Here is a 70312-nt window from a genome sequence, read left to right as displayed (position 1 = left end):
GGAGGATTAGATATTTTACAGCCAGTCTTTATGTTGTCAGCTGCTCTATCTAAAAGCGGTGCCTGGGATTTGACTTTTAAAAGCTCTGGTGGCAATGCCTCCATGAGGGTTTGCACATGTGCTGCTTCTGAAGTCCATCTGTTCCCCTCAGCGTAGCTGGGCTGGGCTCCACTGCTGTTCACTCGAAAGGATCAAGAGAAACGAGGGAAGATGTGATGACTCGTCTGGACCTGTTCTTCAGCAGGAGGTAGGAAAGATGCAAGTGGGAAACTGCTAGGTATGCTTCCTCCAAAATCTAACTGCCCATGGGAAAATGGGCTGGCAGAGCATGGATTGTTATGTCCTGTAGAACTAGCAGGACTAACAGCCCTGGTGCTAGCCAAACACAGAATGATAGAAAACAGGGCTGGAATGGCTCAAACAACATCTTGTCCACCCCATTTCCACAAGGCACCGTCTACTGTTTGCCTAGTCAGCTCTTCAAAGCCTCCCACAACAGAGACATCGCTGCTTTCCCAGGCAATCTACTCCACTGCTTTATCTGCCATTACTATCGGGAAGTTTTGTCCTAATGCCAAACCTAAATCTCTCTCTCTACAACTTAAGGCCATTATTTCTTTCCCTCATCACAGCAGGCAGGAAAAAAATAATTGTATTCCTGTTCTTACTGTGGCTTTTTGTGTGTTTAGAGATCATTGTCATGTCTGCCTTCAGTCACCTCTTCTCTCTGTTAAGCCCAGTTCTTTCACTCTTCCCTCACCTGTTGTGTTTTCCACCCCCTCTGCTCTCTATCTGACTGTAACAAGTTGGCTCAGACCTCTCTTGGAAGTGTGGTGAAACCACGTCCAAAAGAGGACCCAGCAGTCTTCCAACTGGTGGTTGTCCTTCTTGAACCATATACTATTTTCCAGACCCACTTTTCCCATTAGCCATTTCCAATCCTGCCTTTCAGATGTGTGTAGAGCCCCTTCCAGCTCACCCTCATCTGCAGATTTAATAATTCCCTATCCCATCCACCAAGCAAGTAATTAAAACATGGTATTACACGAGACCCAGAGCACCCACTCAATAAACCTTTACAGTTTGACAGCAAATCATTGAAAACTTATCTTTAGATCAGCTTATCCCTTTTCAGCTAGACTATTCTCTAGTTTGTGTGGCTCAATGCCTATAGTAGACTGACGTCCTACTCTTGCCACAGTTTGTACAGTCAAAGCAGTAGTAGTGGAGCAGCATGAGAGTAACCCTTTCCAAGGGGTTTACTCTAGGTGCCCCCTTTGAAGAGGTGGATTTTTCCCTTGCAGGAGCTCTCGGCACAGGAACATGGCTATAGATGGCTGAGCTCTACTACTGGTAACCGCAGTAAATGAAAGACCAGGCTCCACAGTGTATTTAAGAAGGGAAAGCTTTCTGGAGCCATTAAGTTACTAACATCCATGTACGTAGACCTGAAAGAAAGGTGCTGAACTGATGGATGTACTTGTCGTATTTATGGTTTGTAGCAGGGTGATGAATGTGCTTTGTGGTTTATAATGCGATGCTCATTTAACTCTCTTTTTTAAGATCAGGTTGATTTATAGAAGCCAGCATTACTATTGCGTTTCAGTAGGGTGACAGGGATAATACTATAGCGCAGAGGTTTGTCAATTAGTCTTGTATGACAAAGCCAGGCTCCAAACAGGGGCCTCTGATTGGGAAGATTTAACCCTGGCAAAAATGGATTCCTTTTAAAGCCATCTCTGGTGCTGGACTGACCCACTGATTTATATCCTCACCCAGCGTCTTGTGGAAGCCTTAATTTATGGGGCTAAAACTTCGTCTGTCTCAGTGAGTCAAGCCGTAAAGGTGTGCTCCAGCATACAGAGCATCCGTGGCCGCCGCTGACCGCCGTAACAGATGTCAGGTCTTGCGACCCAGCTGTAGACAGCACACCCCAGCACAGTCCCTGCCCTACTTTTCCAACAATGGCTAATGGTTTGGAGTACCTTCATTTTTATTATCCATGGAGAAGCACTTGATTTTTCTGAAGTCAGGGGGTCAGCATGCACTAGAAAGGGAGGGATGCAAAATCCTGTAATAGTACTAATGAGAGCTTCGATTTACCAGCCTTAACACACATCAGCATCCGTGCTTTCAACCTCTGCCCAGCCATGGACTCTCTTCTGACTCTTTTAGCAAGTTTCGTCCTCCATCAGCCTCGTCTTTCCCCTCTTTTTAAAGCTAATGGAAGTACTTGCCTCACACAAGTAATTAGCACTTGGACAGTGCTCTCAAACCACCATGCACGTATGAATTTTAAGCTTTTTCACCCTGGTAGGGAAAATGGCAGAAAAATAAGCTTACACGTAACACAAAATAACATCATACTATTTCTGGTAGGATCTTCCATATTCATTTAGCTCAAAATGCTTTGCAATGTTACTGGAAATGCAGTTAGTTACCAAGCTAAATATAGCAAAACATCAGAGGTGGAGGCAAGAAATTTAGAAAAGTGAAAATGTGTGCAGACAGAGAAGCCGAGGTGGCCCATTTAAATCAGCCAACACACCTAGTTATTCTTTGTTTGCTTTCTCGAACTCTTTGGACTATGTTTACTGCTGCAGCTTTTATGACGGGTTCCCTTTGGGAGTCCATTACACACTCGATTTAGTCCCTGGGACAGAGACATTTTAAGCAATGGGATTGTGTGAGAAATAAAGAACTGGGTGCACAGCTGCCCGCTGCTGGATGGGGGGGTCCGGAGGTCAGGCTGCAGGAGCGCAAAGAGGGGGCAGGTTCGTTTTGGGAAAGGAGGGAGCAGAGGTGGCCAGAGATGCCGTCAGGGATGGGGACGGAGAGGTGTCTGCTGATGGAGGGTCCCAGGGACAGAGCTGGTACGGCGCTGGTGGCATAAAGATGTGGTCGGGTTTGGGGAGGAACCTCATCTCAAACAAAACCAAACTCTCGTGATTTGGGATGTTTTTGAAGGCTGGTGGGAGCACCTCGGTTCCAGCACCTCCTGAGATAGCGCCGGAAAAATGCCTCCTATCAGTGGAAAATGCTCACAATAAACCATCTGTTAGCGGCGATGTGGCAGTCAGGCTCTGTCACAAGAAAGGCCACAGACAGCCTATATATTGCTCTGATGTGGGTCTCCTGCTGGTTAGTTCTCACTGCTATTTTTAGGCTGAGGCACTTTAGGCCTTCAACTTTCCCCTTTTTCTTTTTCTTTTTTTTTTTTTTCCCCACCATCAAATGGCCATGAACTCTCTCACAGTCGGCAGAAATTTGTATCCTTCAGCAGTAATAGATCCATCAAGAATAGGCTGACATAACTGAATGCAGAAATGCATATTTGAGATGCTGTTCATTTTAATAAACTACACTGCATGAATGGAATAGATATTGAATTTAACACATACTGGCATGAAGTAATTCTTACTAAGTGGTGTCTGGAGTCAGTTTTCAATCTAATTTCCCCTTTGTAGATTTTTTTATAAATAGATTTTATAAAGATCAGCAAATTAATTTTTTTAGCATGTAGCAGGTTTTCCTTATGATGAAGAAGACAAGTCCGGTTAAGCATCTACCCGTACACTTAAGGGACTGAGATTGTTTGTTGGCCCCGATAAGCTGAAACTCATCTGAATGCACCTCATCAGAGAAAAAATTGAATTTTTCAGAGGTCCAGCAGGCTTTTGGAAAGCTAAGGCTTGTGTCAAGGTTAATTAGGAGATAACTTTGGAAGAGCACCAAGGTAGCTGGCCCGACAAGGAAGACAGTGCCGTCGGGCTGGCCCTCACCCAGCCCTGCTGAGGCTCCAAGAGGCTGGATGCAGCCGGGCAGGCTCCATCGCGTGCTCTGGGGCGAGCTGGTGAGACGGATGGCTTCGCTAAGGTGGCAGGCAGCCCTCCACAGCAACCCCTCTCAACGCTTCTGCCCTTTCTCCCCACTGCACCCTTCAAAATGGGGCTCCAGTGGGAGGGTAAGACCTCCAAACAGACATGGTTTCTTTCTCCAGATCTTATTATTATTATTCAAGCTATGAAGTGTAAGTTAAAAAGCCAAGAAGAACATCAAGATTATCCAGCCTGCCTGCGACAGGCAGTGGGAACAGAGGCGGCGTTTGTCCTCATCATCAGCCTTCGGAGAGGACCGAAGAGATGCTGTCCTTGGGCAAGCAGCCTGTGCGCAGATGAACATGTTTGGTGGATATTTCCTATTAAAACAAATAGGACGACGACAATAATATGTCGCAGTCATTAAAAAAGATGTTGATTTCCCCAAAGGCTTTACTACAGGACTTCAGCCCAGAGTAGCTTACACCTTATGCCACATGGCCGTCATCTGTCATTTCACCCCCTCGCTGGAGGAGACCTGACTGAGCAAGCCCCTCTTTCTGGCTGCTGCTTTCACAACGAAATCTGAGCCAGCCTTTTTCTCCCTGACAACACGCTGAATCCAGCCCAGCCTCTTAGCAGCTAGAGCTATTGCCATCTGATGGATGGTTGGTCTCAGTCCAGTTCCTTGCTGGGGGAAAAACCCAGCACACCTCACCACGGGGCTCAGCAGGTTCTGGCAGAGCCCCCAGCATGGAACAGCGCGGGGGGCACCCCATCACCCCCGAAAGATGTACCTCTACGTTGAGACCACGGCAGGGATGCATTGCCCCACTCATGTCCCTGGAGAGGACCAAGCACGCTCCAGCTCTGCCCACCAGCAGATACCTCCAGCTGCCTCTTCCTATGAAGAACATGGACACCTTGGGCTTAATCCACAGGTCGTGGGGCTTCGCCTTCCAGTCAAGGCAACGCTTTCACAGGTCTGAGCAGACTCGAGTGGAAAAAGGACTCTCCGCTGCTCCAAGTTCTTGCAGCTCCAAACCAACCACAGAGCCGTGGTGAGTAGCAGAGACCAAGCTGCAGGCGTGTTGTCACATAACTCCTGTACAGACTGTTTATTGCCCGCTTGATGCCAGTCCTTGTCAGCGTCAATATCCCAATTTCTCTTGCTACAAACAAAGGTTAAGTGAGCCCAATTAGTCTAGTAAGGTAATATCAATAATGCTACTAATTACAGCAATTGCATTATGGATCATTAGTTAGTGATTATGACTTTGTCAAGTGCTTGGCAATTTTATGCAAGAATCACTCACAATGTGTCATAGAAAAGAAATATCTTCTTGGCATTGCTAGTTTCCAGTCTGTATAAATGATCTTAAAAGTTCGGGTGAAGACTGCCAGAAGCTTCTTAGGAAAAGAGATGTCTGTCTAGTATTTGCAGTTCCACAACACAAAACATGAAAAGGGTGATGGTAAGTGGGGGTGGAGGGCTCCTACCATACGCAAATGAAAATTAATTGAGTCCTGAAGAGTTTAAGAAAACAGGTTCTCATGCAAATAAAATGGCCCCAGTTTGTGTGAGGTATTGACACATTTTTCTAATAAGAGGCATTATTATCCCTACTGCCTCCCTGGAGAGTCTTGGCATGTCTTATTTTATTTGAATAAATAATTAATTTAGTTTAATTAAGATCATCCAACAGCCTGGAGACAGGTTTTACTAATTCAAGAATCATGGGGAGGGTCTAAGTATGTAGATGGTAACCACGGAGACTGATTTTTTTCTTTAAATTAAATTGGAGGTGGCTGAAAGCTCTCTCCATCCAGAATTTTCCGCTGCCTGTAGCTCTGCTGTCAGAGCAGTGGCGACCAAAGACACTATGTTCCAGAACACAAGCGGTGGGAACCCTCCCTATCACCCCTTCTTTGGTCACAAACAAGTGAGCTCCAAGTGTCTAGATCACATTGAGGAACTTTTTGCTGATTTAACAGCTTTTCCAGGGCTTTTCCCAAGACCCTCTCCACCTGATCATAACCCACATTTTCAAACCCTTGCTTAGGTGAGTACTAAAATCATTCCAACCCAACTTTCATGAAAAATAAAACAAAACTTGAATTTAAAGGCAAAGAAGAGGCCATTAAGATCCACTAATCTCACTCATGCACATGACAGACCATAAATTTCACCCTCCACTTCTTGCACCAATATGTAGTAGGATTAAAATGCCTCTTCCAGAAAAGGTCCTTGTCTGGATGATGATAAGCTTCCTCAGCTCATCATCCCACTAACAACTTCAAGGACTCTAGAATTTTGAAGGCTCTTATGAAGGTCTGGAAACCTTATGAAGCTAGAGTAAACAGCTGGAAGCTAGATTTATTCACAGACAACCCCAGGGTGCTGGAATATTCCTGGAACATGTAGGTATCTTGTCTACACAAGTCTTGACCTCTACCTTGTGCTCTTCACTGTCCTTCTGGACCTGCCGTAGGAGTCAAAATGGCAAAATAACCAAGGTGAAAGTTCAACACCAAGAATGCTATAACCTACCATTACTCATGAGATTTTCAGAAAAGGGGAAAAATCTTTTCGACGGTTCCAGCCTTAAGAGTGAAATTTATGGCTAAACCTTTGCCAAGCTGCACGGCTGGACAAGTGGTTCAAAAAGTAAGTAAAATCCAGGGACCTCAAAGAACATGAGATGGTAAATCTGAGATGAACATGACTGTAGAAAAGTGGTACCCAGAAAATGCAACATCCCAGACCAATTTCTGCTACTTTCTGTCAAAACGAATCTGAATAGATACCGGCACTCTGTTAGCTATAAAGCTGTAATAAAAGCAATGATATATTTGCACTGCTTCTGTTGGGGTTAGAGCAAGTCAAAGCGGTAGGTGGGAAATCCAGCTCCTCACATGTGTTGAACACCACAATGAAAACTGAGAAGACAAGGGCTTGACCTCATTTACCACTGCATAACCCCTCCGACTTAGGAAGATGGCTCAGGCAAAGCTGAAAGCAATATTCCGTCCATAATCACGTGAGATATTTAACAGACAAAGCAGATGCTTAGTAAGATTTTAAATGACTCATTGGAGGAAACCTTAAGCAAGAGACAATATATACACAAGCACATTAAACAGGACAGCATCATGTTTTTTCCCGTTCCCTTTTTAATGTACAAGCAAGCAACCAAAGAGAAAAAAAATCCTTAAACTATTGTAATAAGGTAGCTCCTGTCTACATCATAGGAATACCAGCTGGAAAAAGACAGATAATTCACCTCCGTTTTCATTTGACAGGATCAGAAGAATTGTGATGGTGTGCAACTTTGGGTCACAAGAGTAAAATCTGCACTGTTTGTTCTCCACGGTCAGCATTGATTTACCCTCACTTGAACTGAGAGGTTATTTAAGCAGTAATTTCAGCTTCCTGCAACTCAAAAGCAATAAATGGATTCTCTGGTGCATTTGAGACATTTTTACTAAGCACATTCATGGGGAGACAACTGTTGATTATACTCCAAAGGCATCTGAAATAATAATTATGATAACAAAATGTCACAAGAAAAGCATGCCTCCTAATGACTTTCTAGCACACCTGCTACTTGTTTCTCTTTTATCTCCCTGACATGCTCATAAATATCCACCTTCCTCTTCTTCCTTCTTAGGGCTCCAGGAAGAGAGGTGGCAGGGTGGGGAGAAGGGAGTGAGGTGCAGGCAGAGAAGCTGTTCGTGACACCCCTGGTGGCTGTCCCTTGTCATTCATTACTGTGTGCTGAGCAACTTCATGGCAATGGGAAGTGCTGTTGTACAAAAGCAGTGGGAGTTCATTCCTTTTTCCCCATGACACCACTTGGCCTGTCCTGAAGACCCCGCATCCAGCACATTGCTTGGTTGTGCTTTAAGTGGTCCAAGAAGCCCAGTCCAGATTTGAAGTCACTGTTTTCCCCTGCCTTCAAGGATGCAGCAGGGACCACAGCCTAGTCCTGTGCGTCAACATGTCCAAGTCCATGACGGGTGTCTGGAGACCACTGTTTTGTGGTTCGTGCAACCTGATTTCTGCCGGTCCCATTGCCAGGGGACATGGGAGGGCTCATCTACACGGTCCATGAGCATGCACCAAGGAGACATGGCACTAAAATTCCCATCCAAGCAATAGGGACATGGTTTAGTGGGGGACTTGGTAGTGTTAGGTTAACAGCTGGACACAGTGATCCTAAGGGTCTTTTCCAACCTATATGACTTTATGATTCTACAATACAGCCCAAGGCACAAGGAGCAGCCTTTATGCAGGCAGGGACAGACCCTTGCTAGCTGGGCTGCACCGCTGCCATGACCAACCCCCAGAAACACTTTGTGCTACACAGATGTAGGGAGCTCAAATAAATGCTGGCTCTGAGAGAAGGAAAGAGACTCTCTTCACTCCACCGCACACTGTATGCACACCCCACTACCACCATCAGGCACAACAGTGTCTGAGGACTGCACAAGTGTAGGATCCCCTTCCACCTACTCCCTCTAGTCCAAAAATTATGCCTTTCTCCAGGAAAGTCAAAAATGTGCCTCATGTAGCTGAGACAGGGCTGTGAAAATTCAGAGCTGCCATTCCGTCTCCAGCACCAGGACTATGCACCACACCACTAAAGGAGGAGGTGCAGCTGACTGATTCTTGCTTCCTCAGTGCATTCATTCCTGAGCAAAGCATCCCTTGCTCATACTGCACTAGAACTAGTTCCCTGGCTAAATAAAACACTGCAGGCTGCAGAGCTGTCATTTTGGCACTGCTCACCAGCACTAAATTCAATTTTGAAAAGGAGAAAACAAAAGGGAAGAACATATCTGTTGGTTCTTGGCATTAATCAGTGAAAATTACTTCACTTCAGTGGCACCAAATGAATGTAACGGTGATTGAAATGCAATGGCCAGCAGGCTGACCACCTCAAACTCAATAGCAGTATAGTCTTTGTGCCAATTTAAGAATTATTTGGATTTTTCTCAGGGGTTTTTCATATGTATAATTACATTTGCATATAAGACCTCCATAATATGCCAAGCCAACAGCTCTCAAGACCGCAGTCCTCTGTTTTTAAACAAAACAGATTCAATCCAGGGACCAGATGCTGCCCTCTCAGGGAGTCTCATCCTGTCCATCAGAGATGCAGCTACTCTAGATTGTGGTATAGTTACTGACCAGCACTAGTACAGGTGCTAGAGAAGTTCAAGCAAAGACGTTTATCCCCATGTTTGTATTTTACCACCTCTGGCCTTTAATCAGGATTAAACCACCATAGCCCCATCCTCATGTATGAGTTAGACCGGCCCCCTCTCACCATGGAGAAATAGGACTCCTGGCCAGGCTTCGTCAATCCCTCCCTGTAAACATCTTCTAGCATTTCTCTCAGGCTTGGCTCTAGGAAGTAAGTGTTGTCTGCTGACTCTTGGCCAGAGAAAGATGTTGACATGACTTTGTAGGGTCAGGAAAACTGGACACATCTATACCATAGGTAGTATTAAGTGGCCAGAAGTATTCCTAAAGAAGAAGGTCCCTTGGAGGCAAGGAAACTGCCCGGTCACCTGTCCTGCCTAGCTCTTGGCCACAGTGTCCAAACTGCTCACACACGAGATGCTAGTGTTTCTTTCCGCGACTAAAGAGTCCACAAAGCACAGAACCCAAACACAGAGGTCTTCATGTAGCCCAGCCTGTGACGAAGAGCAGTGCTGGCCTCACCAGGTCACTGGTTCCTCTCCTTCGCGCCCATTCGGCTGCAGCCTTTGGGGATTTGATCCAGCACAGCTCGCTGCTTCACACCCGGCCAGCCTGGGCCAAGTCACCTCTTCTCAGAACAGAGCTGGGTGTAGCATGAACGCTGTGTCTAAAATCAGGAAACAAGGACCCAAGGGCTGACCAGCGTGACTACCGATGCAACAGTCTCCTTTCATAAAAACTTGCCGATAAGTGCAACTGGCTCTTGGTCACCTCCAGTCTCCCCTGAATCTGAGCCATGAGAGTGTTTTGGTTTTCGTTCTTAATTCCCCAAACCCAACCTATCTTGCAGTGAATCTGCTTTTGAGTTTTCTTGCTTGGCAGAATGAGAAAACTGGCTTGTTAAAATGTCCAGATGGGGAGGGCTAACTGCACTGAGCATCTCCTGTATCTGTAATTCAGGCACAGAATGGAGGGTGCAACCACAGGGTATGGCAAAGCATGCTGATTATTCTGTCAGGAACTACTTAAGCTGGCAAATTTTAAGCTCTTACTTCTGATCATGAAATGCCTGCAAACACATCAAGATTTTAGCACCTGCACTCATTATTCAGAATTATTTGATGAGCGTTTTGTGCAAACATGTTTAACTGCACGTGAATCATCCACAAATCATTTGGTGTGACCTTCATTCCAGAATATAACATTCACAGACTGCCAAGGGACCTGTCAACCACACCACTCTTTTTTTTAGCCTTGATTTCTTCAGGCTGAAAAGGGGGAACCATTCCCAGGAAGAAGGATCAGAGGAGAAGACAAGCGTATGCCCTCAGATTGTGAAGGCAGGGTACAAATTTAGAAATATTTTCATCCCTTCCTGACTAAAGGATCAAGAGAGGCGTAAGGCTGATCGATGGGCTGTTTGGAAAACTTTGCCTGCCATTTTCTCCTCTTGGTCTCAAAAAGCACTTGCATACATGAGGATGATCTTCTTTGCAGTCAAATAGATCTTTCTCTTTGCCTTTCATATCTACTAATTGCTTTAGCTCTGGGGGTCTGGCTAGAGGTATTAAATGGCCTGCAGTGTCATGCAGTCCTCTTTGTAACACAGCTCCCACAGACGCACCCACTCTCCTCCTCTCTATTTGCCTGTTTTAGTTTTGCTCTCTTTCTCCTGCAGCCAGGAAAGGAGGAAAGAACCACCTGTGACAGACACCAGTGATATTGCTTGAAAAAAGGTGCTCCTACACCATAGTGATGGGTGAGAGGAACCTGGAGAAAATCGAATTTGACTGACAGCATCAGCGCTGGATCTCTCGCCTGGGGTATTGGCATGATAGTGCTAAAGGTCCCATCTCTAACACAATAATATTTCATATACCTGCCAAGCACGCTGATTTGAATGTATTCATCTCCCACTTTCTGTCACCACCTATCATGGTTCATCACAGTCACTGTTGCATTATTAATAATCCTTTCTCTGTGTGTACGGGTATGTTTGTAGCCCAGATGGAAAAGAGCTCCACCTGATCAACAGCAATCTCAGTGGAGGGCACCGTCTGGGGATTTGGGAAAAATTCACAAAAAGTCTGCCCTGCTATGTCAGTTTGAGGAACAGTCTACTGCTAGTTAAAGCATCCTATCCAGCTGGCCACGCACAATACAAGTGAAGGATGAGGTGACAGGGAAGAGAACAAGGGTTTACACATTTAAATGGCACTTGTCGGGAAGCTATCCTGATAAGATCAGTATGTGAAGAGTGTGTGGTTGAATGGGGATTTTACCCCAAAACTCTGCCGAAAACCAGACAGATAACAGCTTTCCCCTGCCAAAGTGGTCACTGGGAGGACATCATGCAACATTTTAGTGAGCTGTCAGGATTGTCAATAGGATGACATTATCCCATGATTTCTGACTGGTGAGGTGGGAAAACTTATGTCTGGTGGCAGAGCAGAGCAATAAAGTACTTCAGCCATTAGTCATGGCTGCTGTCAGAAAAACAAGACTAGCCAGAAGACCATTGGCATGAGAAGAAATGTTAGGGGCACTGACACATAATCCCTACTTCAGAAAATACTGGGAAAGAGCATTAAGAGCCCTGTGTATCCCTTAACACTGGAAATGGCTGTTGGCTCCCTAGGACACAGGGATGTGACCACTGCTGTTTCCAGTGAAGACTCACGTGCTAATAAACTTCTCTAACCTGTGTTTTGTCAGAGGACAAGCTCTCTTTCAAACAACCATACATGTTCCACCACCATCTTCCTTTGAAGACAGAATTGCAAACAAAACTGAATCCCAACTCCCAAAAGTGAAAGCCCAGCCCACGTTTTACTCTGCGTGAGGTATCTATGGCACATTAGAAGGCTGTAATTTTATCTTTAGGGCCCAGCTGTCAAAATGGCAAGTTCTTCATCCTTGGCAGAATTGCCCCGGGACTCACATCACAGCAGATTTGCAGCTTTACCTGTCCTTTGTTCACTATTTTCCCAAGCAGAAGGAGTTTCATGGCCAATGAATAATGGAACCATCTCTTTCCAAAGAACAAAACATGATGGTCGCTACCTTGCTTAAGAAAAGACAAGGCCAAGACAAATGTGAGAGCTGAATCCACGCTTCAGCTCTCAACCCAGATCCCAGTTACTCTGTAGAGTGCTCCAGAGCCACGTGCTGGGCTTGGCATGTATTTATTTCTTTGACAGAAGACTCATCTCACCAGTCTGACAGTAACGTCTGATTCTCACCAGTGCTTCGCAAACCAGCACGTACGTCACCACCATCCCTCCCATCCGTGCCTTGGGGTATTTCCCATTCTGCGCCCACCCTTCCACCCTCGCTCTTCGGCTGCCGAAACCCGGCTCCGCTGCCCCTGCAGCCATCCTCCGCGCTGGCAGCACGAGCTCGGCACCGGTGGAACCCAGCGCTGGCGTCCCTCGTGTTGTCGCAGCACCCTGACCCTCATGCATCAGAGGAAAGGCAAGAGAAGAGTCACTGGATAAATAACAGTGCTCAAGAAAACTGTGGACTCTGGCAAATAAGCTCTGCCTCGTTAAATTAGGGCTGTCCCTTGCCACCCCCATCACCACTCTGCTGGAGCTGACAGCCCTGAGGCACAGGGTGCACCATTCATGGTGTAGGGCAGCCGTGAAGGTGAATTTTTGTTAAGATCCCATCCCGGGAATGAGAGAAGATGAACTGAGGCTCACGTTTCCTTCCAATACCTCCACACAGAGGCAGAAACCCATCACAAAAAAGCGGTGCGCAGGGGTGGGCATGTTCAAACTCACTCCAGCTGCCTGCCGTGCTCTGACAAGGAGATGTCCATCCTGCCTCAGAAGCAGGATTTCTGAGGTTTTGCCCCAAAGCATGTGATTCAATACCTGCCCTTTTTGCTTTACCTCAGGTAGCCACAAATGTTGTAAGGGGTTGTGAAATTAGGCCGGCCTCTTTAAAATCTGGCCACAGCCTTTACCTCTACAACCTCGGGCAGAGGGACAATAAATTCCATGGATAAACTACATGCAGTATTTTTTAAAGAAAAAAGATTTCTTTTGATCAGCTCTAAAGCTGCTGCCCTTTAATTTCAGTGAGTGACCCCTTGTTCCCATGTTGTGGGACAGAGTTTAAAAAAAAAAAGAAAGGAAAGAAAGAAAGGAGCAATCAATTTCACTTTCCATCTTTAATCATTGTGAATGTTTCAGACAAGTCTCCCTCTAACTAGTCATCATTTCTGGCTAAAGCGTCCCTGCGATCTCTCATCATCTATAAATTCAGTGACACTTCTATCTTCATTGACCTTCTCTGGACCTTTCAATATCTCCTACATTTTTCTTCACCTGACAAACAACAATTTCTGACCCACCATCGGCTCAATCTTTCCTGTCCTCCTCTGGAAGGGAGCCGGCTGCATTATTCAGCCAGTCCCTGACTATTGCTTCCTTTCTGCTTATTTAAAAGTAGCTACTGGAGTCCCTGTTTTCAAAGCAAAGTCCTTTATTTTAGGCAGATTGTCAGTGCAAGAACAAGTTTATAAAATCTCTAAAAAAAAAAAAAAATAAGGAAAAAATTTTCAAAAAGTGAGTTATTCCCTCATTTCTACTACTAACATACATGCAGAGCTGCAACCTGATATTGCTGTTGACAAGCCTAGAGAGAACAACAGGAGCACTTTTTATCGCTATGGCATCAACTTGATTTGGAAGCTGCTCATAGTTTAGCTCTTTTGAGCTTATTTGCCCTTAAAGGAAGCTGTGGGTTTTGGGTTGGGCACAATATGGGTCATAGAAAACACAGTATCTGTTGCCGGCAGAGATTGTAAGCACATTGCTCTGTGTATTCTTATGCCTTATCGTCCCTCTTTATAAAATAGTCAACGATGCTGTTGACCTGCTTTGGAAAAACATTGATGGCTGCTAATGAAAAGCTCGAGGAAAGAGCTGGCTGTTATCTCACTGGCTTTCCCTTAGCTTTGGACCGAGGGGCATGTGGAAGAGCCACATCTCCAGAATATTACATCTTCCAGAAGCCCAGCCTTCTCCCTCTTCTCCCCAGGCTTCATTCACCAACAAAACATTTCATGTTGCAGACACTAAAATGTCAGTGCTGGCTGTGGAGATGGCACCTACTGAAACCCATCGGCGTCACTCGTACACCACCGCTGCTTTTGCAGGCTGTCTGCAAAGCTTCTCAGTGCTGCAACGCTAGAGTTGCTTTCTTTTGAAATTTGCTGCAGAGCCCTGGGAGCAAGGCACTTATTTTTTTTCCACGAAACCTGAGATGCTGAAAAGCAGCTAGAGGCTTCTATCAATCCTTCCCTTCCATCTCCTCGCTACGGCTTCCTGCTTCCCACAATACTACTGCACTAACATGCAAATTAACCCGGCTTAACTAGTTTCTGGTGCCAGCCCTCCACAGGACGGGTCTCAGTGCAGGGATGGAATGAGAAAAGAAAGTTTCTTTGGTATGTCTGACACTCAGAAAAGTGGCTGAAAGCAATGATTATCAGGTGTTGTGATGGCAAAGGCCAGGAACAGTGTCGTCCTGGAAATCCAGTGCCATATCCTTTTCATTCTGTGAACCACTGACCTTGAGTAGAAAATAATCTGCTATTGAGCAACATTACGACGGAGTACATGCAACGTGGGCACCTCTGCTGATATTTGCCTGTCTTTGTTTTACTATTTATATCTGTAATTGTCCTGGAGAGAGAAATTAATTACAGCCTGTCTCCCTATCCAGAGATTCTGTTCATATTACAAACCCCCGAAAGCGCAACTCAAGCACTTTCTGATTATCAGTGAAACTCTCAAACTGGAATACAAGCTTCTTAATTAATTTCTCCCTCTTTTTGAGTGATGATTTCACGATGTTTACAAAAAAAAAAACAACACAGAGAAGATGAAGAAGAAAGCAGCAGTGAGAGATCGAGAGCAGAAAACAATTTTCTTCCGTTTAAAAGATAATTGCAGGGGAGAAGCTGGAGGTAGATGCTGGCAGGAGATTTCAGGCATCATGTGTGGCATTTCTCCTTCTCTAGAACAATAATGGAAGTTGAACAATAAAAACTGAGCATCCCATTTGCACGGTCCTTCACTTCCCCAAGGCTCTCAGGGTGTTTCAGTCCATCTTCCGTTTGCTGAAAAATCAGACATTTTGATCCAGATTTTCTAAGGAAACAGGATTCACACAACTACGCTCTTTATGCAGAGGTGTTAATGCACATATGTCTGCCCGTTCAGTTGTTTGCCTTTCCTTCCCTCACTCCCTTGAGCTCACTGTACAATTTTAGCTGAATTTCACTGGCATGACAGGCATAAATGAACGTTTTCATTAAAAAAAAAGGACGATGTCCGGGTAGAGGACAAAGTCTCTGTGTCCCAAATGATGGAAAGTCTACAGGCTGAACTCACAGCTTATTAGACTCAAGACAGCCCACATGGATGAGAAGCCTTATAAATGTCCCAACCACAAGAAAGATTTCAATTGGACTGACAATCAACCGTGAGACAAAAATGTATTGAAACCAGGCCTCATTAGTTCCATTCATCATCAACTATTCACATCTTTCCTCCTGTGTCTCCTACAGGCTCCCAGCAGGTTTTCAGCACCTCTTGGGCCATCAGCAGCGTCCCCTCTGAGCACTGACCCCAATCCCTCTTTTCTGTCCGTAACGAGGAATGGGGATGGGGAAGGAGAGAATTGCCACTTCTGCCCCCACCACGTCCACTTGCACCTCTGGCTACTTAGGCAGAGCAGAGGCTGTTTTCCATTTTTTTCTTGTAATGATATAAACAGAGGAAACTATTCTTTGCTCCCACCTTCCTTTAAACTGCCCGTAAGGGAGAGGATAATTATTTTCTTTGCAACTACTACCTCACAGGTGACTTCCCTCTTACCAGGTTACTACTAATCTGCTAATCCACTGCCACTCACAAGGACGAGACCTTGTCAAGACCCAAGGACAGCGATGGAGATCATCAAGGGCCGTTTGTGGACCGCACAGCCAGCACGGGGCCAAGGGAGCACCACCACCAAAACTCGAGCACCCACAGCCAGGGATGCTGGCAAAGGCAGCAGTCCTTGATCCGCACTTGACCATCAAGGTTGCGGATGGGAGGCAACACAGCAAAGGCAGTGCCAACAGCCAGGGGAACCTGCTTACAGCTGCTGGGCTGGCTAAGCAGGTTAGTTTAAGCTGTATCACTATCTCTTGCTGGAGGGTTCGCCACTCGACTGCTTGCTTTGGAGGGGAAGCGTGCGATGGAGTGCCTCCTAAGGGGTTCCTGCACAAAGCCCCTGCTCAGCACTCAGATAAGCAGCTTGTATCTGAAGGCAGTGTTTCTTTCCGAGTTAATTCCTCTCCCTTAGAGGTTACGGAGGGATTTGAGCAGTTCATTCTCAGAAGAAAGCGAGGAGGATTCTCTCCCCATGGTGATACATGTGGGAACCCCGAAGGAGACTGGGTGCTTCCTATCATGCCCCTGTCTGATCTTTAAGTCAGCGAGAGCTGTGCAGCTACAGCTAAGGGAAATTCATCTCCCAGTTTTGGAAGGGAGGGCCAAGCTCACTGTTAATTAAAGTAGGAAGGGTAATTGTTTCTGTTCAGATAGTGTAGATAGGACCTCACATGAGATCATGGCCTCGCTGGAAGGTGGATTAGGAAGAAAACAAACAAGCATGTTGGGAAGACCATTTGGGAAAAGCAAAGATTGCTCACTACCAGCATTTCCTAGCAGACTGTCTACAGAGTAGGTCAAGAGACCCACAGGCATGTCAGAAGAAACCAGATGCATCAGTATTATAAGCCATCTCCTTAGCTGGTGGAAAACTCATTGGATCTGCACTTGTTACCTTGCTTTCTGATGGAAACAAGGCTAATAAAAAAGGCTAACGAAACCATCAAGTTCCAGTCCCCCTGCCTTCACATGAGTGACTTCTGAACAGGCTGGTTGTGATACCAGCCAGGTTGGACAAAAAGCGTCAGAGACTGTTATGTGCCAACAAGTCAGTGAACAAAAGCTGTCTGAGTGGTGGAGAGAGACTCTTGAATAGCACCGCTGAAAAAAAAGCTTTCAAGAGTGAGCTCAGCTCCCACAGAGATGAGAAGATCCATAAGGAAGAGACACCTGAGGACACCCCAACCATAAGACCTTGAGATGGAACTTATCACCCCACAAAGCACAACCCCCAGGGACACTATGCTGCGTTGGTGCTCGCACCTCCTGGTGCTTTTCCTCCTGCCCGGTCCCTTCTGTCCCCTGCCTCCTGGATACCCCTCTTTTGAGCACAGAGACAAAGTCTCAGCACATGCCCATCCATGCCACCCTGCTGAACCAAGAGGAAAAACTGCATAAAAGAAGGAGAAAGAAAGGAGAAGAGGAAGGGTAGGAGGCAGCTACTCAGAAAAACTAGATGAGACCCAGAAGGCCCACTTGACAGCTACTGAAAAGGAACGAGCATCGCATCGCACCGCAGTAAAACTGTACTCAGCTTTCCTCACAGACGTTTCTGACAGATGTGTTCAATACCCCGTGTCTCACTTCATTTGGCTCCCCTCTCATCTGTTAGCAAGGGATTTTGATTCACGCAAGCACGAGCAGATGCGCACCCTTTCGTGTCTGCTGGTGCTTTTCACCCAGCCCTGGGAGCCTGAGGCTGGACAGACCTTTGAGAAGAGACATCAAAAGAAGGAGGCCATACCACAGCTGCTTAGCTGACCAACTGATCTGCGAGCTGCCTTACACTGAAATGCAGCTTCCAGCACTGCAGCCTTCATTGCAGGGCTAATTGTCTTAACCTAAATGACACTGGGCAGGGAAGGCAAAGCTGGCTTTTATAAAAAGAAAATACTGTGGTGAATGGTCCAGCAGCAGCGTTACTGGGCGAGACAACAAGGGCTGCCCAAGCATAGTGGAAAACATAATGGGATGAAATCATTCATGTATCACTTGTCCTCTTTGAGTTGGCATGGAAGAACAATCCATCTTCTCTGATCCCACCTTGAGCTGGCAAATAGGAGGAAGAAAGCGTCTTCTGTTAAGCAGTGTGATCTGATAAGGACTGGAGCAATGCAATAAACATGGAGCCACACAGTGAGGTATTTAGAGCCTGCTTTTCAGAGCAGAACGGCACTTGAAGGCAAACCTCATGGAGTTCCACAGACCTGACAATGCAGCTATTTGAATGCAATGTGTGATGTTGTCTGTAACCTGCAGCGTGGCTGACTAGTGCAGTATGTGTCACATTCAAATGCATTACATTGCACTGCTAATTGACTCTTAATTTCTCTCTGATGGGTGGTCAAATAAAGTAAAATCCAGCTTTATATAAGATTACTGACAAAAATGCTGTCATGAGTTATTCTATACATTAAGTAAACTGGGTTGGAGTGGACACAAATCAGCCCTATGATCAAAGCCTTTAGGGTTCAAAACTTTATTTAACCATGTTTCCTAGCAAGCCCTGCTTTCACATCGATAATAAACTGTTATAGTGAGGCCCTCAAGGAGCAGCAATCAGGCTTGAAATCATAGACAATGATTTTTTCCTTTTTGGTACATATTGTACACTGAGAAGTCTTCAACTTGCCATGCATGTTGCTCCTTCACATTTCAACACTCACTACTCCAGGGTGACTCCTCACCCCCTGTCTAGTTTTGGGCTTTGTTTCCCACAGTCAACCTGGTGTCCTGTTTGATAAGGCACCGTGGCTTAGACCTGTCATCTCTTACCAAGCACAATGAGATTTCCCTTCCTTCCTGCAACGCTATTGCACGTGCCAGTGTTGTCTGCTTGACTGTATGAATTTGGAAAGACTGCCACGGGCGCTGAGGTACGCAGAACCTCAGAAAATTTGTCTGTGTTCTCTTAGCCCATTAGCAGGTTTTAAGTGATGTGCAAGATGGCAGATCCCCAAAGTTATTAATCCTCTGACACCCACTGAAATGGATGGCATTTAAGCAGCTAACACCCAATAAGGACCAGAAACACTATCCTTTTGTACTTTTATAAAGCCTTTCATATGCTTACTCATGATGTGGGCTACCAGACTCTGTCCTAGACTCTCACCTAGTATAAATCAATGCCCTGCTGGTTTGCACAACCGAAGACATGAGCCAATGAATCAACAGCTTGTTTTTCTTAATCTAAACTCTCAGTTAGAATAAGGACTCTACACAGACCCCTGCCTGCATCTTTTGTAAAGCTTTGAAATACTAAATCAAAACTCCTGAATTCAACGCTTCCCTTGTCTCCTCTTTTCCCTTTGAGTAGAGCAGGAACATAATACAGCATAGTCCCGCAGCAGGAAGAGTTTGTGGTTAGCAGCTGGATAAGCCTCCAGTAGCAGCAAATTAAGGGGTCCAGGGCCTGAAGTAGAGAGAATTAGTTTGGCTTTTGAACACAGTCCAGCTTTGTTTTATCAACAACGATTTTTACTAAGCTCATCTGAAGCAGCGCAGGCATCGACGAAGTAGTTTGACCCCTGGTTTGATCCCGAGGCACCGACACAGGCAAAGCTGGGGATGCATCTCAGAGATACCAGCCTGCCAGTTTACCCTCAGGACTGGTCTTTCCCACCATCCACATTGTGAGCCTTCAGATGGGACTCACGTGGGTGCTCCGTGTACACCAGGTGAGTTACCATGCCGGAGGGGGAACATGCAGAGGCTGTTTGTGGGGCCAGGAGTGCTGCCAGTCCTCCCCCAAGCCGCTCCTGCACAGCAGCACAAACCTCAGCGATATCCACAGCCACGGGAGGTGAGGATGTGGTGCCAGCCTGCGGCTGCTCAAGGGAAAGCGCACTGGAGACCTCCGAACGGTGGGAGACATGGGCAAAGCTGGCTGAGAAACATGGGCTATCGTGGGAGTCCTCACAGTTCTGAAGCGATGGTCTGCCTGAGGGCAACCTCACCGGTTAACCCTGGAAACACTGGGGATGCCACCGGGCCAGCAGGATCGGTGTGGTGCAGAATGCGATAGGGGCTTCTTTTTGCTTATGACATTGTCACGAGACGTGAGATTCTTCTGGACCAGCACTCTCTGGAGCCAGAAATCTGGCAGGCAGGTATCGTGCAAACCTCTCACGCCTCTCTGCACCCAGAGTCACTCTCAGATATGCCAGACCTTGCTGTTTCTGCGTGACACTTCTCCCTTTGTGGCTTGGTCCATGCGGCTCGGTTCTCAGCTACCTCATCCCCTGTTTAATTCAAACCTGGTGGTATCTGCACAGCAGTGACAGTACTCCTAATTTTGCTCTGCTCCCAGCTATTTTAATTCTGAGCAGAGATTGCAACAAACTATTGCCAGTCCCTTCCTCCCTTTCCTTTCCCCTGCAAAAACAGGTTATGTTGCAACAGGAAAACATTCCGCCTCAATTTGAAGATCAGCTTCTTGTCATAAAGGGAATAACTGTGGTCACAAGGCAGCTCCCAGGGCCCTGGTTCAGCAGTCCGTCTCTGATCAGCGAAGCATTTAAGCACATGTTTACCTGTAGCCTGATGATTATATCCCTTACACTTTCCAGAGCCATGCTTTTCTGCCTCTGGTTTATGGACCCCTAAAGGCTCATGAACTACTTCTAAGGGGGCCTGAAAGGTACTTAAGAAGAGCAAGCTTCTCACCAAGAGGCTTGTTTGCTACGGAGAAGGTCCAGGCTCCTGCTCAGGGAATGACGAGACCAAGGACCACTGCCTGAAAGTAAAACACATCCGACTAAGCCAGGCCATGGGCTTTAACAACCTGGGATGCAACCTCACCCAAAGGGCTGACATCCCGACATCTCTAGGTTTGTCTTCGTGGTATCTTGCAAACCAATGCTAACTTGCTCTGGAGCCGATCTGACAGGGTGAAATCAGCTCCAGACCCAGCACGGAGCAGCGGTGGTGAGCACAGGGCTGAGTCCGAGCTAAGACACCGCGTGAGGGATGGGCTTTAGCACAAGCCTCCAGCGTGGGGCTTGTGTCAGCGGGTTTGGAGCAAAAGCAGAACATACTGATGTCTGCCTGCAAAATATCTTACTAGACTGAAAGCTGTTGAAAGCTTGGTGTTTCTTATCTACTCTGCCATCTGGACAGAAATGACATGAACTCCTCATTTTTGCCAGGACAAAGTTGTATCAGATTCTTTTCTCACAATGCTGGTCATGAAAAGGCACCTGATTTCAGCCCAGAGGGTATTGTGCCCACTTCTGCTCTTGCTTCCTCCTCGCATGCAATCCCAGCAAAATAAAGACGCCTGCGAGTGGTGAGCTAACCTGGACCCATCCAATCTTACTAAGTAAATGTCCCATGTCTGCCCTTTATCGATCCATCTACAAATGTGCATATGAAAGTAGGTAATTCGTGCTGAGATTTACTAAAAATATGTCTAACTCACCTTGCATTTTAACTGGCCATTCAAATTACTTTCAGAAATCTATTATGTGCACTATCATTTTTATTTTCAGCACAAGGGGGACTTTTTTTCGCAGCCAGTCAAGTTACTGTCTACTTTTATAGAATAAATTGCTATAAATTAAGTTAGCAGCAGTATAAACAGAGGTAAAAGATCCCTGTCTCTGTAGTGGCAGCTGACAGCATTATGGAAATGTAGAATGTCTATTTCTGAGTTTATTCTGATGCTGATGAGTTTGCACTGATGTTCGTCTCTCTCATTTCTCATTTTATCACCTCTAATGCAGTGATTTTTCCTCCACAAGCTTCTCCTTCCTGAGGTTTGATTTAGTCAAGTAAATCCTAAAGGCTATTTTAAAAATGAGCTATAGGGAAATGCTTCGAGTTGGCATAGTGGGTAACTCTTAGCCTTTTGTTTGAATAACAAAACTTTGTTTTGAAATAATAAAAGTTGCTGCAATTGAATACATTCAGTCCAATAAAAGTATAATCCATTTTCCCCTTGAAATATGCTCATAATAAAAGAGAGCATGTATTTTTGCTTTAAGTCCATTTCAAACTTCCAACCCCTACTGCAGGACAGCACAGAGAAAGTTAAGTAGGAGAGAGAATAAGGAAGTGAAAGTTTGCAGCCCTAAATGTGTGAGCGTCTGGGTGTGCAAATACATAAAATAGTGTCCTTTTCTTTTTTACTTACTACTTTTCCACAACTCTGGATGTGTAAAGAAGGCTTTAAAAATGGGTGGAATAGCACCGATTTGGGGGATTCCTTCCACCACCAAATTGTAATAGGGACACTTGTGGGAATAAGAATTAATCCCTTATCTTGTGAAAGTTTCCAGATGCACCAACCCAACCCCCAGTATCAATATAAAAAAAAAAAAAAATCCATAATTTCACAGGTTACATAGGAAGTGACCTTGGAAGAGTCTCTATCCAGGAACATGTTTGACAACCCTTTGTTTAGAAGCCTCCATCTGCCTTTTACTGAGCACGGCAGCATTTTTTTGATTTTGTGAGAGTTTGGCAGAGGTGGTTTTGAAATCTATGACAAGAGCCATGTCCTTTCCAGTAGGTTTGAACACACTTACCTTGATCTACCTCCAGACCTAAAACTCCATTGAAAAGAGCTCTTCTAGGAGGAATAAAAGTGTGGGTTGTTTTTTGGTTTTTTTCTGTTAAAAGAAGCAAGCCAGAAGAATCACAATAACCTTTCCCTCTTTCCCCTGCCCTAGAGCTCAGCTTGTCATTGAAACACGCAGGGAAGGAGTTATTGAACCCACAGAGACCAGATCCTGCCTACCAGAGGAAACTTTCTCCTGGTTTTGGCACTGACATCTGAATGGTTCCTGGAGACTGCTCAAGTTCAGTGAGGTTTCTTGGGAAAGCAGGCAAAACACTTGACACCACTGGCCAGGCTGCTTTCCTGACTGTGCACCCATCCGTCAGGCTGCTACGGAGCCTCAGTGTCTAATCGTTGTAGCTGGGAAACTGCCTGGGAATTACTCCTTTTTATGGGAAATTCCAGAATTGGGAAACTTGAGGATTGTTCCAAACCAAAATTATTCTGAATTCTGTAATCCTTTGGGGTATTTCTCTTCTCTTAGCATTTTGCTTTTAGCATTTTATTGAGCAAAACCAACCGCAATGGTGGAACAACAGCAAACAGCACCATTAACAAGATTCCTACTAGCCAGTTTCATCCCTGAGCCATGGAGTCAACCTCTGCTGGTTCCAGACACAGTCTCTGCTCTTAGCCAAAGCTAAGTTAGTTACCTTGCATTACCTTGGCAGCATATAACATACCATAAGAATGCAGCCATTAGCATGTGTATATACCAGTGTCTGCAAGCTACAATTTGGGGCAATCCTGGAGAAAAATATGAACTCTGGAGAAAAAAATAAAAGAATCATCCCTTAAAACCCAGACTTCGTGGAGGCACCAAATGGAGAACATAAATCTCTTGCTGAGAAAGGGGCAAGCACTTTCTCAGGAGGTATAGCTGCCTTTGCATACCCTGCAAATCTGGGAACTGTGGCTACAAGGAGCACCCCAGAGCATGCAGCTGTGACCAGGAGTTCAGGGCAAGAGGAGACCAGAAAAGGCTCTGCTGCCATCTGGTGATTTTTGTAGCCGTTTGAGTTTAAGGAAAGATGCTGTAAATCTTGGCAGGTAGTACTAGCTTAGCAGCGCAGGATAATACGCACTTAAACTGTGAACTTAGCTGTGGTAAAGAGAGGAATACGGTGAAAAATTCAGTGCTGGATGTCTTCAGAACATAATGAACATAATGTTGTGTGGATACACGTTCAGCCCAAAAGATATTGCTGAGACATTAATGCTGGCAATGACTGGAGCAGGAACATTTAAGAAATGTTGCAGTTGACATTTATGTGATCATTTGTCTCCCAGGAGCATTTCTTGACAAGTTCTCAGAATCCAAATTTGACTTCTGTTCTGGAACATGGGAGGGCTCTGCTTTCCCGAATGGCAGTGTTTAAATAAAATGCATTTTCAACTACAGCAATTACACTAGGGTTAACACAGACATTTCCACCCTTGTTTAGAGCTGTGCTCCTGGACTCTGAGAAACACGAAAGCAGGGATTTCCACTGCCTCCTTTTGTCATATGGAAGAAAGCTTCCTTTTACCAGTCTTTTTCCTCTCCACTAAACTCTCCTTTCTTTTTGTTTCATAAAAAACCAGCAACTAGTGGTCACATCTCCTGCACTGTAACTTATATAGTGTACATTTCCCATCCCTTCTCTTCTTCATCTCTTCACTAATGTTTCAATCTTTCTTTATATGGCAGTTTTTCCATGCACAGACTCATCCTGGTGGTCTGACTCAACCGCCCTCTCCGCCTGCTTTGGAGGTGATCTAAATTGAACTGAAAACTCCTGCTGAAGGCATAGCATTGATTTCTATAATAGCACTGCAATATCCCACATCCCATACTTGGTGCATTTTGCTTCTCTTTAACCACTAATTTTGTCCATCCACGGCAACTATTCATTTGCTGAATATGCTGAAAATATGCAAACACACTTAATAGAAAAGGAAGAATGTCTGCTGCTTTTCTCCTTGTTTGATCTTAGATGCTGTCCTCAGCCTCCTACCTATCAGAGCTTATAATTTACCAGTGCTATTTCCAGGACAAATGTATCTAAAGAGTCCTAAATTTCAGCTCGGTAATAGGATTGCTAAATCCAAATACAGAATGATCCAAATAAATATATAGAGGTTTTAGCCCAGCCTCACTCATTTTACTAGAACACTGCTGTGGGGGTGTTTTGAGCTGTGCTAATTTGCAAATTTCTTGGTAATAATCATCTTTTCTTCAGGTTCCTTCAACTGGAAACTAATGCATTTCAAGGAGGAAAATGTGAAGAAAATGGCAACAACTGAAATAGACTCAGTGGGGGAGGTTTTCAGATTTGCTTTTTATTTGGTCATTTATTTCTTCAGAAAAAGCAAGCAGCTCAACTAAATAAAAAAGAAAACTCCTTGCTTATGAAATCTAGCAGACAATACAATGGTCTCTCAAGTGAAGTGGTAAAAGCTTCCATTACCTGAGACATTTAACCGTGAATTGAATTTAGGACCATAAAACATTCCATTCTTTCTGTGCTCCAAGTGCAGCACCAATACTCAATAGCCTTACCAGGCTGCTACTGTTAAAAAGAGAAATGAGTTACGACTGGGATGTACACTGATACAATCTCTCTGCTTCTCTCTATGTAAGTACACTAAGTATTGTATCCTTCATAGAAATGAACAACAGCTTTTTTTCTTGTTTGGGACTCCCCTGGTCTGAAACCTTAACTACGAAACATCAAATACTTCCCCAGGCTTCTCACCAAAATAAATGTGGGGCACAGAGGCCTGTGTGCCTTATGTGGGAGCAGCACTTCTCGGGAGAACAATTTATCCTCCCTTGTATAGTGTACAACGGATCAGTACACAGCTCGGGCATGTGGTGAGGATTTGAGGGTCACTGGGGGGGCTGGTCAAAACTGCTTCTCAGACTGTCACAGCTTCAGCATCCCCAGACAATGTCGAAAACCCTCAACTTCCATCTAGACAGCAATTAAAGGAAGAAAAGAAGAAATTTCAAAATATTGTTGCATGCTTGCAGTGAGCTATGAGCTGAAGGAGCTTCCACTCTGATCCATCTCAGAGCACCTCAACTTCTTCCATAGGTTTCTGATGCGAATTGCACAGAAAATGTTCTCTTTGCAAGGTTACCCCATGTTTTTACATACGCTTCAGACCAATACTGTCTTCACACAGAAAAATTAAGCTCAGCTTTATGACTCCTTTGTCTGCTTGGTGCAAAGTACAGTTAAAATTCATTTTATAGAGACCTTCCACTCCTACATCTTTCCCAGCATTAGCTCACTCATGGCCCAGACTGCAGACTTCCCAGTTAGATAGTTCTCTTGTACCATGTTGCAATGCCACAGGTCCTTATTTCTAGGTTCTCCTGTAACCCAGAAAAGTGAGCTTGAGTTAATATTTATTTCAGCTCGTGGCACAGTGAAAGGTGAGGCTTCTTTAAGCAAGTTTATTAACAAACACTAGTACAACCACACAAAAAGTCACTGTATTCCTGACCGGCTATATTTACTCCCAAGGCCAAGCTGCTTTTAGATAGCTGGGGAAATATGGGTTGGTGGCTCCATGTAGTACAGTTCCTCTTTCCTTTGAGCGACGATTCCCAGAAAGTGTCAGTACTCCAAGATCTTCCCACCATGACGTATGCCCCTGCACACATAAGGCAAATGACCAGGATAAATATCCTCTCTCTAATAAATATTATAACCATCTCCCATGTTCCTACTTCTCTAATTTCATACTGTATTCCATCTGCAAAGGCTGCAAGTCTTGTGATCTATCTGGCACAATATGGCAAACAGTTAATTTTTATTTAAGGCAGTTAAAACTGGTACCCACCTAAATATAAATCCAGTATTATCTCAGACAGATGTGGATCAAGCAGGCAGCCAACCAGTTCATGGAGAGTGGTAAAAGGAGCATCTGCATTTACGCAGCAAAAGGGTCATAGCTGCATGTTCAGCATCCAATGGCACCTTGACTGTCAGGAGAAAAAGTAGTGTAGGGAGGAAAAGAGAGAAAGAAGAGAAGAAAGATGGTAGACTCCTGCAGTAGCTAGGGCATGTTGGAGACACAAAGCAAGACGAAGTCAGCTCCAGACCCCACACGACCAGCACCCCAAAGCCTCCAGCATGATGGTGGTGGCCCACCCTGCAAGGCAGTATGACAGAGTGCTACCTACCTGAGGCAACAGTCCCTCTTCCACATTACATGTGCTGCAACCACAGAGTAAATGTAGAGCTGAACAGGCTCTGTCCTGGTCCCCAAAAGGCTGGGAATAAGCTGTATATGTTCCTTGTTTGCCATATCCCCCTGTGACTACAGGGGAAACTATAATGCGGGCTGACTCTTGCTGTTTTTTTAACATCTTATCAGAAAGTTGTATCCAAAGGTTTTAAGAAAGTACTCAACTCTTCTATCCTCACACACACAAAAAAAAAAAAAAAAAAAAAAAAGAGAAGTATTTCCTCTAGAGAGAGGCAAGTATTAGAGTCACTGTATAAGACGTTGGTGAGACCTCTGAGCAAACTGTGTCCATTACCAGTCACCCAGCTTCAGGGAAGAATTCAATGTGAGCAAGCAAAGGGCAAGGCTGCGGGCATGGGGAGAGGAAGGAGGAGGCCACCAGCTAGGAGTGAACTAGGAGAGCATGCCTTGTTTAGCCTAGCAAAATGAGAACTGAGAGGAGGTATGACGGCTTTCTATAAATACATCAGAGCAAAAACAGCAACAAGAGACAATAATTATATTAGCTAAAAGAAAATGTTGGCACAGGAACAAATGGATGCAAGCTAACTATGAATACATTTAGGCTGGTAATCAGGAGATGGTTTCTAACCATCAGACAAAGGAAATTCTAGAACAGCCTCCCAGTGAGTCTTGTGGGGGGATGAGACTTGATTGCTTTTAAGATAAAGATCGATCAGTTTACAATAGGGATTGAATGACAGCAGGCCTGCAATAGCGGGGAACAGCAGTTGATGACCCAGATCATCTCCTCTAGTCCCATGATCCTGAAAGCACTGCAAAGTACCTGCTGTGTGGATGGCTGCAACATATAAAGTGTCCTGCAACACTACCAGTTTCCCCCGACACATACCACTCTGCAATGCATGCAGGTGTACAAGGCACTTTTTGTTATTCCTCACCCAGTCCCAACACCAGTGCATCTTCTTACTGCCTTTGCCATGCCTCCAAACTTTGGGAGTCTGGAGCCCTTTCCACACATCACCTCTTGTCCACATTTTTGCAGCAGCTCCACAGATCAGAGCACACCGCAGTCATGAGGTTAGCATTAGTCCAGCTGGCATCCCAAGAGATGTGCAGGCAGCACTATCCTGTTGCCAGCCTCTGCAAACTCCACTGCAACTCTGCAGCTGTCCAGAGAACAACGAAGTCTTCTGCTCTTCCCAAATGTTCTGATCTCCAGCTATGACATCTGTAGCCAGAAGCAGAAGCAATGTGCAGGCTTGGTCTGCAGAAACAGCCATGACCCATCTACATTATTTGAAGAGAAATTTTAGCAATACAATAATTTCTGCTACCCTGTGCAGGACAGATGCTGAAGCTGTGGTTCTGTCATAAACAGAAAACTGCAGGAATGAAGCAGCCCAGAGTTACAGGCGTTTTTGTACAAGTGAAAGATCATGCCACTCTGTCTAAAAAGAGAGAGGCAGGTCAGTCTGGCCTGTACAGAAGAGGGCTGTAATGGAGAGAGTCAAAGTATGAGAGGAGGAAATGAAATATATTACCAGATACAAGGAAAAAAGGAAAATGTAAACCAAGAATACAGATAGGGCTGTGTCCTGGTTTTGGCTGGGACAGAGTTCATCTTCTTCTTAGTAGCTGGTACAGTGTGTTTTGAATTTAGTGTGAGAATAATGTTGATAACACACTGATGTTCTGGTTGTTCCTAAGGAGCCCTTATCCCAAGTTAAGGATTTTTCAGTTTCCCATGCTCTGCCAGCAAGCAGGTGTACAAGAAGCTGGGAGGGAGCATGGCCAGGGCAGCTGACCCGAACTAGCCAAAGGGATATTCCATATCATAGAAAGTCATGCTCAGTATATGAACTGGGGGGAGTTGGCAGGAGGGGTGGATCACTGCTTGGGCGTCGGTCAGTGGGTGGTGAGAAACTGCATTGTGCATCACTTTTCTTGGTTTTTGTTTTGGTTTTTGGTTTGTTGGTTTTTTTTTTGTTATATTCCTTTTCATTACTATTCTTCTTATTACTGTTGTTATTATATTTTATTATTATTATTGATAGTATTATATTTTATTTTACTTTAGATATTAAATCATTCCTATCTCAACCCATGAGTTTTACTTCTTTTTTTTGATTCTCCTCCCCATCCCACTGGGAGGAGTGAGCAACTGGCTGTGTGGTGCTTAGTTGCTGGCTGGGGTTAAACCACGATAAGCTGAATGCCTGATGTTTTATGGGACCAGGGCTGTGAGGAATTGTGGTCAGCAGAGACCAGCAAGGTCCCCACGGAGCAGGCATGGAGGTAGAGCTGAGCACTGAAAGCAGTGGTATAGGCCTTGTATGGCTTTGTGAAACTCAGGTTAAAACAATTCTACCTCCCTGGCAGGTGGTGAGGAGGAGGAGATAAAAATCAGTGAAAAGAGGCAAATCCGATGCTGACCAATTGTCTGCATTTAGCCTTTCTTCTATGCATATCGCTCTGGTACCGTCCCTTTCCCTTTGCCCAAGCACATCCAGGAGCACGCTCTTCTTCTCCGGACCCCACTAATCCTGGTGTAACACACAGTACTGTTTCCCCACCAGAAGGATGAGGACAGGATAGATACCAGACAAGGATAGATGGTGGATATAATGTGGGGAAAGCAAGACCATACTGGGTGGCTTCATGGGTGGTAAGCCCTTAGCACACAACTCATCTTGCATTAAGCATAAGAAAGTATACACACGTCCTAAAACGTTCTGCACTGGCAAGAGCATTTCATACAATATGTATCTCACTGCCAAAAAGACACCTGAGGGAACACATCATGTACCCTTTCACAGTTTCTCTCCCTGGCATGTAGGCAAAAGAATACAAGATGCTTTCAACAAAAGGAATAAGCAATATTCTCACAATAGTCTAAGACTGACTGAAGCTGCACTTCAGGTCTTAAAAACTATAGGGACTGTTTGATTTTCCGATTCCCTCCCTACGACCTCTTATATTCAAGAGCACAAAGAAACAATTCTGTCCAGTGCTAAGGATTTGAAGGGTTTGTGACTCTCTTAAATTTGCTATCGGCATCCTGACATTTTCCCCACCTGACCTGTATAATCTAGGTGTACATTCTAAAGAGATCCCTGAATTTTCTAGAAAAAGGAAAGGCTAAGGTGTTTGAAAGCACCCAGTAAATGCCAGTGGTTTGTGCTGGCTGGTTCCCTTTATTAGCTCTGAAGAATGGGAATGATTGAAGTAAGTTTTTCTGAGCATTTCCACACTGATGAAAAGTACAGTAGGAGGGACTACATGTTGTTGTTGTTGTTGTTACTATTACAATTACTATTATTATTATCACTATGATTGTTCTGTGGGAGGAAAGGAGCACGGATAGATCACACCAGGGGAAGTCTGAATGATTGGTGCTTCAGTGGCTTTATGTGCAAGTATCCTGCTACACACTCATTTTGCAAATTCACCTGCAAATTCATTCTCTATCCTCCACACACAATCACTGACACAATCTAATACCTACGAACCATACAGCACTAAAAACATTAAACTGCAGGGGAGCTAGAATCCTTTCTCATTCTAGGGTGCAGAATATTAAACATAGCATCCCTACACATTTACTAGCTGTCATTATCAAATGCTTGCCATCATCAGGCTAACTTGGGCTTTCAATTTTCAACGCAATCCATATCCCTGTTCCTTCAGGCTGCACCTAGCCTTTCCCACACACGCTAATGGCTTATTCTGCCTTGCTCCCATTCTGCCTCCACCTGACCCATAGGCCAAGCACTCCCAGGAGTTAACTCATATTTCCATACAGTCCATAATGAGCAAGAAAGCTGAAGACTGTATAATCCTGGTGACAGGAGCCGTGTTTTTGTTGTACTGTGCATTGCCAAATGGGGTATGGATCCATCACTGGGACTCCTAGAAACATCATCAATAATTGGAGGTAAAGAGTAAGTCTCAGTGACTTCAACTCTGGCAAGGTCCTGGTCATAAATTTGCAGAGGCACTTGTCCGCCTGGGTAATTCCTCCCTGGGTTATGACTTGGAGGGCAAGGAGTAATTTTAGAATTTCACCAGGAGCAGGCACACATGGGTACATGCGTAAGAACATCTGCACAGCCTAAGGGGTGGTGGGTTTTTACTCTGATGTGTTACAGCTGCTGCAATTGCAGACATTGATGTGTTCATAGAGGCTGTACCCCTCACTTTGGATCAAACTATACTCACACAGCATAACAGACATAGGCCTCCATCTTCTTCTAATTCCTCTAGGGCCTACTGTACCACAAAAAATTATTTTCATCATTATGTACTTGTTAGGACACAAAAGCATCAGCAGGACCAGAAGGGGGATCTGTAAGTGCTGGGGAACAGGCATGTCTGTGATGGGTCAGGTTTAACCTCAGGCATGTGGGAATTGTAGTCTGCAGACAGCATGTGACTGTGAGCAGCCTCTGACAGAGTCATGTGAGTGTCTGCCGGCATCTAAATGAAAAGAAGACTCCTGCATCAGTGGAGATGATGGGATTTAAGGTAAGAGTTAAATAAGGTTTGTTGAACAGGGACCTCCTGAGCAGTCAGAGTGAAGAAAGGCTAACCTGGTGGGAAAAAGATGTCTTTTCTGACCAGGCTGTCTCCTGAGCTTTTTTACCTCTGTCTTGAATCCTTTGCGGTAATGAATGAGCCCTTTAGAAGATGCTGGGGGTAATGTGCCTTTCTCTTGCCTGCCAACTTGGACAGTTGATTGGAAAGGGTGTGAGGGTTGCATGATGCCTTCACAGGCAGTAGCCCCAGCGTGCTGTTCAGACATGCGTATCTCGGCTCCGGCTGCTCCATCTGTGCAGTACATCTACTCAGTTCCTCAGGCAATCAGATAGGCTTACAGGAGATGTGCCTGCTCGTGTGCATGCGTGACTAATCTCATGAAAGTGCTGGGTCTATAACTGCTTAATAACAAACAGGATTTCACCCTTTCCCATTGACCCACCGTGGCAGGCACAAGCAGCCAACAACTAACCCAAGCTGCAAGCCCAGCCAGCTCCGAGACTCGTCTCTTAAAAGAATGGGATAACGAGAGAGCGGAAGGTGTGCCACGACAGCACAGCACATGCACAAAGAGGAGGTTGTGCGGAAGACGGGGGTGGAAGGCGGGCACACGCTCTACACGAGGTGGTCGAGGGCAGAGCTGGGGCCCAGCGCGCGCACCCAGCGTCTGGCCCACGCGTGTCTCCCACGCCTCTGAAGGGGCACATAGCACCCGTGGAACCACCGTGGGGTGCCTGGGGACACGGTGGGTGGCCCCAGCCCCCGGTGCGAGCAGCAGTACGCTACGGCCCCTCACTCTGGCCTCAGCCCTGGGCCCCTACGCTTGCACCAGCGGGGGACCGGGCGGGCGAGGAGGCCCCAAGCCAGGCCCCGGGGCCAAGCCTCTGGGTAAGCCCCGGCGCACGGTACTTCGAACCTCACCCGCGATAGGAGCGGCGTGCCGTGACGGGGAAAGCTAACTGCGTGGCGGCTGCCGCCCCAAGGCCGTGACAGCCCGGTGCGGCGGTCCCGCTCCCACCGCGGGCAACGGCGCTCCCCTCCCGCCTCAGCCCCATCGATGCGCTCAGCAATCCCGCAGCCCGCCTTCTCCTCCGCCCCCCGCGGGTGTTCCCGTTGGACGTGCTCGGCGCTCGGCTCTCTGCCCCTGGCCCCGGGCGGGTCTCCCTTGTCTCCCTCTCCAAGATGGCGGCCGCGGGCGGCGGCGGCGGGGCGGGAAGCGGCAGTGCGGAGTGAGGCGGCGGCGGCACCTCTCCGCTTTGCGGCTCGGTTACCGGCGGGTCCTGTCGCCTCTCGGCGGTTTTACCGCCGGGGCAAGTCTCTGGGCCTGCTGCAGGGGCGGAACCGCGGGGCTGGAGTGAGGCCGGAGCCCGTTTGGGTGAGAGGACGCGCGGGCGGGAGCGGGGGCGGCCGAGCCCGCTTCAAACGGCGGCGGCGGGGCCCGGGCTCTGAGGGAATTGGAGCGCATGCGCGGGGCTGGGCCCTGGGGTGCCCCGGGAGGGGGACACGACGGGTCCCGGCCCCGTGTCCGCCGAGGGGCCGGTGCCGACGTTTGCCCCCCCCCCCCTTCTCCTCCGCATTCCCGGCGGGACCCGCCTGCCCCTCGCGGTTTTTCCTCCGGATCGTTGGGAGCTCCGGCGGGGAAATGGGGCGAGGGAGCCCGGTCCTCCGGTTCCACCCGCCGCCGTTTGTCACCAGTGGGGTGTGCGGCCTCCCTTGGGGGACCGAAGCGCGGAGGTCCCGGTGGAGTCCCGGGAGGGGGGGGCTGCAGAAAAGCACCGCTTGGCCGCGATCCCGCGAGCATGTTCGGTAAGGAAGGGGAGACGTGCAGGGAGAGCTTCTCCGCTGAACCTGTGCGATTACTGCTGAAACCGCAGCATTTGAACCAGGGGAACCTAATTAGGGTCTACAGGACAAGACTAGTTAAGGATATGTGTTGTATTTGCAGGGTTAGAGGTCTAGTTGTAAGCCCCTTTGGGCGTTACCTACCAATCTTTACACCTGCCAAGCAAATAAGATGTTAAAAGAGGGTAAAAGGTATGTGTGTAGCTCTAAACCAATCTTAGTTTCTCCAAGTCATCCATTCATGAACAACTGTCGTCAGCTTTGTTTTGCTGAGCAGTATCTCGATGAGGCCCTTGTCCTCTTGAGCACAGTGCTTTGGTGTCATGCATGTTCCCACCGAAGTCCATATGACAGCTGAACGTCATGAAAGAACATCATTGCCAAGATCTGGCTCAAGATTGTGAGCCCACAAGTGGCAGGATGCTCTTTTGTATTGCAAAGTGCAGTGCTCTAGTGCGTACACATAGGCAGTGCTCTTGTTTGTATACATAAATTCTGCCTACAAATTGCTGTGCTTGCTACCAACAATGTGTAGTAGTCAGAATATTGACTTAAAACATTTTGTGGCAGATGGCTTCCCAAAACCTGGAGAAATAACATGTATTACTATGAATTTAAACAGAAACATCTTCTGTGTACCTGCAAGCTTGATTTAGTTGGGACTTTGTTGTTTCACTTAAGTAACCACTATAGGATGAATATGTTGTACATTCTCAGCCAACTATTTATAAAACTGAGGTACGTGCAGGGATGTACAAGCACAAGTTCCCCTGCTCTCAAGGTATTCAAGTGTAACTTCAGTGTGTCAAGATTGCCGTGACAGCTAGAATGAACAAGGTGCATGGTCTTTGTGGTTGAATGCTTACACACATGTGCACATACACAGAAACACACAAAATCAGTTAGGTGCAATTGGTTTAATTGCTTATGAGCAGAAGGTTGATTTTTTTCACGTTAAGCTGGTTGCTGACTGAAGAACAAAAGCTGTTTACTCTGAGAGAACCAGAGTGCAGCTATTCCGTAGGGGCACTGTCCTGCTATATGCCAGCAACTGTGGAACAGAATGACTCGGAGGAGGCCTGAAACCTGGGGGCTGACAGAGGTTGGGGTGCAGCGGAAGGCCTAGTGAAAAGGAGTGCTTGCTTCAGTTCCCTCTCCCAGGCTGGCATTCAGAATGGCTGCAGTGGTAGTGTTGGGAAACACATCAGAAGGATGCACACCTTCACTATAAAATGTGTGATCCTTTAGTTAAAAAGATTTGAAATACTTCTTTTGTAGGACAATGATTTCTGCCTGCTTCCTTCTTTTCTTTCACTTCATCTGAGATTCAAGGGTTTGAAATCTCTCTTTAAACGTCCCACTCTGCTACAGTGGCTCCTGACAGAAAATGGCTTTTACACAAGTTTGGGTGCAGTTTTGTGTGTCATGAAGATCAAACTCAGCTGTCTTCTCATCCTTCTATTTTTGTAAATAAATTACTTCAGTGTCTTGGAGATTTTACAAGGAATAGGTGGTCTTTTATATCTTTAAAATAATAGAAGACCAACTTCCATATTAATTTCAAAAAAATATTCTGTCAAGCCTGAAGAGTGAGCATGAACTAACCAGAAGGTAGATCCCTTTCCTTTCCCACTGTCTTCCAGAGAATCTTCACTTGGTTCAGAGGAAGTTTCCCATTTTACATCATGATTCTTCTTTATGGGAGGGTTATTTTCATTCTCTGTTTCTCAGACCTTTTCCTGTAGATGGGAACGGGGGAAGGAGCCCAGACGTGGCAACACATTCTCAGGCTCCTGCAGGACCACCATGGCTTATGATGACTCCAAGAAGAAAGAAGGTATGACTGCTTCATAATCTCAGAGGGAGTTGCCAAAAAAAAAAGGGTACCCTCTGCAGCCTTTGCCAGGCCATGCAGTCAGAGTGGGAAAGGAAGCTTGTATGCTGTGAGGCCCTTAAATTTAACCTGGCCAAGTTGTTGGAGGATCCCAAGCCCTTGACTTCCAGGTGTAAAGTACTGGGATTAGAACTTGAGAGAAATGGGTGGTATTTCCTAATGCAAACACCTTGATTGGAAACTCTGCCACTGCAGCCTTTCTTCTCCCTGCCAGGTCAATGGAACGGGAGACCAGGGATAAGGATATGTTTAGTCATGGTAACATTTCTAGGTCCAGTTGTCTTTAGGAGAAATATACAAGGGTTAGAAATGAAATCTGGAGTGATTATGTTACAGCATTAGAGCACTGAGCCCCATCCCTGTGGTCAGAGAGTACTGACTGTTACCTTTTAGGCCCCTGTGTTTGTTGGGTTTTGTGCATCGCTCTGTGCCGACGTCCACTGTTATCTTATTTTGTGCATAGTCCACGTCTATCATTCCTTAATGGGGTATTTCACTTCTTCCTTTTTTCCCATTTCACGTAAATCTTAGAGTACCTAGAGAGTGACCGAAGTGTTGATGACGTGGGGCTGCCAACTGGCAGGATACAGCGAGAGAAAAAGCGCTCTTACAAGGATCTGCTGCAAGAGGAAGACGAGATAGCAACTCAGGTCAGGAAGCCCTCAGGGAAAAGGTTGAAGGTGTAAGGATACGTGTAAAGCTAGTGATGGAATGGGATGGGTGGGTTTCTTGTTCTTTTTTATATAGAAATGCATGTAGAAGACAGCAAGAGCAGCTAATCGTGTCCTGTATTGTTCAGTAACTTTCCTGGGAAAAAGGAGGGGGTCAGTCCCAATTACAACTGATTCTGATTTTTCTGGCCTCAGAAAATAGGGTAGTAGGATGCTGTCCTAGTCTTGACGTAGAACCTTGCAAGTCACAAGATAGCATGAATAACTTTTTACACACACACACACACACAAATTTTCTTAGAATTTGTGGTTGTATAAATAGCCAGCAAAGGATGAATATAATGTTAACTGATGCACTGTTGTCTTCCTGATTCTGCAGACAGCCTGAAATGATAGCTCTTGAGAGGTATGAACTTGCCCTATTCACCTCTTTGGGGCCTTAACTCTGAAATCACGTAGTAACAACTTAAGTTTCTTCAAAACTTTCCTCTTTGAGCTAAAATTTCTGCTGTTAGCTCAAAGGTGACTATCTTGTGTGATTATTTTTTTTTTTTAATCTGGAAAAGAAGTTCTAGTTTAAAATGAAAATCATCTTCTACCATGCAGATGGAATTCTGTAGAGGAGCTTCATTTTCAGACCATAAATTGGTCAAGAGACAAATAATAATTGGATGACATAACATATTAAGGACAATTTTTTGGCCCATCATTATAATTGTCACCTCTTTGTACCTCCTTTCACTTTTATCTTTTTCTGCTTATTAAACATGAACTGCTCACCTTCATTTTCAAGGCTTGACAGCCTATGCATGCTTAGTTATTTCTTAGCTTTATTAAGAGGTAGATGTCTGCCTTTTATCAACTCATCAGCTGATCTCCAAGTGCTGGCTTTCATTGCCCATTCCTTAACACTTTCAAATGTGCTTTTTCAAGTTTTCTTGTGTATTGCTCCTCTCGCTTGGGGGGAGCTCCCTATAGAGATATGTCTTTCAATTTCCTTATAGCCATGTTGTGCTGCAATGCCTAAAGAAAGCTTGATGCCAGTTAGGTGGCTGATGTGCTGAAACCTGTTCTGACTAAGACCATTTTTTGTATTCTTCCACCTATCTGTACCATGCTTTTTGTCTCTTACCTTAAACCTACAGCGTGGGCTCCTGGGGACAGATATGTTTCCTTTGCTTGTTTTAGCACCTAGAATAATGATCCTGTTTCATACCTAGGGTTCCTTGGTGTTACAGTAATACAAATAACTCTTGATATCTCCTACAAATTATTATCTATGTCAATACTCCATGTGAATCTTGTATTATTTCCCTCTTGTTTGTCAGCAATTTTTTTCTTCTTATTCTAGGACAGTGATCTTTTTCCGGGGACAGAACCTCACAAAAAGAAGAGAAAGCACTCCTCAGATGAGTTCTGCTACAGAGGTAAGATAGTAATCAAGCATGGAAAAGGGCTAAGGGATCATGACTTTGAGGAAAGGATGCTGTAAAACCAGTGTCATCAATCTTTGTGGTAGCACTTTATGGGGGGAGAATACATCAACCTATCTTAGGACAAGTAATCGGAAGCCTGATGCTGATCAGCACCAGACAGTAGAAGATTAGGGAATGATATTTTCAGAGTCTAGCTTACGAAGTTGCCATTGTTGAGGGTAGAGATCTTCCACCCTCTTTTGATTGACAAGTTGTAGTTTTCTAACCCATGCCTTCCCTTTTGGCATTTGCATTTCATTTTTCTCTATTACATTACAAACTGTAATTTTACTTGCAGATAGTATTACTTTCTCTGAATTTATAAAAATAGAATGCATCGGGGTGAAAAAGAAATGCTTTTGGGTTCAGTTTAAATACAGAAATATTATTCTCACAATTAATAAGCCGGCTAGAGAATGACAATTCTGCTCATAAAAGCTTAACAGGTTTAAGATTTATTTTTAGCCCAAAGGAAAGAGAAAGCCCAGTTGAAATGTCATCAAAATCTGTTTTCAGAATTAAAAAGCTTGTATTTTCAATTCATTGGTCTCACCTTGGCTAAAAATGGCACGAAAACCTTGCACTTGAGATGTAATTTCAGGCTCAGTAAGATACTTTTTCATCAAAATATGTTATTTCACAATGGAATAAAGAGTTTGACAAAACTTCAAGAACTTACCTACTCTGTCTTCCTGCCTTGAATTATTTGACCAGCTCAGGCATTACAGCTCCTGAATTGTATCAGTAAAGCTGTGCTAAGCTGGCTACAAGCTTCAGAGATCTTTTGTTTAAGCCAGGATGTAAATCTGTTAGCTGTAATCATAAGTCTTGCAGGATTCCCACTTCACTTCTTTGGGCTGGTGTAATGCTGTCTTTAAGGGAATCATCTTGATGTACATTTCTCTTGATCTTTTTCAGGTGTTTCGCCTTTGGATCTACCATCAAAGAAGAAGAAAAAAGCAGTTTCTAGCCCATCCTCAGCTGATACAACCATGGATTTACTCAAGGCTATCACCTCACCTTTGGCCACAAGCTCAAAGTCTTCAAAGAAGACCTCTGAAAAATCATCTTATTCTTCCTCTGGCCATTCTGAAAGCAAAAAGGAGCACCACAAGAAGAAGCTGAGTGGGAGCAGTGGGGAGCACTCAGTGGATGATGGCAGCTTCCACAAATCTAAAAAAATGAAACCTCTCTATGTGAACACAGAGACACTTACTCTTCGTGAACCTGATGGCTTGAAGATGAAGCTCATCCTTTCACCGAAAGAGAAAAGTAGTGCAGCAGATGATGATTCTTTCTCCTACTCTTCAGCACCAGCAGCTGCAAAGAAATCTTCAAAGAAATCGGCTCGAGATGAGCAAGGCTCATTCCTGCTGGGTCATGAACTGCAGAGCTTCCTGAAGTCATCCCGGAAGAAGCACAAACCACCCCCAGACTCACATCCACCCTCTGAGAGTTTTGGTGCTGACACCTCCCTTTTTTCAGAGGGCCATGGGAGCGAGTATGAGATTTCAGGTGTGGAGGCACCGCCAGAATCTGGTTCCTCTTCTGGTGGGGAGTTGGAGGCTGGAGAGCTAGTGATAGATGACTCCTACCGGGAAATCAAAAAGAAGAAGAAGTCAAAAAAAAGTAAGAAAAAAAAAGACAAAGAGAAACACAGAGAGAAGAAGCACTCTAAGTCTAAAAAGAGTTCTGGGCATGGTTCTGTGGCAGTAGCTGAAGTGTCACCACCACCTCCTCCCAGTACCCCCTATGTTCTTCCTCCACCTCCTCCTGCTGCTTTTCACTCAGATGGTCAAGGTGAGAAGAGACGGAAAAAGGAAGACAAGGAGAAGGACAAAGCTGAGAAGTGGGAAAAGGAAAAGGAAAGAGAAAAAGAAAAGGAAAAGGAAAGAGAAAAAGAAAAGGAAAAGGAAAGAGAAAGAGAAAAGGAAAAGGAAAGAGAAAGAGAAAAGGAAAAGGAAAGAGAAAGAGAAAAGGAAAAGGAAAGAGAAAGAGAAAAGGAAAAGGAAAGAGAAAGAGAAAAGGAAAAGGAAAGAGAAAGAGAAAAGGAAAAGGAAAGAGAAAAGGAACGAGAGAAAGAAAAGGAAAGAGAAAAGGAAAAGGAAAGAGAAAAAGAAAGAGAAAAAGTAAGGAAAAATTGGAGGGAAAATAGGAATTGGGTGGTGGGTGATGATGAATTAGGCACTCCATTACAAAGGCATGTTAAATTGAAACAGAAGGATAACTAATACCAGGATCAGTGGTTTCAGTGAGGCATGTTTGGAAAAATGTGTCAGCCACTGTGTCATTCTGGTTTTGTGGCACGGGCAGTCTTTAGCCAGTGGAGGTTCTTTGAAAAGGTTATACTTAATTTGCTTGGTACAGGTTACATACCAAGCACAACTGCATCATTTTCTAAGGTAACCAGTTGCAGCTGTTGCCAGGCAGACTTTTGGACTAGTGATCTGGTCCATCATCACAGTTCTGGTAAAAAGGAATCAAGCTGTAACCTGAAAAGTGAAGATATTTACCTGTATACTCCTGTATTCAAATAAAATTCTAATTCTTATAGACTACCACATTCCCAGTTTTGTCCTGTACTCATAAATTCAGTTTTCCATGGTTAGTGTTTAAAAATATGAGTAGGAGAAATGGTAGCTAGCATATGAATGAGTTTACAGGTGATAGAACTGTAGCTGTGTAAGTATATAAATGGGGAAAAGCAGTTTCTGTATGTTCAGAGAGACAAGAGTAGCTTTGTGTCAGGAAATGGGCAGATGTAGCCCAAATTTGTTCAGCCGTTATTCTGTTCTATTTGGTAAGTTTTCTCTGATCATAGCTCAGCAACTGCTTATGCCTCTGCTGTCAGCGTACTTATACTGTCTATTTTCCTGCCAATTTGAAGTGTTTGTAAGGATGCAAGGAATGGAACAAAACATTGTGATGAGGACTGAATTGTTTTGACAGATCTGTAATACGTACTGTGAATAGTATGACAGATACATTTTTTTATTATTTTAAGTTTTAAAACGGATATATTAACAAAGTTGTATGTTGATCCTAGATTTAGAATAGCGCGTTGTTGTAACTTATGAATGAAATGTGTTGATAGAGTTGTTGCAAGATAAGCCTTGTACCAAGACTGGTTCTGGCTGGTTCCTGTGCTTTCATAAACACTAAATTCAGCTAGAATATGTAAAACGCTGCTTTTTTAGGTTCCTGACCTAAGCACCACAGCTTTCGTTAAGTCTTCAATAAATGCCAAATTCTTATTAAATTCAAGTAGGTCTCATCGTAATTAAAAATCTTTGTTTCTGTTTCTTCTTCTGACTAGCCAAAGAAGAAAAACATGTCTGCCTATCAAGTGTTCTGTAAGGAATATCGTACAACTATTGTGTCTGAGCACCCTGGAATAGGTGAGAGAATAATCTAGCCTTCTCTTCTCTTGATTATATACCAGTCGGATTAATTAGCAGAATGTATTGTCTCTGTTTCATACTAACGTCTTAACTTTGACAGAATGTGAAGAATCCGCCAATTTTCTTTGAATAAGAGGTGACAAAGGGGACAGGAGTGGATTTTATTATTTGATTTCGTTGCATTTTAACCAAGCTGTGAATCTGGATAAAGAAATTGCTAGCTCTTTCTTTCTTTACTTAAAGACTTACCTTCATTGTGTCACTTTCCTGTATACACACATGTGACTTTCTATTCCCATCATCAAGCTTTTTTTCATTATAAAGAGTAAAGGAAATGCACACTGACAATCATTTTCAGGCCAGTATGGAGAGTTCCAGTTGTGGAATGGGTTGCTTCCTGAATGTGTATGCATGGGCCAGTAAATTTCCTATGTTCTCTCCATGATTTTATGATTTCATTTGTTTAAAACATTTGTTTTAAACATTTTTCTTCTTTCCTTCTGCCAGATTTTGGAGAGCTAAGTAAAAAACTGGCGGAAGTGTGGAAGCAGCTACCTGAGAAGGATAAACTGGTGAGTGTGTGTGAGGCATTTTTAAAATGATTTCTGTAAACTAGGTGCTTAGGTCAGAACGTGCTGGCAGCATTGCCACCATACCTTGAAAAATGCTACCTGTGTCACCGAAGTATGTAAAGATGGAAAGTATGGAAACCTTGCCCTTGCGATCATAAAAGCATCCATTTTCTTCTTATGGTATTGCTTCACCAGTTAGCTACATAACATCATTCTGCCTCTGGGTCCTGGCATCAGGTAACAATTACCTATTGTTACGAATCTCTCTTTTCATACCATGCTAACTGCAGATCTGGAAACAGAAAGCTCAGTATCTCCAACACAAGCAAAACAAAGCAGAAGCCACCACTGTGAAGAGAAAGGCATCATCTTCAGATGGGGCACCAAAAATAAAAGGTAATTGTTGCACTTTATTTGCTCTGGTCTTTTTTCTTGGACAGGGAAGATAGTGTTGCCTGTGGAATAAGGAACAAAGGTCCTTTCCTGCTTCACACCCCTACCTGCTTTCTCACAAGACTTGACATTTAAATCATCATATTACTCAAAAAGAATTTTACTGTGAGAGTGAGAATGATATCAGCATTATTCAAAAGTATTTCCTTGTCTAATTCGTAGAATGGTATTGGTTTTAGCAGTTTAGGGATTTAAATGTAAAATAAGAAGAGGCAGCAGGGAAGTTCTAGTGGGATTAGTTTGCTGCTAGAGGAAAAAGGTTTGTCCTTGGCTTGGCATCTCTCTTTATCAAATCTCCCAAACCAAACCTCCCAGATTGCATTCAGCTGAGGCAGATGCTTTGTGCATGTAGAAGGAAAGTGTTGACTCTGAAGACCACAGGACCAGGTCCACAGAACTATTTAAGTATCTCATGCCTTTGAGATTTGAACTTTACTAAGTAAATAAGCTTGTAAGTAAAAGAAAGAAAGAAGAGAATATGGAATTTTATTTGTGTGTTTCCAGCTTCTCCAACAGGAGTGATTTCCCCTCAGAAGAAATCCCCCACCAGCACTGTGGTGGTGTCTTCCTCACCAGCCAAAGTCCCTGAGACAGATCCTATTGATGTAGCTGCACACTTACAGTTGCTGGGTGAATCTCTGAGCCTTATTGGTCACAGACTGCAGGAAACAGAGGTGAGTCTGTAACCAGCGATGTCACAGTGATGTCCTGTAATCTCCACACAGGATTGGAGGGATTATTATTTTATTTTACTTAGAAGTTTAACCAATGCTTTTCTGTTAGGAAGAGAAATTGGAGATGGTGTGTTGTGTCTTTGATGCATTCCTGTTTGTTTTCAGTGAAATAAAAAGTCTCGTTTCTCAGTAAACAGTAAGCATCAAAGACAGACAGGTCCTTTGCAGCTCTAGGTCCTCAAAGGCAGTTCTTAGTTCAGCAGACTCTTCAGTCTTTTCTTACTATATGTTCACCTTGGATCTGGTACTTCATTGCTGTCTTTGCCAGCAGTCTCTGGTCCAGTTTCTGTTACTGTCTCAAGACTTCTTAGAAAACCATCAGCCTTTACCAAGATGGTTTTTGCATGTCCTGTTGTTTTCTGGCAGTATCATATTGCCAGTGCTTTGGATCGGGACTAACATAGAAGATGTCAGATTTTAAGGGTTTCCTACTGTTAGATGATAGTGATTCTACGCACACATGCACGCGCACTTTCAGAACTCGGCCCAGCCTGTAAGCAGAGCACACATATTTGGCTCAAATAATATAACTGAATTTTATGGCTAGCACGGTCATCTCATCCCACTATGCTTACTTGTTTTATCAGCAGTAAAATAAATGTTCTTGCATTTTGTTTCTGGTATGACCAATTGAGGTCGTTCCTCAGAGGAACAACCAGAGTAAATTCTCCCCCTTTATAGAAAGGCACACAAGCAAATTCCGTTTCCTGAAAGTATGTCAATGGTTAAAGCAATTGTTACAGACTTAGCATTTCTTTAGGACTCATGTAGTTAACAAAATAGATCGTATGAAATGGCAAAGAAATTACATTTTAAAAAATTGTAGAATTAAGTGTTTTATGCAACTGACAATTTTCTGACCTTTTCTGTTGTTGCCTACTTTCTTCCTACACTAGTATGTTGCCTACTGAATTCTTAATTTTTTTGAGCCAGCAGTCTCTCTGTGAAGCACATGACATGGTTTTGTTACTGTGTAAATAATGAAAGTGGACTAGAGGAGCTCAAGAGTGAAGAGAATCAATACAGTTGTGAAAGAACTGTAATTTCCCTACTCATCCCTATCAATTTTTTTCTTTCCTTACTTCCAGGGAATGGTGGCTGTTTCAGGAAGTTTGTCAGTACTTCTAGATTCAATCATCTGTGCTTTGGGCCCATTAGCATGTCTGACCACACAACTACCTGAGTTGAATGGCTGCCCTAAGCACGTTTTGGTGAGTTCCTTGTGATTATTTCCGTTCTAGCACTGTTGATTTCAGTGGAGTCCAGCTAGAGTTTTTTGATGAATCAGTCTTACGATGTGATGATAATTCCAGTGCAATAAGAAAATTGTCTTGGTCTTATATTGGAATATTTCTTGAAATTCTTTCAGATGTTACTGTTGTATGATATTTTGCAACTTTTTTTCTCCCAGTGGTAACTGGCCAAGTATTTGTAGTGTTGATTGCAGTGTGTGTAGGTCCTGTTTTAGTGACTGAATCAATCCATCTGAATCAAATCAAAGTGCCTGTACACATACCAGTATTTTTGAAAGTTTTTTCGGTAAAAATAAAAAGCACCTTCTATCTGCTCTGTATCACACAATCTGTTTTTCCTTTAGTAGCACAAAAAATAACTTGTGATCTCAGGTTTCCTAATGTGATTGAGTACGGCCTTTTACATGTGGCTGTAACCTTCTCCAAGGAAAGAAAAATAGTCTCTGTTTTAAAGAACTGTGTAACTACAGGTTCTTTTTCACTTTAAACTACACTTAATATTGAGCTCTGGTTTAGCAACAGCTTGTGGCATCTCTGTAGCATGATGTGGACATAGATTAAGATGGCAGCAGCATAAAAGGAATCAGGAGTCATGCCTCCAACAGGAGACATGAATAAAGCAGTGAAGGAGAGGAGCAGAAATGAAAAATAAATATATAGTCTGCAAAAGTTAAGCGATTAAAAACAAATCTGGCAGAGACAACAACAAAAATGGGATATGAATAGGCATGTTATAATAGGGTAGCCCAAACATTGATTCATTTTGAGAACGGACTATTAACAATAAAGTTGACAGCTTAAACTGTGAGCTCCCACAAACTGGCTGCCTGCACAAAAGCTGAGTCAGTGGGGTGTTCCCATCCTAAGCCATGGAAAAACATCCTATGCTTTTTTTCCTTCTTGCTTGCCAAGTGCATTCAGAGCAATGACACCGTATGACTAATGGTGCATATATTTCAAACTTGATCAACTTATAAGGAGCAGTGGAGCTTTAGGTGGATTAAGGCACTTACCCTTCACTTCTGAAAACTGGTATTCAGACTCGATAATAAATAATTCTGATTTTTACCATCAGATATGTAACGATAGTGGTGTTTTAAGACATGGATAAAATTGTTAGTGGTCGTGTTGCACATAGAATGCAATTTGTCCTTTCAGTCAGTAGATGGCATTGCTAAATTCTAGAATCACAACTGGTGCAGCTACAGTTCCTCTGTCTTCAGCAATTAAAAGGTGGCATTCCTAAGGCCTTCTTCAGCCATCCAGCCACAGGCTTGAGCTTACTGAAGTACTGCATTTGAAGAACATACAGATAATATACTGCTGGGTCTTGTTTTCTGATGTGCACAAGGACTCTTTCAGGATTCTGTTATGTTTTGCAGGAAAAACTGGAGGGCGCTTCTTTTTCCCATCTGGCACCCTATTAGTGGGTGTGTTTAAGGATTTTTCTCTTTACTGTTACACTACAGGATTTCATGAAGGACTTGTGAGTGTGAAGTCAAGTAATTTTTTTTTTTATATGCTACAACTTTGATCACTTTGCTCAAGTCCTTCATCACTAGTCTTTCCTGTGGTTGATGTGATATGGTCAGTGTGGCTTGTTTCAAATTCAGAGACAGAGTATGGGGCTCATAAGGAAGAGGTCACTTGAGGAAAGCCTCAAGCATTTTCCTTGTTTCCACGTGCTTATAAGTACTGAGGCTACCTTTATGTTTAGTTAACTTACATTTCCAAAAATGTGAAAATAAGCCTAGCAGTGGTGGTGATGACTAGGCAGATTTGGTTGTCTTATTAATGATAACTTGTAACGCAAGTGAACCTGCTTAGTACCCTCGTCGGTGTCATTTTTTTAAGGATTTTGAGTCATTACCTGACACTAAAAAAACACTGAATTTCTTTTCCCAGTCAAACACACTAGACAACATTGCCTACATCATGCCTGGACTTTGATGGGAAAGGATCCTGGGATGTACTCAACCTCTGCGTAACTGACTTGTGTACATATGCACTACACCGGCACTCCCAATGGGCTCCGTGTGTAAGGTTTTAAAGTTTTATATCTGTATAGTATATACATAGGATTGTAACTATTTGACTTCTGTTTTATGAAAAGTTGTGAAGTTAAGCTGAGAAAACCCTTTTGTGTTGGTGGGTGAAATGTCCTCCAATCTGAAAGTATTTTGTATGAAGAATTCAGAAAGCTTTTGAGATATTCGCCTTAAATTCAGATCCTTTGAAGGGGGAGCAGCCAGAGAATGGACTTCTCAGTATAAAGAAAAAAAACGTCACCATGAGAAGGGTCATTGAAACAGGTGGCTCAGAGAGGTTGTTGACTCTCCATCCTTGGTGATAAACTGAATGATCAGCCTGCTCTAGTTGGACTTTCTTTAAGCGGCGGGATGGACCAGATGATCTCCTGATATCACTTCCAAATTTAAATATTCTGATATTCTACAAGCAGGTAGAGATGATGATATATTTTGGACCAAGGAATAGAACTGAACTCTTCACCAGCCCTGTTTCTAACTGATTTTCAGTTTAAAATCTACTGCGTGAGGGGAAAGCTGGATAGCTGATCAAAGATACAGAGGTCTTTGCCTCTTGGTCACTTCTTCCAACCCCCCCTCTTCAGTCAGTAATAACTGAAAGTTGTCAGCGTCAGCTGGCTGGTCTGGTAGCTGGCATTTGAAGTAAAGTGGAAGATGACAACAAATTTAATCTTTTCCTGTGGACTTGCACCCAAATCATCATTGGCACGATACATCAACCAACTGCATTGGCTTGAGAGAATGAACCTCCTGCTGATTTTTCCAGGGCATGGTCAGCCTGCTTTGATGGAGAGGAGCGCGGAAGCGGATGGAAAAAACTTGGATTGCTTCTGCCCATCTTGCACCTGTTTTGTGAACAGACAATTTTGGTTTCTGAGATCGCTCATCCCCCATCCCTTTCACCAGCAGTATCGAAAGAGCTGTGGTGCTGCTGTGAGGCAGTGACTAATGACCAGTTTGAAGCAGTTACGGCTGAGTAAGGCACATGTGGGTTGATTGGACCGATTCCCCTTCCTTCCAGCCACATACTTGGTGTTTGGTTTTCTGCTCCTCTAGAAGAGGAGCCGCAGGAGAGCACTTGATTCTCATATAAGCTTTTGTGTGTCTGTATGTACGTGTATGTGGTGTTCATATCGTATGTATTTAACTTTTACCAATATCTGTAACAGATTTTAATTTATCCTGTATATTTCTGTGTGTGTATGTATATATATATATATATACATAATTTAAAAGCAAAAATCCCTCCCTCCACCGAACAGTGTGTGGAAAATACTAATCAAGTTTGCCTCACCCCCACTTCCTGCAAGGAATCAGCTATATGCGTAGTAGTAAGCATTGGCATTGTATGGGGAAACACCAGGAAGTTTTTAAGTGGCTGTAGAAACAGGCTACCTTGTGAAGGTAGGTAGAACAACTGAAATATAGTTTGACTCTAGCCTTTCCAGCCTTATAATGTAAAAATTTTAAAATGACAGAAGAGCACTTTTTTACTTCCCATCTGAAGTCTAGCTTCTGTTTTTCAGGGCAGTTGAAAGTGAGCTGTCCCTCATTGTGGTTGAGCCCCAAATCATACTTAAATTAAATCCTCAGGTGTGCAGGATGGTTTTTCTCCCCATTCCTCTTTACCATGTATTCCCCAGCTGTGCCTGCACAAGGTAGTCTGTCTCTTATGGAGCTTTTCCCAGTGCACTGTTAGGTTTTTCTTGGTCAGTGGAGGAGGCAGAAGGTTCTCAGACCACCGTGCAAGTTCCCAACCCAAGCCTCAGACCAGAGCATACATGTTTTAACAATACATCACTAATCCCAGTGAGCCTGGAATTGGGAAGGGCCCAGGAGGGAGGCAGTCTCATCCTGTTTCGGATCCTGACCTGTACTAAAGCATTCGCTGTTGGGAAATCCGTGGCTCTTTCCAGCCCTTTACAATTGAGAGCATCGTGGTGAAGGGATAGATCTGCTCTCTAAGGAACAGAAGGGGATCAGCTTTAGCTTTGTCGTCTGTACAATGGAAAACTCTTGAAGAGTGAAAAACACACACAACCCTGGTGTATTGTATTTTTATTAAAATTTGTACACTTTGTATAATCTGTATCTTGTGGTATTTGGTACTAGAGGGAAAACTTTGGCAAGACTTAGCAGTTTTTATATTTTTGTTATTTCTTTGCTGTTTGATCCAGATTACCTTACAATTATACAGCAAAACTTTTTTTGTACTGTACTTACAATATACTTTTTTTTAACATTTGGAGTATCGTCATTCATTTCTGGCATGCACCGTGTTTTCTGCATCTGTCATTACTACTACTACCTAGTGTTTCTCAGCAAATTCTAAACTCCTTAAACTCGCTCGGTTTCTCCTCCCTGCCGCCTCGCCTCGGTTCGGGTCGGTGGCGTTCAGGTGAGAACACCCCGCGGGGCTCGAGGTGAGCGTGTTAACATGGGATGTCAAGGCGTGATGGCGATTTGCGCCGGTCATCGACGCGTTCCCCTTTCCGCGGTCCGAGCGTTGGCCGACGGCTCGGTCCGGGACAATGCTGCCGGACACGGTGCCTTACCGACCGGTCCGTACCCCCCTGCGCCAGCACCCTCTGACACGGGGCTACAGAAAACTCAAAACCTCTCGCCCCGGGGTTTTCGGGTATTTGGGCCGAAGGCCGGGTGGTGGGGGTTTTTTTCTCTCCCGAAGCGCACGGCGGTTGAGGAAAACGGGGAAACCTCTCGGTGGCGGTCGGTTCCTGCCAGCCGAGGCCGACGGGGCGGGCAGTGACACCGGCCCTGCCGCCGGCCCCGCCTCAGCACCCCCCCCCCCCCCCCCCCGGCCGGACCGGACCCTGCGCCCCTCCCGGGCGGCGGCCGCTGGCGTCACAACGAAGCCCGGGCGGGGACCCGCCCCGGTCTGGCGCGCGCGCGGGTCACGTGAGCGGCGGCGGCGGCGGCGTCGTCAGCTGATCGCGACGCGGCGGCGGCGGCGGCGATGGACTTTCTGCTGGGGAACCCCTTCAGCTCCCCCGTAGGACAGCGTATCGGTGAGACCCGCGGCCGCGTACCCCCGCGCCTTTGCTCGCCCGCCCGTTCGCCCTCCCCCCCGCGCCCCCGGGGGCGCTCGCCCGCTCGTTCGCCGGACCCCTTCCTCCGGGAAGCGGTGGCTCCCGCCTCCGCGGCGGGACGGAGAGAGCGTCGACCAATGAGAGGAGAGTTCCGCTCTGACTGACGGGCGCTGGCGGCCAATAGCGGGCGCGTAGCCCGAGGCGGCTCCGTCGGCGACCCCACCAGCCAATCCGGGCGCGAGGGGGTCTTGAGGTGGCGAGGCGAAGTTTCCTCAGTTAAAGGGGCCGCGGACGGGTGGTCCGAACCACGCCCTCCGGTTGAGCCGAGGTCCGTGATTGGCTCGGGGCCATTCCCGCCCGCACCTTTTTTGGGGGCTTCGCGGGAGGGGCGGGGTCCTACCGGGGTGGGGGGGGGGGGGGGGGGGGGGGGGCCACAGCGGGAGTTGCTGATTGGCTGGGTTCCAGCTGCAGCGGCCTATCACGTCCTGGGCGGGAAGGGGCCGAGCTCTCCCTGAGGTGACGGGGCGGCGGCGGGCGGCCATCACTGAGCTGGAGGCAGTGGGGGAGGACGTGGGCTTGGGGCTGGCCTGGCCCCGGGGCGTCGCGGCTCACCTAGTCTGATCAGTGCTCCCCACCTGAAGGACGAGCCCCCTGGGCACCCCAGGGGTGGCTGTCTGCCCTGAACTTCCCAGCACGGAGGTCTGGGACAAGCAGGACCTGGCAGGGCCGTGCCCTGGCTGTGCGGAGAGCACCTCCCCTGCACCACAGGCCTTCTCACAGGGCCGAGTACCAGCTCTGGCAACGAAATCAACGTCAGGAGCGTGGCGTCGGCTCTGTGACCTTGCAGGCCTGCAGACACGCAGTCTCTCTTAGTCCCTGTGCTCAGGTCAACTAGATGAACGCAGGAGAAGGACGCAGTCTGAGGAAGTGGAGCAAAGAGATGTTACAATTAGAAAGAACAAGACCAGCTACACTGGTCTCAAAACAGAGATGCAGTTCTTAAAATACTTAGAATAAAGATTCTTTTCTTCGCGTGTTGTATTGTCTAAGTGCCTTCAAGTTGTGCTTGAAGGTTGCTGTTGCCCATTTAAACTCCAGCTCGTTCAACAGCCGTTTGTAAGTTTATTCACTTGCTCAGTCTTGCTTTTTTGTCACTCGTGGAGACCTTTGTTCTTGGCTGCGAACATCTGGTCCCTGATTCTGTAGTTTTGGGTGTGCTTGCATGGGTGGATAGGCTGCTGTGGCTGGGGTGGGAAGGGAGCAAGCAGCTGGTTTAGGTAATGCTTTTATAAGCACCGCTTATTTTAGAGGCTACCCAAAGCACTGTCCGAATGATGTGGGTCGGGGGCACCGCGATGTGCCACTCTCTAGTGTTGGGTGAGATTAGGTGAGAGGCACTACAGCAAGGTGGGGGAAGGATCACCAGGGAAGGTTTTCTGTAACAAAAACCTCTGGATGATCTTTGACGTCCCCCCAGATGCATGTCACAGGTTTCATCACACTTTCCGGGAGAAGCCATCTCCTGCCCTTTCCAGAATGAATGCTCTTTGATTCCCTCAGTGAGTGCATCAGATACATTTCTGTGTTTGGGTAGCGGCAATCTGAAGTTATCTTTAGATGTCACAGATCGCTTCTTGCCCTCCGGATCTTCTGATCAGTATAGTAACCAGATTGTAAATGGGTTCCCTCTGGGCTTTGCTTAGATTAAAGAAGGGAATTTTAAGTAACAAACCAACAGAAAAGAAGAGGGAAAAAATATTTCAAGAGTGCTGTTAAACAGGAGTTTAGAGTCCTTAGTACCAGAGGTGTGACAGTGGAGAGATCTTGATGACTGGGGTTGATTTGGGTTATGGGAGTCCAAAGGGGTGGAGTAATTGCAGCATATGAGAAAGGAACTCACTGTGGAGGACTTAAAAGGGCTGGTGGCTGAAAATATGAATGTTTTCTCCTTTTGAACATTGCCTATCAACATCCTGGGGACATGGATAAATGGTATCTTCCCTGTTTAATTTGAGACGTGAAGATGACTTACCCAAACTTGTTTGGTAGGTCCGTGGCAGCTGCATGTTGAACCCATGAGCCTGATCACCAAACCTGCATAGTGCTGCTGCTTTGGGCTGTCTGCCGAAAGCTAATACTGCATTCTTGTAAATTACTTGGGCAAAGTCATGTATGCCTGATACAGCTTATAAAGTCTAAAATAGCTTTAAATGAAGGCTAAGGAAAAAAAAATCCTCTGTGGCACACTGCAGCGACATTCTCAGATTCCTTCATTAATGTTAATCTAGTAAGTCCCATTTATTTTGCTGACAAGGAATAATCTCAGTGATCCGTCACAGAATGAGTCAGTTGCAGAGGAGTAGGTTTTATAGCTTCTCACTCTCAGTGCTGAGATTTAGTCACAAAAGTTGCCTCTGTCCTGTTTTTGGACCGTGATGTCTCTTCCCAAGTAAGATGAATACAGACTTGTTTGGTTGGTTTTTTGGGTATTTGTTTTTGTTGTGTGTTGTTTGTTTTTTTTAAACGTAGTACTTCTGACCAGTGGGAAAATTTCCAAAGAGTGCTGAAGCATCATAGTTTGGATTCCCCTCTCAAAAGGAAATCCATGGCACCTCCATGTAGGAGCTAAGAGAATCTTCAAAATGGAAAATCTAATTTCAAGGAGGTGCTCTGAGTGAGAGAACGGAGAGGAAACCACCACTGCTCTCTCCTGACCCTGGAATTCTGCAATAACTAGTAATTATAGCAATACTGAAAGGGACAGAGACGGGTTATTTCAGTGAGGGCAGGCAAGGGAGAGAAGTAACGGTGTAGCACAGAGATTAAGAGGGTTTTTTTATGGTTGGGGGTTGGTTTAAGCATGAGAACCAGGAAAAGTTGAGACTGTAAAGAGGAGCAGGTAAGAGAGGCTCATGGGTGAGGAAGAGGGGCAGATACAACAGAATATGCCAGAAAAATCCCCACAGCTATTTGGATCCTACCTTGCAGGTGTCCCTGCACCCCTCTGTGAGCTGGGGCCTTGGGAGCTGGTGGGCAGCAGTCATCAGCTGTTGTCAGTAACGCTCTCCTGTCAGAGCCAGGTGGGTCCCTGCAAGGCAGTGCTTCTCAAAAAGGTGTTGCCTTGTCTTCTGTGCCTGCTCTGTCTGGAGGAGAAGGGGCAAAGGCAGCAGTTGAAGAGTCATTTGATCCCTAAGAGTGTGAGCTGATTCAAAGGAGAGGAGCAGGAGGAGTTCAGAGACCCAAATACCCACAGCACTATGTCAGCACAAGTCTGTGTCCATCGCCATCCTTGAATTGGAGCCGTATCTCTCTTCTCTCTAGAAAGCGCCTTGTCCCCTCCGTCTTTGGGAGGAGCAACACAGCTAAATGGTGGAGTCCTGACTGAGCTGGTGCTGAAGTTTCCTCAAGGGAAGCGAAAGCGTGAGGCTTAGCAAGGAGACTTTGTGCAGGATGCTAATTTGGGCCAGGGGGTTTATGAATTGAAGGGGGGTTGGGAGAAAGGACTGTTGCATTGCTTTCTGCTGAACGTACGCTGTCTCATGCAACAAAATGCTGGTGCCCTCAAACACGTGTTGAAATGGGTGAGAAGGTGCTTGATGCTTTGCTGAGGAATTTAAAGCCAGCAGGACTGAGCACTGTAGGGAAATGCTGGTTAAGGGCTTGACTTGGAGGACGGGCACGCAGTCTCTTGATGAGCTATGGCAGAGCACCTCACGGGCAAAGGGTTTCTGAATGGCACCTGGCTGGTTACGGGTGCTTCAGATCTGTGACGGGGAGCAAAGGGGACAGGAGCCTGCTCAGTATCTTCTGTCCCCACCTCCTGTACGGCCCTGCGCTATTGACTGTACTGCCGGTGTGCTGCTCCAGGGATGGCTGGGTGGGATCGCCAGCCCCACAGTGGGCTTTCCCCTGCCACGAGGGCAGAGACAATAAACTTGAAAAGAAGCGAGGCTGCAAAGTTTACTCATAGCACGAAGCAATGTACAGCTCCACTGTGTCAGTTATGCCAAGCTCTTTCTTATCTGATGATTCCAGATAGCTTTTATAACCTAGTTGCTGTCAGCAGGAGCACATCAAATGCCAGGCAGGAAAAGAGCCAATGCTCTGGTTCAACCCATACCACAGTCCTCAGCAGTTCTGGGTCGATCCGAGCAATTGGTGAGGCAGCAGGCTGGAATCAGACAAACCCCAGTGCTGTCACACCCGGCAAGCCGGACTGGCTGCCAAAACAATGTGGCTTTGAAGCGGCCCCGTGAAGGGCCTCCTGTACGTTCAACAGTCAGTTGGTTTCGCACTTGGAGGGAGACAGCATTCGTACACTCGCCGATAACCTCCGCCGAGGGAATTGTCCGCAGCAGGTCAGGCTCAGCTCATTAGCACGCAGAAGTAGATGCTGCCTGATGAGCCCAGCCAGGCAGAGCGCTGGGTGGGCGGCCGTGCCCTGCCTCCTGTGCTTGCTGTTTTTAGGGACTTGTCACTGTCCCCAGCCATCCCAGGCTCAGATTTCGTGAGGGGCAGACAGCTCATGTGCTAATTACGGCTCGTGAAACGGGGCCAGCCACCCTGATCCTTCATGTGACTAATGAATAGACTTTGTTTCCTTCCCTCCGGCAGGCTTTAGTAAAAGGGTAAAGTTCAGGATTTCGGAGAAAACTCCCAACATCTCTTACTAGGCTTGGACAGTCCCTCAGTGCTTGGAAGGAAGCAAGGAGGATTAAAGGGGCATTAGCTGTCCCAAGGCCAGCTAGGCCAGGCCTTAATCTGTACTGGGTAAATTCAAGTGCTTTGTCCTTGGAAATGCATCATGGTCACGCTCCTGTTTTCCATATGCCCTAATACTGCTCTTCCAGCTTTGTATTTTTTGAACCTATGTTGCATTTATGGTAGGTTTGCTGCTTTCCTGCAGCCCTTCACTGACCAGCGTGTGAACAGGGGTGATGGTAGCAGGATGATCACAGCGTTGTTAACAGCAGAGCGCTGTATGTCACTTCTGAGGAAGCCTCATTTTCCTATAAGTGGCCAGCCAGGTGAAGGAGCACGCACAGTTTGTTTGCATTCCTATCTGAACAGCAAACCTGCTGCTCGACCTTGGCAGGATTGGTGTGTTTGGAGGAGAAGGGGAGTGGGGGGGGAGCAGGTTACAGAGTGCCACCAAACGTAGGGAAGCAAGGGAAGGGTGTTTGCAGAATCAGTTCATGTTTGTGTACAGGGAAAATGAGGATGAGGAGGGTTGGGAAGACTTGAACAGCAAGGACTTGATGGTTAAAGGCAGTTTTCATTTCATTCTTGGTTTCTTCTGTAGCTCAGAGCTTCCCAGCAGGCTCAGCCCTGTTCCTGAGTTGTGATTTTCTTCAGGCATGAGAAGAGTGGATGTGGACTTCCTTTCAGTGTAGTAACCCCATGTGATTGTTTTGTGTGCTTCATTGCCAGAGGTGAAAAACAGCATGGAGAAACTTCTGGCTAGGCTGGGGTTCAAACCAAGGTGTGTCATGAGCAGGGGATGCTGGAGGACAGTGCACCAGACGTGCTCCCCTGTAGCCCACTGCCCTGGATATATTTTCCACTACATCACCCAATGCGATGCTGCCTCCTGTGCCTCACTGAGGAAGCTTAGATCTGCAAGAGACAAGGATTCCTATAAAAAATTAATACTCAAAGTGACAAAAGTTCACCTGAATCAAGGGGCCTTCAGGATATTACAGTAGTAGCCAGACCTTTGGAAAGGTGGAAGAGGATCAAGAACGTTCTGCCACTCTCCTTCCCTTCTTTGTCCTCTTCCATCTGTCTGTGGCCACAATGTAATTAGCGTAATCACAGTGTAATCAATACATTCTGCAGTCAAAAGAAAAGGTGGTGGCTGGGTTGCGATAAGGTGCAGATAGGTAGCTTCACGCTGTGGTGTGTAATCTGTGAGAGGGACACGTGTATAAGAGGCTGCATTGCACAGTGCTGTGAATAGCTCTCTGCCTGACCCCTAAAAACAGAACATCCCAAAACATGATGGATGTGCTTACCCAGGCAGGAGTTAAAAAATCTTCTTTTTCCTGCGTTATGGCCCTATGCCATTACTGCGTGAATGGGCATTTCATTCCCACAGAGGGATCATTAGCTGCTGGGTCAAAAGCAGAAAAGGCAGCTCTGCAGAGGAAGGGCCTCTCCAAAGGGGTAGAGGACCCACAGCAGCAAGGGCCAGCTCCAGATTTTGCAGGCACAGCAGTTTTAAAAATGCAGGCACTTCTCTAAGTACCTTGTTGGGTCTGAGCTCTTCTGAAGAACATTTGGTAGGTGCTAAACCGGTCTGGCTAGTTTTAATTCTCTTGCCGCAGTGCTACGTCAGGCATTTTATGGGATGGGAGAGCTGGGAAGGATGGTTCTTGTCCGCTGCTTGCCATCTGCTGCCTCTCTGCGTTTCCCTATGGTCTGGAAAGTGCCTGGGTCCTGCCTGCCCCACTGGCGGTTCTCTTTCTCCCAGCCGCTGGTGGTGTCCCTGAAGGCATCAGTCGGTCGGCGCGGCTAGGACTAAGACATGGCTGATTATAGGGTGGAGACACTGGTGCTCTCAGTAATAGCTGCTCATTTCCCAAATCTCTGCCTTGAATAACATCAAGGCTGACTGAGGAATTCCTAATTAAAGGGGACACAATCAAAGCTGAAACAATATTGCTTCGACTTCAGTCTGCAGTCCACTTCAGTCCATACTCCCCAGAGGCCAGAAGTTCAGGGGAGAGATGTAAACGTTAAACAAGAAAGAGCCCTGCTTCGGCTGTTTATGTTTGCTTATTTGTTTTTGTAGGGCCCATGTAAAAAGAAGGGGGTTGACTCTTTTGTCTCCTTAATTTGGTGCAAACCAAGAGTGGTGCCACTGACATTAGATCCGTGTCAGTGTGAGCAGACCAAACTCACGGTTTCTAGCCCTGCAGCAACAAAACAAATAAACCCCCTTTTCTCCAGCTGTGGAGCTGAAGTCATGCTGAGCCCCCTTCCTTCGTGTGCAGGACACCAGAGATCGCACGGTTTGTGTTTGTGCGTTGGTAGCATGGGTGGCACGGGCAAAACCGAGCAACCTCGTGTCCCAGCGCGGGCCAGCCATGTGCTTTGCAGTGGTGACACCTAGTGGGGAGCTCTTGGTGGCCTGGACTTTGCAGCTGGATTCTCCTCCTTGCGTTTTGCGGTGGAAGCCAGGGAGAAGGTGGCTGGGCTCTGGGGCATCCTGACAGCTGAACAGCAGCAGCCCATGAGAGTGCCAGAGCTGCCCTTAGCCTTGCCATGTCTTGGTTTCTCTTTTCCAGAGAGAGCTACTGATGGGTCCCTGCGGAGTGAGGACTGGGCTCTCAACATGGAGATCTGCGACATCATTAACGAGACTGAAGAAGGGTAAGGGAGCTGGCAAGGGTACACATCCAGCGGCAGGTTCCATCACACCCTGTAACACTACGTCCCTAGACTGCAGTGGTAGCACTGCACTGGTGGAGGTAATAAGCTAGGCTTCCCAACAGCCCCTTAGATGAGACTCTGCTAGGAGACCTAGAGACACAGCAAAGCTGTCAGAGCATCTGTTAGATGCTTCCCCGTAATCTTTGTGAGCGCTGGGAGACATTCAAACAGGCCTTCAGGGTCCCCAGGGAACCTCGATTCAAGCCAGGCTGCCTCCCATCTCCCAAAGGCATATTTGCAATTCTTCCACTTTGGTTTATTCCTCCTTCATACCCCTCTCGTTCTCTCCCCTGGGAATGTAAAAATCTGCAGGCTGGTGACTGAGGAGAGAGGAGAATTTCAGGCTGCTATTCAGTCCTCTGACTGTGCAAGTCCTGCTGGGGTTCACTTCTCAGGTATTTTCATGTACGGTCACTCAGACATGTGGTGGGGGAGCCCTTGTCTCCCTCTCCCTGCGGGGAGACGTTCAGAAATCTGCCAGACTTGTTAACTCTGGACCTGGGGATTTGACAGTGAATTCAAGGGGGACTGCTCCTTCTCACAGTGGAGATGTCAAGAGCAGCATGTAAAAAAGAAGGTGCTACATGGAATAAAAATTCTAGGTTTCACTCCTGCTGTCCTACCCCACAGTGATGCTGACAGAGGATTAGCAAGCCCAGTTTGCAGCTTCACAGTTGTATGAAAACAAAGTCAAACATCTCTACTCACAGATTTGTCACCACTTCTTTTCCATGCTATCCCCACGGTGCAGGTACATCTGTCTCTGCCCACAGTGCTCAGTCCTGAGCTGTGGCCGCTTGGTGTTTCAGTTCTGGATGCCAGATAACACAGCTGTACCCTCCTGGCACGGCGGGCTCTCCCATTGCCCTGCTAATGCCCATCCACTGCAGCCGTGCTGCCCCACGGGCCAATACACTCCTGCCCTCCTCATTGCCTCAGTTCTCCACCCCACTCTTCTCCAGCACTGCTGCTTTTCCAGTCCGGCTGCACTTCATGTGCTCTGCCAGAGCATGTGGGTTCATTTGTGCCCTCTCACAACACCATGGTGGGCTGAGACCGCAGTACTTCTCCACTCTGAGAATGGTTAAGGAGACGATGCTATGCTGCTGCTCTCTTGCCCACCTGCAATATAGGCAAGATTTTGCCACTGCATCTCCCCTGCTGCTTTTTAGCCTATTTTCCTCCAGGGAAATGTTGTTAAACAGCTTCTCTCTGAGCAACACAAAGATTGCTGCAGCTTGCTCTCTCCTTCCTGTTTCTAACCCATGCCAAGCTTTTTTGTGATCTCCTCCTCTTCAGTCTCTCTGCCATGGGATTTTGCTCTACTCCCAAGTAGTGCATTTCTAGCATTGCTTTTACTCTGGTTTCTGTTGTGTCCTGTACACCTTGAGTTGCTGCAGACATCAGCACAGGGGCCTCCTATTTCATTAACAGCACTCATTAGCAGGACCCCACTCCTCTTGCAGAACCACAGGCAGAAGTTGCTTTACCAGTCATTGCTTCAAGCTGCCCTGAAAACATAGTGGGGAAGGTCACTTGCTGAGTATGAGGCATCCAGAGCCAGTGGCTGTTTTGCTTTGCCTCTCTGTAGGTGGGTCTGAACCTTCTGATGATCTTTCTTCATCTGATTTCTGCTCCAGGCCCAAAGATGCCTTCCGAGCCATTAAGAAGAGAATTGTAGGAAATAAGAACTTCCATGAAGTGATGCTGGCTTTGACGGTGAGTGGTCAGGGCTCTTTCTCAGCTCTGTGATATCCTGCTGTAAAGCTGAGTCCCTGGCTGAAAAAATGCGGGTACCTAAAGCCAACAAGACGAAAACACATGGCAGAGAAGGCTATAGTTAATGCTTCATTGCCTTTGAAGGTCCTGGAAACATGCGTCAAAAACTGTGGCCATCGCTTCCATGTCCTTGTGTCCAGCCAGGACTTTGTAGAAGGTGTCCTGGTGAGAACAATCCTGCCGAAGAACAATCCGCCTGCCATAGTGCATGACAAGGTGCTGACCCTCATCCAGGTGAGCTAAGAAGCGTGAGCATCTGCGCCAGTTCAGAGAGTGTTTGTCTTTAGGCATTTGTACAGAAGACTACGGTAAATGATGATGGGCTTTACTGTCTCCTTCTCCCCAGTCCTGGGCAGATGCCTTCCGCAGCTCACCGGACTTGACAGGTGTCGTTGCTGTCTATGAAGACCTGAGACGGAAGGGTCTGGAGTTCCCCATGACTGATCTGGACATGCTGTCACCCATCCACACACCACAGAGGGTACGGGAGCATTGCTGAAGAGAAGGGTGTTGGGCAGCTGTCATTCTGGAGCTATGACAGGATTTCAGGAACTCTAGCTTGCATTTAGAGGGCTTTAGGGAAGTGAGAAGCTCCAGGACAGCCTCTTTGCTGGAAGAGCTATTGAAAGCAGATGGGGAGTTGTCATCAACATTTCTCTCCTAATGGCACTGCCCTGTCAGCTCTGAGTGTCTAACATCTCCTTCTCTCTGTCACTTTTCCTGCCTCTGTGTGTAGACTGTGTATAGCTCTGACTCCCAATCTGGACAGAACTCACCTGCGGTCAACTGCCCTCAGCAGATAGAGTCCATCCTCCACCCTGTCACCCTGCCCACCGGGAGAGGCACATCCAGCGACGCGCCCATCACACCCACGCCAGAGCAGGTGAGTTGGACATGAGCCCCATGGTGCTGCTGATTCTCCCTGCGTTTGGGGGCTGTTGCACAAACACTGTTCTGGGACTGCTGTCCTGGTCCTTCCCCAGCCTCTGTCCTCAAGGAGCTGTTCCTCCAGAGCATAGTCCCTCGAGAGCTCCCCACAGCTCCATTGTGGTCACAGTGATGAGCTGGGATACCACGAACACAGAGTGGTTTTGTTTTCCGAAGGCAGGGCTGCTTGCAGATAGAGGGAAGATCTCCTGGCTATAGGGAACTGGGGAACTGAGACACACAGGTTTTGAGTGAGGTCTTTGTAGCACAGTAGAGCAAAAGCTTGCTCAGTAGATGCCTCCTTATAATCTTTGTTTATCTTGCCTCGCTGCTGACTTTGTATGAATCAACCCTGTCTGGCTATGTGGTTTCCAAAGGGCGTTCTCACTTGTTTCCCCATCCTCTTTTCTACTTCCTCACCCTGACTTCATATGACACCATGTTCAGCACCAATCCTCCAGCTGTTGGTAGGTTGCATCCCCTTGCAGAACAGAGGCTAGAAGCTGTTCTCAGGAGGCTCTTTAGCAGCTTATAAAACCAGAGGGATAAAGCTTCAACCACACACTTAGCCCAGGCTCACCTTTTGAATGGAAATTCATTTTTTTCCCCCTCTTACACCGCTTTGGAAATGAAATTATTTGAGTGGCTGCCCCACAGGAGCTGCTAGCTGGGGAGAGATATGAATCATAACAGCAGCCTGTGCAGGCTATTAAAAGTCAAGGCTAGGCTAGTGGCCAAAGATCTCAGGTGAGGACCTGGCACCTGTTACCTGCAAATGAACTTGATGGTAAGTAATGGAGCTTCCTTCTGCTGGGAGCTCCCGAGAGCTGAACTGAGTGGTGACAAATGAGCTCCTCAGTGGCAGTTCCCTTTGGCTCTGTGAACACATACACATGCGGTGCGCCGCCATTCAGAGCTACCTCAGCTGTCTGCCCAGTCTTCCCAGGCAGAGCTGTCACATCCCCTCCCTTTCGCAGATCGGGAAGCTGCGCAGTGAGCTGGAAGTGGTGAACGGGAACATGAAGGTCATGTCGGAGATGTTGACGGAGCTGGTGCCGTCCCAGGCTGAGCCTTCCGACCTGGAGCTGCTGCAAGTAAGGAACACGGGTGGGGTGGAGGGCTGGCACACGCAGCTCAATTTAGCAATGACTTGATGGACTGAGGCATGACGCATGCCAGGCGTGGGGAACAATTGCACTGGACAGTTTAGTGTGGGCCTTATCAGGGAGTGATGAGATAAGGGAGACACAGGGAAGGTGGAGTTTCAGTGGCCAAGGGAAGTTGCACTATTGAGGCTGGAATCATCTCACATGGGGACTTGTAGTCCCCAAGGGCCTTTCTGGGTGATGTGTTACACAAGAGTCATACAATTATTGTCTGTAAAGCTCACTCAGTTTACCTCTCACACCAATATCTGTTGCCCACCAACCCTATCAGCAATGATAGACCCCAGTAGCCTCTGGGGTCTGTCTGTCCCAGTCAGACTTCCAAATCTGTGAGTGCGCAGCCTTAGCCTGACCTTCATGGTAACTTCCCCTTGCTGTGAGCAGGAGCTGAATCGGACATGCAGAGCCATGCAGCAGCGTGTGCTGGAGCTGATTCCCCGTGTCCTCCATGAGCAACTCACTGAGGAGCTGCTCCTCATCAATGACAACCTCAACAATGTGTTTCTGCGCCATGAAAGGTACCTCTCTCCTCCTTTCTCTGCCCTGCTCTTCCACAAGAGTTTACTGCCCTTTGAAGGCCTTCTATCCCACCCTTTTGGTCTGCCCGTGAGTATAGTGTTCAAGATGTATCATCCATCTTTGAGAACAAAGCCTGTTCTCAGTTTTTGCTGATTTATTCCTGTCCCTTCAAAACTGCTGTGTAAATTATTGATGGAATATAAAGATGTCCCTCAGCATAATCCAGAAAAAGGAGGAGGGAACTGCATGGAAAGGGCTGGTTTTCTAGCTCTGAGGCAGACGGGGGCAGAAAGGACTTGCACAGGTGGGATCAGCACGCCTTTTTTTTTTCTTCCATTTCATCAAACCCATCTCTTACGCTAGGATGAAGTCTGGAGAATTTAGTCCCTGTGTCTGTAGGGAGAGCTGGGTTTGAACCATTTTGATTAGAAGTAGCTCTGGAGGATCCCAAGAAGCTTCCTCACACCACCTCTCAGGAGACATCAGCTCTGTGGGCCTTGTTGTGGTGTCTTCGGTCTTGAGGGGGAATTGGGCCCTGAGCCATGGTCCCCCTTTCCTAGTACGTAGGAAAGGGAAGCTGTGCCAAACCTTCTAAGAAGTCTCTTGGGCTGTGGGTGAATAAGCACATGCTACTGAAACGCATCCTGTCATCTTTCTTGCAGGTTCGAGCGTCTTCGGACAGGACAGCCTGTTAAGGTAACTCGGAGTAACTGCCCCTCTGTGCAGCTCGGTTTCCATCCTGCAGTGTCCTGCTGAATTGGAGAGAGGTTCAGTCTGCCCCACTTACAAGCTGTAGGCTTTGCTTCCCCAGCCCAGCTGCACCAGGCCATACTGGCGTGCAGGACACTCCAGTTCCCACTGCTAGCCTCTCCCCCGCTGCCAGTGGGAGCCTTCCTCTCACCCAAAGGGCAAAAGCAGACCAGCAGCAGTTACAGTTTTCCAGTATTGAACATTGAGAGGATCAATTCCCATATAAGCCTCCCTTTGTCCTCTGAGCACTGCCCTGTCCGCTGAACCAGCACCTACCCTACTTACTAACATCCAGCAGAGCTGGGAGGCTGGCTACCAAGGCAGATTCTGCCCTGGGACACTATTCCCAGTGAGTTCTCTGGTCACTGTCCCCCTTCTCACAAGGGGAGGGTTCACAACTGGTATCTTTCAATGGTTACAGAAGGGCTTCCCTCTCCAGTGTTAATGAGCTAGGACTGAAGGGTCAGGGTATCTGGGCTTCAGAAACTCTCCACCATCTTCCTTTCTTTTTCTCAAAAGGCACCAAATGAGGCAGAGAACAGCTTGATTGACCTGGGACCCAGTCCTCCTTCTGCAGTGAGACAGCCTGAAGTCACCAACAATCTGTCCTCTCAGCTGGCTGGAATGAGTATATTGCCATGTCGTTTTCCCCTCAGTCCTCCTGTGCTGCTCTGGGAATCCTTTCTCAGCCCTTGAATCGCCTCCCAGAATTATTTAGTGACATTCATAAAGTAACCTAGAGAAATAGGGTGTATCATCAACTAATAAACTCATGAAGAAACTTGTATATGCCCCAAGGCACACAAGCATATGTCTCAGCATCCACATCTCATGTTGTGCAGGAGGTGGACATGACTTAAGAAAGATGTCAGCATTAGGCTGTGGCTAAGGACTGGGCCTTCCAGCAGGATAGGGCAGAAATTTGCTCCCTCTGCAATGCCTAAGCAGCAGTGCAGTTGCCTCTCTTGCTGTGTGGTGTCAGGCTGACCACTGAGGTCTGGGAGAAGAAAAGCAGCTGAGCTGTGCTGCAAAGGCAGCCATGAGCATCTTGGGCTGAGGACCCAGGATTTGACAGGTTGTTTACTCAGAAAGCTTGAGAGGTCCTGAGCGTTCTTCAAGACATACCAACAGCCTACATAGCATTGGCTGAAGCTCTCGCTAGCTGTGAGCACGTTCAGTACAGCTTGGATGCAGCTACAGAAAATTGGCAAGACTGTTTTTACAAACAAGCTGGTTGAGATATTTTTTCAAGTCAGGGTTTTTTCAGATGATGCCTGAGTCATGAAAGTCTGCTCATCTGTCTCAGAGGTGCTTGCCCAGAAGCACAGGTTATCTTCTTCCACAGGTTATGGAGCAGTTCCCTCTGAGTTGTCTTAAATGGTCAGGAACATGTAGCCTTCAGCATCAGTGCAGTAAATTGATGCTACTGCTGCTGCCTGAGACTGAGCTAAAAATATCTGCTGAGCAGGCGAAGAAACTGCTTCTGTTACTTCACCCACAACACTGCACACATGCACAGACTGTGCTGCAGCTGAGGGGCAGCACAGAGGAGTGGGCCTAGAGCAGTTTAGCTTGTTCTGATGCTAGCTTTCCACTTAGCACCCTCCAAGCCCACAGCCTTCCGTTTACTGCCCTGTGTTGCCTGCTCACCCTGCTTTCTCTCCCACAGACCTGGGCTCGAGCAGCGTAAGTGCGGGGCTGCACACCCTTGACACCTCTGGCAAGCTAGAAGAAGAGTTTGACATGTTTGCCCTGACCCGTGGCAGCTCGCTGGCTGAGCAGCGCAGAGAGTGAGTGTAGCAGCCCACTCTGTCCTGTCCTGTCTTCTTGCAAAGGGGGGAGGGCTCAGGGCAGCTGGGGCTGTGACCCCAACCAGCAGCAGTTCCTGGGAGACAGTAGGATGCAATAGAAATGCACTCTTCTGACACACAGTGTTTGTGGGATGATCTCTGTGTTCCCAGTCCTTCTTCCTGCTGCCGTTGTCTCCCCTTCGCAGTGTTCTCCCGGGCATGGGCAGAAGGAAGCGGTCTCTTGCATGTGGGGACTGCGGTGCCACAGGTGCTGGGGAAATGCAGTGTCTGGAGATGAAGGGGTGGAATGGGGCTGGCTGAGTTTTCTTGTCTGCCTCTGAACTCATGTGCCCTGACTGGGGTGATTTAAATTTGGGAATTGCTAAATATCGATGCAGCGTAACGGACAGAGTATTGAACTGGAGTGCAGGAAGTATGCAGTCAGTTGTGGCTTGCAAGGCAGGGCACTGCTCTGTGCCTCAGCTTCCCTGTTGGTAAGCAGGACTGATGTTTCTTCCTCCATAGTGTGCTTGAGATGTCCTGGTGTAAAGCACTAAGAGTTGGGTCTCCATAGTACTGGCTGAACTGAAGAGGCCTCTTCTCTACTGCAAAGAGTGGATTCCTGAATCCATGTTCTGGGAGGAGCCGACAAGGGCTGTGCTGACCAGATCCCTTTGGCTGGAGAGACCGTGGCTGATCTCACGCTGTTTTGCCTGTCAGAGTCATCCACTGTTCTCCCCCGGTTACCAAGCAGTAGAGCTCACAGGCACGTGGCTGCCTCCAGCCCTCAAAGACCTGTGCTCCTGACCTCCATCCACTGGAGTGCCTTGTTCTGCACCTGGGCAGTAGCAAGTGAAGGTCTCTTAAGGTTGTCTGCTTTCATTCCTCTGCCTCAGACTGCGTCTGGTAAAAGTGGTGGGAAAACCCGTGGCCTACACACAACTTCATGTGTTTCGCCCATGGGTTTCCCCACCACTTTTACTGCTGCGTGTACTGCCTGAGGACAGGGGCAGTCCAGACAAAAACAGTGGTGCTGACACCCGAGCCACTGGAATGTGCTCAGTGCTGGAGGCTGGGGGAGATCTGGGCAGGGGTGGAATCGTATCCTCTCCACTGTGGCGCAATCTTTAACAGGCTGCGGCTTGTGATCTCTGCCCAAGTAACGAGACATCTTCTATTTATTCCTCACTGCCCTCCATCTGCCCGCACTTGTGCTCCTGCCAGGTAGCCTCTACTCTCACTGTCTCAGGCTTCACATTTCACTCAGCAGCCTCTGCTCCCAGTGTCTCCTCCGCCTGAACAGACCCATTGCCCTGCTGCTCCTGGACGGGACGTGCTGGCAGGAGACACAGGCAGGGCTGCTGGGCTTTGTTCCTGACCCTCCCATGCTTCATGTCTGTCTCGGCGAAGCAGTGCTTGAAACACCTCAAGCCTTTTCTGCCGTTCTTCCTCATCAGTGGCATGATAGCAGCATTGTATTTCATCCTTGATGCCATTGTCCACAGCGGCCCCTTCACTGATGAGCACTTCTTTGAGAAGTTTGAGCGCCGGTGGCCCAAGCCCCTGGCACCCAACAAAAACAGCTCCACTTGATGGTCTGCTGGATCTGCGGAAAGGGGCCTGGGAGCAGCTGGAGAAGAGGCTTGCGGAGAGTTTCTGGGAGAGGCTTCATTCTCCCAGCAAGGATGGACTGTTTTCCCCACTCTGCATGGATCAAATGGTGACGTGTGGCATTAGCATGTGTGGTAGCAGCCTAAAGGGGACACAAAAATGGGATGAGGGAGATTATGGGTGAGACGTGTGTCTGTGTGTGGAAAGAGGTTGCTGTAATGGTGCATTTGGAGACCTTGAAACAACACTAGGCTCTTCTGATCATCCAGTCTCACCTCCTATGTAGCATAGACCAATGACTCTCTGCCACCATCAGTTCTTGAGTGGTATCGGTTAGAGATGTTTTTGAGCTGTGTTTGTGTCTGTGAAGGTAGGTGAATATGTAGGGGCTTGTTACTCGAATCCTTTCTAAAATAGCTGTAGTCTTCTGGTCAGTCTGTGTTAGTTATCTCTCTTGTGTAGTCAAGCCCAGAGAAGATGAATGTGAAGAAGATGAATTCACCTAGCTCTGTAAGTCTGTGTTTTAGCCTGTTGGATGGTGGTTTTCATATGATGCCTTGTCATCCTCTTGTCATATGCCAGGCCTGTCCTGTGGTGTCCCACAGTGATGTTGCAGTGAGGAGATTAGTCTGTTTTTTGGTGGGCTACATCTTTAATAGGGGTGTTGCACACCTTTTCTAGAAGCTTTTGTGAGCAGAATGATGAGAGGAAAAGTTTTGCAGTCAGAAGCACTGAATATGAGTTTAGGAGTTCCTGCTTTTCACTCTCAGGCATCTCGTCACCCTGTGTTTTATTTAACTTCATGCTTTCAGGGTAAAGTACGAAGATCCCCAAGCCTCCAAAGGACTCGCTGGTGCCCTGGATGCCCGGCAGCAGAACACAGGAACGGTAAGTGGCCACAGAGCTTTCAGTGCATCACCAGCAATGAAAGTATCCTCCTTGCTTACCAATGCAATAAATGTGCTGTCTGTCTGGAAAAAAATCAAGTGCTTAACATGACTGATGATAACTCCCAGTTGCCACCAACCTGCATTTCCTACCTGAGCTATATACCTCATTCTTTAAACCTCAGCAGTGGGGAACTATGGAAAGTCTGGGGTTGACTCAGTCAGTAACAGGATGGCCTCCTTATATCTGCAGGGAAATTTCCACCTGGAAATGTATGTTTTATTCCTCTTCAGCAGGTTTCCAAGTCCAGTTGCCTTCCCTCTGCAATCAGAGAAGTAGGCCACCAGTACTAGTGTGTTCTTTCCCCCACCCTAAACCCACTGCCTCCCCTCTCCCTCACCCTCTGCGATAGCAGCTTTCAGTGCTGACTCTCTCTCGACCAGGGGGAGTCTGGTGCCTCCAGTGATGGAGCCCAACTGACTAAGTGGATGATGCGGCAAGGAATGGTGAGATCGTGGAGCGCCAGCAGGGAGGAAGGAGGCTGGGGCTGCTGAACTAGAGGTGGTGCTGGCACAGCACGTGAGGATGCACAGCAGACATCAGCAGAGACTGCAAATTGAAATGGAGCAACCCTGGTCTGGGCCAGTAGTGAAGACCAGGGTTGGGAAGGAAGCAGGCAGAGTGTCAGTCCTTCCTCAAGTAAACACGTCTGTAGGAAGAAATCCTAGGAGCTCTGAGGCCAGGAGAGCATGTGCCACTCTTTGTGCTAGAGGGCGGCCTGTTTTGGGGTGGGCGTCTGGGGCAGAGGCACTAGCTGGTGGCATCATGAGGAAGGCTGCAGCCATTCATTCCCCCTGCAGCCTCTCCTGCTCAGCATAAGCTGCCCCATTTGGAGGAAAACACATTCCAGCTTTTACTCTGTTCAAGGCCTCCTCCTCTAGCTAAAGTGTTTGAGCCTTCAGGCTGTTGAATTTGGTCTTTTGGCAGCAGGAATTCCTGCAATTCCATCCCCTCAGGCACGCTGAGGCTTTGACACACTCCCAGGTCTGAAGCTTGTTAGCCTGTCTTCCTGAAATAACTACTGCCCAGACTGATGTCTGCTCTAGAAAGTTTCCCCACATGCTGTCCAGTTGGCTTGAATGCACTTCTACCCCAAAGAGTTCCTCTTTGGGTAGACAAAGCCACTTTGCTTTGAAACTTGCCTAATCTCACACATCCTCTTCCATCCCCATTCATCCATCTGCCAGCTGTGGTAACTATCTGAACTTGCTCCCTGGTTTGGGGAAATCTGCCTTTCCTCGGTAAGAAGGGGTTGCTCTTTTTCTTGGTCTTGCTATTTTCCTGAGAGCAAGGGAGCTATACATATTAGGAGACTAATAAATAAGTTCCCATAAATATGCTCTCGCGCTTCTGCTTGTGGATCCTCTAGCAAGGGCTGCTCCTTGCTCAGCTTTTTTCAGGAGCTCGTAAGTGGAGAAGAGGATCTGGGGTTTTGAATCAGGCTTGGTTGCCCTCAAGGTTATCTCTGTCCATTAGGAAGGTGTCTCTTTGCTGCTTAAATTGGCCAGGGACATGAAGTCTTCTGAGCTAGCCTCGTCCCTACTGGAAGCAAAATTTACTTTAATTGTGGAGGACTTCCTCTTTGATGGGTCTGTTTCTATAGTTTGGTGAGATGTCAAATCCTGCTGTGCTCCATGATTCTACCAAGTAATCACTTCTTTCCTTCTTAATGTGGTGCCAGACCTGGCATGTCCGGTATCTTCAGCATTGCAGACTTTGACATCAGACTGCCACTGGTTTGTAGAAGGGAGGAGGTGTGTAGAAAAGCACATCTCTTGTTCTCTGGCTGCCTAGCACAAGCAGCCAATTTCCACCTAGTGAGTCCTCACCAAAACTGAAAGCCTGGTCCAGTCCTAATACCCCAAAGCCAACCACCAAACCCCAGATGCTTTTAATGGCACGTATTCTAGAAACTATACGTGTCTGGGTGCGGACGGGGCAGAGGAAGCAGGTGCGCGGTGGCAATGGTAGCTGGGAGAGCTTTGCGGTGGCACTGGCTGGATTTGGAAGGGCCTGAGCTGACTGAATGGTGGGGTGAGAGAGTTAGCTTTTGGGTTGGGCTTTCCTTTTGCAGAGTGGGTTTCCTGGAACATCCTCTCTTTTCTTGGCCTCATCCTTTTCTTTCCTTCTGCCCCAGGTGCCGGTTCCCCAAGCCAATTTCATGGAAGACATAGAAAAATGGCTCTCCACTGATGTGGTAAGTGAGGGGCTGCTTTCCTGGAGCCAGCAGTCCTGCCAGAGTTGCCTGCAGGGCTGGATTTCAGGCAGTGTACAACAGCACTGGCACTGCTGAATGTGTGGCACAGGCTGCTTGGAGGGAGCAGGGGAGGAAAAGCCAAGGACACAGGGTTTGGGATACCACACCAGTATAATTAGCCTTCTGGGAAGCATAACTAATGAACTGAGGCTCAGGGCCACTCTGACATGTCTGTACTGTGCAAGTGGGGGGAGCACTGTCCTGTTTCCCTCCATGCAGACAAAGAATTACATCTGTGGAGGTGCCTTTGTCTACCTTACTTCTAACTGTGCCCTCCTCCTCCTTCCCTAGGGAGAGTCAGAGGATGCCAAAGGTGTCACCAGCGAAGGTAAGACTTGCCAGCCAATCCCTTTCTCCAGCCATTCCTGGCAGCAGCTTGGGTCTTCCACAAACCTCCCTCCTTGCTAATGTTCTGCTCTTCTCTTTCTCCAGAGTTTGACAAGTTTCTGGAAGAGCGAGCAAAAGTTGCGGACCGGCTACCCACTTTGTCCAGCTCCTCAGCAGGGACGTCCGTCTCCCCTCCTGCTGCCAGCCGTCATCGGAAGCAAGCAAAGGAAGATGATGCTATGTTTGCCTTGTGAATGCTATGGACTGGTGTGCTGTGGAGCAGGAGGCTGTTGTGTGCTGTTTTGCTTGCCTCCGACCAGGGGCCAGCAGGGGAAGGACTCTGTCCCCTTCCTCCACTCTCTTCCTGTTTTCCCTTTGAGTTGTTTTTATTTTTAAGCTGCTTTCAGATTTCAGATAATCTTTGTTGTGGTTAGGGATGTCACACAATAGACTTGTGAAGGGGGTTTTCAAAGCTGCTAGAGAACGCGGGAGTTCAGTGGGGTGGGGTTTTTTGGTACAGTGTGGGCAAAGTGGAAGAAGCTCCCCATCCTCCTCTCCAGTGAGGTAGTTAGAGATCTTGCCCGAGAAACAGGAGAGGCTGCACTCTGCTGCTGAAATCATTCCAGCCTGCCTCTTTCCTCGCCCCATCCCTAGAATGGATTTCCAGCCCTCTGCCTGCCACTGCTAGACTGGAAAGCATGGGGGTGGCGAAGCATTACAGTGGCAGAGGAGGAACACTAATGGTAGAGGGGCCCTGTTGCTCTAGTCTCTCTTGCACAAGTGCTTGTGGTATGCAACACCTTCCCACTCACAACCCCTTCTCTTCCTCTTCCTTTCCTCCCCCTCCCTATCAGTTTATCAAGAATCCTACCCACAGCCCAAATGTTTCCGTTGCGTGACAGCCAGTTACCGACGGCCTCGGCGGTGCGCAGGGCTTGAGCTGCGAGCGGTACCCCAGGCTGAACGGGCTGTCTGCTATGGGGTAGGACGTGCCTTCAGCAAACTTTGCAGTTAATTTAATTCTCCCGTTATTATACTTTTCTCCCCTCTTTCCCCGATGCGATCCCACCTCCCTCTCTCACTTCCACTGATGCCTTCCACCACATCGTGCCGCAGTGTGGGGAGTCTTTCTGAGCCTCTGCTCAGGCAAACGCTATAAGCTCCCTCAGGGTAGCTGTGTGTGCTGAGGCCGAAGAGCTGTGTTCCCTAAAGCAGGAGGCCCTTGCATTGACACTGTTATACTGGCAAGAACACGCTGTTGCTTGGGTAGCTGGTTCAGCTGGTGAGCACAGGGGTGAAGCGAGACATCGGTCATCTCATGCCAGCAAAAGCAGCCCTGCAGCAGCCAGCGGCTCCTGTGCACGTGGGGAGAAAAACCCTTCCGAGCAAACCGCACACGCTGCCCGATTGTAAAAGGCAGCCAGGGAGGGGGGTGCCAAGCCTGGGGCTCCTGCTGGTGGGATTTCCTGTTGAGTGTGGGAGAGTTGCCTTTTTTTTTAATTGCACATTAAAGGAGCGAAGTCTTGAGCCTTCCTTGAAGACAGGCGTGCGTTCTCAGCGCCGGCGTGGGGAGGGGAGGACCCTGGGGGGGGTGAGAGAAGAGGGGTGCAACCGTGCAGCCACATTTGGTCTCCACGAAAAGGCAAGGGCACTGTGGTGCTGAGACGAGGCGCAGCGTGGCGGCCGAGGGTGCTGCGAGCCAAGGCAGGTGCTCGCTGCTTTTTAGCACGGTGTCCCGGGGAGGTGACTACAGCCCATCTCAAAATAGCAAAAGGGCGAGCTGCCGCCTCTCCCTTCCCTCTCTGCCTCGTGACCAGATCCGAATATTCACCTCGCAGCCCACAAATCACTTTAAGACACTCAAGAAATACAGTTGCTGTGAAAGGGCTCTCTGGTATCCGCAGGGCGTCCTCAGTTGTTCCCATGCCATCCCCTGGTGTCCAGCTGAGTGGGAACTGGGGGAAAGATTCTTAAAAGCAGATTGAACAGGTCAAAAGTGTCATCTGAGCCCTAGACTTGTAGGAAGGAGCTGAATTAGCCGAAGTTGTCCAAACCTCAGCACCTCCCTCTCCCCTTGCCTGCGCTGCAGTCTCAGCTGTACCAAGCTCAGGCAGAGACTTGAGGATAAAAACT

General features: G+C 46.8%; 2 protein-coding genes across 5 annotated transcripts; both read left to right on the top strand.

Moving 5' to 3' along the window:
* Positions 1-32443: 32443 nt before the first annotated feature.
* Positions 32444-47866, top strand: HMGXB4 (HMG-box containing 4). Of its 4 annotated transcripts, XM_075051320.1 has the most exons (11): positions 32444-32656; positions 34855-34960; positions 35549-35667; positions 37040-37115; positions 38082-39292; positions 40480-40561; positions 41072-41136; positions 41427-41532; positions 42094-42263; positions 43412-43534; positions 45482-47866. In XM_075051320.1, the coding sequence occupies exons 2-11, from the start codon at positions 34930-34932 to the stop codon at positions 45524-45526; spliced, it is 2028 nt and encodes a 675-aa protein (XP_074907421.1). In that variant the 5' UTR covers positions 32444-32656; positions 34855-34929; the 3' UTR covers positions 45527-47866. The 4 variants fall into 4 exon arrangements, with proteins under 4 accessions (XP_074907421.1, XP_074907422.1, XP_074907420.1 ...); XM_075051319.1 differs by lacking the exon at positions 34855-34960 and having other exon boundaries at positions 32493-32656; XM_075051318.1 differs by lacking the exons at positions 32444-32656; positions 34855-34960 and adding an exon at positions 32863-33087.
* Positions 47867-48476: 610 nt separating this feature from the next.
* On the top strand, positions 48477-69718 carry TOM1 (target of myb1 membrane trafficking protein). The gene is made up of 15 exons (XM_075051322.1): positions 48477-48650; positions 55961-56045; positions 57746-57824; positions 57969-58118; positions 58231-58365; positions 58621-58767; positions 59789-59905; positions 60362-60495; positions 61159-61192; positions 61766-61874; positions 62916-63036; positions 65460-65535; positions 67733-67792; positions 68144-68180; positions 68285-69718. Exons 1-15 carry the CDS (start codon positions 48599-48601, stop codon positions 68431-68433), a joined length of 1485 nt encoding a protein of 494 aa, XP_074907423.1. The 5' UTR covers positions 48477-48598; the 3' UTR covers positions 68434-69718.
* The last annotated feature ends 594 nt before the right edge of the window (positions 69719-70312 follow it).

Source organism: Buteo buteo, chromosome 19 (genome assembly GCF_964188355.1).
Source record: "Buteo buteo chromosome 19, bButBut1.hap1.1, whole genome shotgun sequence".
NCBI lineage: Eukaryota > Metazoa > Chordata > Aves > Accipitriformes > Accipitridae > Buteo > Buteo buteo.
Note: the sequence above shows the minus strand (reverse complement) of the source record. Positions and strands in the feature narration are given on the sequence as shown.

What these genes read in the sequence shown, in the direction of transcription:
- HMGXB4 (XM_075051320.1), top strand. Translation starts at nt 34,930, where the DNA reads ATGGCTTATGATGACTCCAAGAAGAAAGAAG. An exon ending in AGATGAGTTCTGCTACAGAG is followed by an intron (nt 37,116 to 38,081) that starts GTAAGATAGTAA and finishes GATCTTTTTCAG; the next exon opens with GTGTTTCGCCTTTGGATCTA. An exon ending in TACCTGAGAAGGATAAACTG is followed by an intron (nt 41,137 to 41,426) that starts GTGAGTGTGTGT and finishes TGCTAACTGCAG; the next exon opens with ATCTGGAAACAGAAAGCTCA.
- TOM1 (XM_075051322.1), top strand. Translation starts at nt 48,599, where the DNA reads ATGGACTTTCTGCTGGGGAACCCCTTCAGCTCCCCCGTAGGACAGCGT. An exon ending in CTCTCAGCTGGCTGGAATGA is followed by an intron (nt 61,875 to 62,915) that starts GTATATTGCCAT and finishes TCTCTCCCACAG; the next exon opens with ACCTGGGCTCGAGCAGCGTA. An exon ending in CAAAGGTGTCACCAGCGAAG is followed by an intron (nt 68,181 to 68,284) that starts GTAAGACTTGCC and finishes CTCTTTCTCCAG; the next exon opens with AGTTTGACAAGTTTCTGGAA.